We start from the raw sequence: 72,089 nt of genomic DNA, 5'->3' as shown, positions 1-72,089 counted from the left end.
TCACACATAGTATTCTTTAGTCTTTTGGTCAGATTTTTTTTTTTTTTCAACCAAAACCAGGAGTGGATTGAAAACACAGAAACTGAGCAAATCTTTTCATTATAATTTTTCCCTGTCAGTTCCTCCTGATTTTGGTTGAAAAAAGATCGACTGACTGATAAAGAAGGTGTCAGCACTTAGGCAGGGACACATTTAGGTAAACATGTTGCCTCTCTGTGTAAGGGAAAGGGCTAGTGTGCACACCAAAGTCTATTCCTGTCTAGAGATGAGTGAACCTGGAGCATGCTGGAGTCATCTGAACCCGATCGTTCGGCATTTGATTAGCGGTGGCTGCTGAAGTTGGATAAAGCCCTAAGGCTATGTGGAAAACATGGATATAGTCATTGGCTGTATCCATGTTTTCCAGACAACCTTAACATTTTATCCAACTTCAGCAGCCCCCGCTAATCAAATACCGAACGATAGGGTTCAGACTAGAGTATGCTCAAGGTTCGCTCATCTCTATTACTGTCCAATCACTGACATCTCCACTACTTCTAAGCTGATCAGATTCCTTAGTGTGTTCCATGGTTGAAGAAAATTTTTTTTGTTTTTTTCCCTCAAACCAACTGGTGCCAGTAGTAGATTTGCTAATTACATATATATATATATATATATATATATATATATATATATATATATATATTTAAATCTTAGGCTGAGCTGCTGTATGTCTTGCAGGAAGTGGTGTAATCTTTCCAGTCTGACACAGTGCTCTCTACTGCCACCTCTGTCCATGTCAGGAACTGTCCTGAGCAGTAGAAAAACTCCATAGAAAACCTCTCCTGCTTTGGACAGTTCCTGTGACCAACAGAGACGGCAGCAGAGAACAATGTGTCAGACTGAAATGAATACACTACATCCTATCGGACAGACAGATGCTGGTAATTACTGGAAGTTACTTTTTTTTTTTTTTTTTTTAAATAGAAGTCACAAATCTGTATAACTTTCTGGCAGCAGTTAATTTCAAAACAATTTTTATTCTCTGGAGTACCCCTTTAACAATTTAAAAAAAGACCATACACATTTTGAGGGCCAATGGACAATAATCACAGAACTGGCTGAACACAATCTACACAACTGGCTATAATACAGCAGATTAGCTGGATGGATGGACGGCACTTACAGAGGAGCAGCAGCAGCAGCATGCTTGATGTGATGTCTCCCGTCATGGGTAAGGAAGTACCTCGTCTCCTGTCTAAAAACAGAGGCTAAATACATAAAATAGTGGAATGAGTCATGTATACAGCCCATCATGCGTGGTAAATTAACTCTTCGTACACAAGAAATGAGCTTTCTATGACATAGTTCCCATTAACCAAACTGATCTCTTCTATCTAATATTCTTACTCTAGTCTTCCATATGTCACATCACTTGTTCTTGGGGTCTCCTATATATCAAACTGCTTCTTTTTCAGGTCTCCTATATATTACACAGCTGCTTTTTCTGGACTCCTTTATAGTAGACTGTTCCATTTTCAGGTCTCTTATATATCATTCTGCTCTTTCTTCAGGTCTCCTATATATCACACTGCCCCTTCTTCAGGTCTCCTATATATCATGCTGCTCCTTCTTCAGGTCTCCTATATATCATGCTGCTCCTTCTTCAGGTCTCCTATATGATACACCGCTCCATCTTCAGGTCTCCTATATATCAGACTGCTCCTTCTTCAGGGCTCCTATATATCATGCTGCTCGTTCTTCAGGTCTCCTATATATCACACTGCTCCTTCAGGTCTCCTATATAGTACACTGCTCCTTCTTCAGGTCTCCTATATATCACACTGCTCCTTCTTCAGGTCTCCTATATACCACACTGCTCCTTCTTCAGGTCTCTTATATATCATGCTGCTCCTTCTTCAGGTCTCCTATATATCACACTGCTCCTTCTTCAGGTCTCCTATATATCATGCTGCTCCATCTTCAGGTCTCCTATATATCACACTGCTCCTTCTTCAGGTCTCCTATATATCACACTGCTCCATCTTCAGGTCTCCTATATATCACACTGCTCCTTCTTCAGGTCTCCTATATATCACACTGCTCCTTCTTCAGGTCTCCTATATATCACACTGCTCCTTCTTCAGGTCTCCTATATACCACACTGCTCCTTCTTCAGGTCTCCTATATATCACACTGCTCCTTCTTCAGGTCTCCTATATACCACACTGCTCCTTCTTCAGGTCTCTTATATATCATGCTGCTCCTTCTTCAGGTCTCCTATATATCACACTGCTCCTTCTTCAGGTCTCCTATATATCACACTGCTCCTTCAGGTCTCCTATATATCACACTGCTCCTTCTTCAGGTCTCCTATATATCACACTGCTCCATCTTCAGGTCTCCTATATAGTACACTGCTCCTTCTTCAGGTCTCCTATATATCACACTGCTCCATCTTCAGGTCTCCTATATATCATGCTGCTCCTTCTTCAGGTCTCCTATATATCACATTGCTCCTTCTTCAGGTCTCCTATATATCACACTGCTCCTTCTTCAGGTCTCCTATATATCACACTGCTCCATCTTCAGGTCTGCTATATATCATGCTGCTCCTTCTTCAGGTCTCCTATATATCACATTGCTCCTTCTTCAGGTCTCCTATATATCACACTGCTCCTTCTTCAGGTCGCCTATATATCACACTGCTCCATCTTCAGGTCTCCTATATATCATGCTGCTCCTTCTTCAGGTCTCCTATATATCACACTGCTCCTTCTTCAGGTCTCCTATATATCATGCTGCTCCTTCTTCAGGTCTCCTATATATCACACTGCTCCTTCTTCAGGTCTCCTATATATCACACTGCTCCTTCTTCAGGTCTCCTATATATCACACTGCTCCTTCTTCAGGTCTCCTATATATCACACTGCTCCTTCTTCAGGTCTCCTATATATCATGCTGCTCCTTCTTCAGGTCTCCTATATAGTACACTGCTCCTTCTTCAGGTCTCCTATATATCACGCTGCTCCTTCCTCAGGTCTCCTATATATCATACCACTCCTTCTTCAGGTCTCCTATATGATACACGGCTCCATCTTCAGGACTCCTTTATTTTATACTGCTCCTTCTTTTTATATTTTTTACCATTGTCTTCTTATATTTTTTTACCATTGATTACACTAAAGACTTATAGGTTTATGGTAAACAAATAATGTTCCATTACAAAAAACAACAATAAATCTTTACAAATCCAGATGTGAATAAAGAAAAGTAATGAAAACAGGAAATAGAAAGCCCAGTGCTTAGTGTTTAGCAGTGATCATCATCACTCCCACATACAGTAGATGATACTGTGATTTGTATTACTTTACCCGGTTACATTTTGTGGTTTTTGCCTTTATAAATATTCAAATATAAATTGAAAAATAAAATTTGAAGGACGGCAGTGATATTTGTGGTTAAGATTCAAAGAAAACGTCAGCATCTATAAATGTTTTGAGGAAGATGCTCTTATCAGATATACAAACCACTTCCTCTCTTGTTTTTACTATAGGAATACAAGAGAAAATAGGGAGGATAGGTGCATAAACTTATGGTTACCCCACCCCCGATCTATTGATGACCTACCCAGTGGGGGGCGAAAATCTGTGAGACACTTACCCAGTATAAACCAGGCTCATGTAATACATTGTACTACTATTGTAGAGCAATGTACTACAGAAGGTTGCATCTCAAAGTCGCCTTATAAGACTAGTTAGAAGTAAAAAATAGAAATAAAAGTGTAATAAAATAATTTATATATAAGAATAAAAAAAACTAGAGCTTTTTAGCATTGTAACTAGGTGTAGGTTGGATAGACCACCTGTCTTGGACAAGAGTACTTTCAAGCTTCACCAAGGCTCGTGGCCGCGTTCGTTTATGGACGCTAAACTGACACGGCTGCGGGCCTCGGTGAAGGTAACTGCCACTGCAGGACTCACTTTGAGAGACCAGGATGGTGCCGGGGACACTATAATCAACTGCCTCATGTGTATCTACAGGAGTACCGGGTGGTAGCAGGACACAATATCACTCCACCGATTTACCGGCACACTAGCAGTACTGAGGTGTAGTGAGTAACCGGATGGCATGTAACTTTTCACTCGCTCCCTACCCACTGTACATTTAATTAACCCTTTACCTCCATACAAAGTTTATGACAGAAACGCGTTAGCAGTGTGGGTGTGCTGCTGGAACACAATTAAATGGGTCACAAGACCCAGCGTGCTCTAGTGGACGCTTTATAGTACTGCGGACATACATTGTAGTCAGCTAGACGGCGGTGCGCTTTGTACTGTGCACTCCGTTTGATCAGGTTCATTGTTTCGACCATAGATCAATTTTACCTGGTGCAGGAATCACTATTGGTGTTTTTTATGCGTATCAATAAAAGTTATGTTTTATTTGCAACTTTCACTGACCTATAGAACATTTTTAGCATTGCCACATCCATAACAACCAAACTATATCATTAGTTATCGCACACAGAGAACGCTTTAAAAACAAAATAAAAAAAACTATTCAAGAATGGTGGTATTTACGAAGTCCGGCTCCCAAAAATAGAAAATACAGCGATAATAAAGTCAGATAAGTCTGAAAAGGAAGCCAATACAGCCAAAGCCAGGAATAGATTTGAGAAGAGGAGAAATCTCAGTATTTCCGTTTTGACCTGTTCTCTGTGTATAGTCTTTTCCTGGCTTTGGCTTCAAATCTTTGGCAGATAATCTTTCTGTGTAAATGGACCCTTACTCCTTCTGTTCTGCTAATTGTTTCCCAGCCCCACTCTTGTCTGTTCTGCTATGTTTCCTCTAGTCATGTAAAGGTTAACCTGGTTTTGTCTCAGTGATTGACAGCCGTTCCCTCCAATCGCCTTTTTAATCGCCTCCTTACCTAGACTTTATACAGCGTGAGGTTCTTAGCGCACAATCTGATCCCGTTGTGCGAGCTGATCTGCCACGTCAAGGCGACCTCATTCAGATGGGTCCCTACACTAAGACTATTATACCAGGATGCATGATTGACAAGCACATCCCCCATGCCGCCCAATGGATCCTGGTATACAGCTAGAGTGTAATATATATCTATAGCCAGTGTTAGTGTAGGGACCCACCTGAGGGCAGACGGGCCGCAGATGGGATAGATCATAGAAACTGCACCCGTGGGATGTTATAACTAGATTGGGTGAAGCGGATAAGAATGAATTGTTTGTAGTCACTATAGGGGAGAAGGTGAAGATGTCAGTAGGATGTGTTACCATGAGCCGGTGTCACCAAACCACACCGGGACCCTATGTCACCACATTACACTGGGCCTGTGTACTGCTAACTCACTGGTGCAGTGTCCTCATTACAGGCAGGTGCGCTGTCTGCTCGTAGCCAGATGCCCCATAGAGAGGCAAGCACAACTGCAGCCAGATGCCCCATACAGAGGCAAGCACAACCGCAGCCAGATGCCCCCACACAGAGGCAAGCACAACCGCAGCCAGATGCCCACCTACACAGGAAAGCACAACCGCAGCCAGATGCCCCATACAGAGGCAAGCACAACCGCAGCCAGATGCCCCCATACAGAGGGAAGCATAACTGCAGCCAGACGCCCCCATACAGAGGCAAGCACAACTGCAGCCAGATGCCCCTATACAGAGGCAAGCACAACCGCAGCCAAATGCCCCCATACAGAGGGAAGCATAACTGCAGCCAGACGCCCCCATACAGAGGCAAGCACAACTACAGCCAGATGCCCCCATACAGAGGCAAGCACAACCGCAGCCAGATGCCCCATAGAGAGGCAAGCACAACCGCAGCCAGATGCCCCATACAGAGGCAAGCACACCCGCAGCCAGATGCCCCCATACAGAGGCAAGCACAACCGCAGCCAGATGCCCCCATACAGAGGCAAGCACAACCGCAGCCAGATGCCCCCATACAGAGGCAAGCACAACCGCAGCCAGATGCCCCCATACAGAGGCAAGCACAACCGCAGCCAGATGCCCCCACACAGAGGCAAGCACAACCGCAGCCAGATGCCCACCTACACAGGCAAGCACAACCGCAGCCAGATGCCCCCATACAGAGGCAAGCACAACTGCAGCCAGATGCCCCCACACAGAGGCAAGCACAACTGCAGCCAGATGCCCCCATACAGAGGCAACCACAACCGCAGCCAGATGCCCACATACACAGGCAAGCACAACCACAGCCAGATGCCCCCATACAGAGGCAAGCACAACCGCAGCCAGATGCCCCCATACAGAGGGAAGCACAACCGCAGCCAGATGCCCCCACACACAAGCAAGCACAACCGCAGCCAGACGCCTGCACACAGGCAAGCACATCCGCAGCTAGACGCCAACACACAGGCAAGCACATCTGCAGCCAGACGCCCGCACACAGGCAAGCACACCCGCAGCTAGACGCCAATACACAGGCAAGCACACCCGCAGCTAGACGCCAATACACAGGCAAGCACACCCGCAGCTAGACGTCAACATACAGGCAATCACACCTGCAGTCAGACACCCACACACAGGTATGCACAACCACAGCCAGACAACCACTCACAAGCAAGCGAACCTGCAGCCAGATGCCTTTGCACACAAACAAGCACAACAGCAGCCAGACATCGGCAAGCACGCTGAGCCCTCTGACTGACCGGAAGACAGACAGTCAAAGAGAGGCAAGCACACCAGGCTCTCCGCTTGAGCCACAACCAAACATCCACGCACACAGGCAAGCACACCATCCCTACTGCTTGACTCACAGCCAGACACTTACGATCACCACACCAGCCAGATGCCCAGCCAGACCCTCCACTTGACCTGTAGACAGAAGCCCATGCACACAGACAAACACGCTGGGCCTTTTGCTTGAGTGGAACACAAACGCCCACGCACACAGGCAAGCACGTAGAGCCTTCTGCTTGGTCCACAGCTAATCGCCCATGCACAAAGGCAAGCTTTTCGGCCCTCTGCTTGAATAGATGTCCCCCCACATAGGCAAGAACAGCAGCAGCCACACGCCCACACACAGGCAAGAACAACTGCAGGGAGACGGCAGGGATAGAGGTGAGCGGCTGCGGAGCGGGGCCCCGGCTGCTGTAAGATTATGCCGCCCCATCCAGGATCGCAGAATCTGCCTCCTGAGGCACAATACAGCTGTAATTGGTTGCTTTAATAACTGAGATTGGTTGCTATAGGAACTGTGGTTAGTTGCTATAGGAACTGTAACTGGTGGCTACAGTAACTGTGACTGGTTGCTACGGGAACTGTTGTTGCTATAGTAACTTTGCCTGGTTGCTGTAGGTTGATGGTTGGTTGTTATAGAAACTGTGATTGGTTGCTATAGGGACTGCGGTTGCTATAGGAACTGTTACTGGTAGCTATAGCAACTGTGACTTGTTGCTCTAGGAACTGTGCTAGGTTGCTACGGCAACTATAACTGGTTGCTATAAGAGCTGTGGTTGGCTGCTATAGGAACTGAGATTGGTTGCTATAGGAACTGTGCCTGGTTGCTATAGGAGCTGTGATTGTTTTTTTTCTGAGCTGTGATTTGTTGTTATGGGAACTTTGACTTAATGGTATATATCACCTGTCTTTGGTTGCTATAGGAACTTATTTCGTTTGCTATAATAGGTGCAATTGGTTGTTATAGGAAATGTGATTGGTGGGTTTTGTAGCTCTGATTAGTTGTAATGTGAACTGTGATTTATTAATAGCCCCAAAAGAACAAACACATGAACCAAATGAGTAGTTTGTATGAAAATTTTGACAAAGTTTATTAAAGACAAAAAGTATTATTACATAAATACATGTACTCAATAAAATATGGAGGCGGGACAAAGCACACAGCAGGGAAATTCACATAAGCAGAATGCATAGGCTTAGTGCAAAGAATACAAATACTCACAGGCAGAGTGTGTAAAGCGTATCCCACAAAATCCAGCACTGATCATATAGCTAAAAAGAACTTGACTTTTGGATATGGGATGGACCCTTCCTTTCCCTTAATAAACATATGAGTGTACTACTAGTAAGGATGTAATATAATTGTTGGGTGTATCAAATGTGATAAGAAGAGAAAAAAGTGAAAAGTGATATCTAAATGTATAAAATATAACAATAAATACATGTAGGTGTTATATATAATGAAAAAGAGAAAGGAGGAGGATGCCAGGACAATAAACATGTCGCCATCTAGTGTCCATTATTGGTAATGTTGGTCCATAAGATCTTGATAGAAGTCAGTCAAAAAATACCTGCAGTACACACAGAAGACAGAAAGGAAACGAGAAACGAGAAAAAGCAAAGAAAGAAAAAGAGAAAGATGAAGAAGAGGGAAAAAGGAAAAAAAAGAGGGATGAGGAAAGAGAGAGAAGAGAAAGAAAGGAAACATCAGTAAGAAAGAGATAAAGCACAAAAGTAGAAAAATGAAAGCAGAGAAGACAAGAAGACAAGTTTGTGTAGTGAATAGAAATGACACATATTAGTGACATTTTACCACAATATGCCCTCACTTCTGACATGTGATTTATTAATATAGCAACTGGAACTGGCCCCCAAGTAACGAATGTGAATGGGGCCACGTGGGCATGCACCCTCCCTGTTTTTCACAAAAGTTTAACATTACTAGCAATACACGTAGTAAGGGCTGGTTCACATTGAGGAATTCTCACGGATAAACTCCGCGGAATTCTGCCGGCTGTACGCGCTCATGGACATGCGCCTTTCCACCGGCTCCATAGCCACCATTCTATGGGCCGGCTGATTCCGCATTCCGCTGAAAGAACTGGCATGTCAATTCTTTCGGTGGAATGCGGAATTAGCCGGCCCATAGAATGGTGTCTATGGAACCGGCGGAAAGGCGCGCGTCCTTGAGCGCGTACAGCCGCCGGAGAATTCCTCAATGTGAACCCACCCTAATAGAGTTTAGGAAGGTTTCACTTGGTATGTGCCGCCGCATCAGCGAGGGCGGCCAGGAGAGATGCCCCAGCTGAGGGCAGTGACCTGATGCCGGAGCCTCCAGTGGGTGAGACTCGGGGAGTGCTGGGGACGGCCGGGCAGATAGGGTTACAGCAGCATCTGCACTGGTGAATTGTTTTTCCTCTCAGAGCAGTGTTAGCAGCGCTCCTCAGGGTCTTAAGCCTTGTGCTGCCACCTGGGCTACTATAGGGACTGTCACTTACTGTTGTAGAAGCTGTAATTGGTTGCTATAGGGACTGAGATTGGTTGCTGTCGCAACAATTACTGGTTGCTATATGAACTATGCCTGGTTGCTATAGGTGATAGGTTCTATAGGAACTATAACTGGTGGCTATAGTAGCTGTGACTGGTTGCTAAAGGAACTGTGGTTGTTATAGAAACTGTTACTTGTTGGTATAGGAAATGTGATAGGTTGCTATAGGAACGGTAACTGGTTTCTATATGAGCTGTGTTTGTTTGCTATAGAAACTATGAATAATTGCCATGGGAACTGTGGTTGCTATAGTAACTAATCTGTTGCTATATGAGCTGTGATTGGTTGCTGTTGGAGCTGTGACTTATTACTATAGGAGCTTTTATTGGTTGCTATAGGAACTGTAACTGGTTGCGATATCAACTGGCTAGTTGCTATAGGAACTGTAACTGGTGGCTATAGTAACTGTGACTGGTTGCTATAGGAACTGTGATTGGTTACTAGAGGACTGGTGATTGTTTGTTATAGGAAGCTTTGTATTGTTATAAAAATGTGACTGATTGCTCTAGGAGCTGTGATTCTTTTTTTTGTAGGAGCTGTGATTGTTCCGGTAGCTGCACAGAAGCTCTAAACTCTGGGAACCGTATCACCACAATCGTGCTGATTGGTTCCTCTTAATAAGGATACATATCTGCATACAATATGGTGACTGATAATACGGCGTTCTGATAATGTAAAGAAGGCGTATGATGTGAAAGGAGGCCACAGCCGTGGAGTGCACTTGCTCATGTCAATCGCAATAAACCCCAAGGGGACATTACTTAACAGCGCACTCACTGATCTAAGTTCGAGTACAAGTTTTACACGAGAATATATGCATTTTTACATATAATTTTCTTTGCACATTTATTTGACTAATCATCCTCTCACTGATATAGGAGATACAGTATATACTGATACTAGAGTTCCTCACTGCAAGGCCGTGGTAGGGAAATGCAGGACAACCCTATTCACGCTGGGCAAAAATTCTCACATCATGAGAGTTTATTCCAGGATGAAAGACAGTGGCTGGGTGAGTGCAGATAAAGCCGAAAACTCCACTGCAAGTGCTAGAAATTGTGACTGGTTGCTATAGGACCTGTGACCAGTTGCTGTAGCAGCTGTTGCTGCTATAGGAACTGTGCATAGTTGCTATAGAAACTGTGACTTATTGCTATAGCAGCTGTGATTGGTTGTTATAGGAACTGTGACTGGTTGCTATAGGAACCGTAACTGGTTGCTATATGAACTGTGACTGGTTGCTATATGAACTGTGGTTACTATAGGAATTGTGACTGGTTACTATAGGGACTGTGATAGTTTGCTATTGGAAATGTAACTGGTTGCTATATGAGCTGTGATTGGTTGTTATAGGAACTGTGATTAATTGCTATAGGAACTGCGGTTGCTATAGGAACTGTGATTGGTTTCATTAGGACGGGGTGGAGAACCTTGGCAACCCCTGTCATGCCTGGACAACCAAAGCTTTAGCTGGAACGGTATGCAAAATAGGACGTGCCGGTATGTGATTCGGTGGGAAGAGGTTAAGGCTTCCATAACATGCCTTTTTTGTTTGTTTGTTTGTTTGGTTTTTTTGACCATTTTTGAGGCACTGTGAACCCAGCTTAATTCACATCTTAGCATTTTCAGTTTGTTCACCAGATTTGCCAGGTCTTCCATAAAGTTTGTGTCCATACATTTATTTTCACACATAGTATTTCCATTAGTCTTTGGTTTAGTATTTTTTTCACTCAAAAAAAAAAAAAAACATAAACTGTGCAAATTACATTTTGCCCTTTCAATTCCACTCCTGCAGGGGCGTAACTACCACTATAGCAGCCATAGCGGCTGCTATGGGGCCCGCCGCATCAGGGGGCCCCATGGCCTGCTCCTGCAATACACTGGGCCCCCTGAGCCGTCATCATTTGCAGCACCAGGTGGTCCTGCTGGTCTCCTGGGTTTTGCAAAAGTCCCTTTAACTGCAAGCACTCCTGACCAGAGCTAGCAGTTATGTAGTTATGACTTCACTTGACCGTTTAGTGGTCAGTCGTTGGGGGGGGGGGGGCCCAATCAAAAGTTTGCTATGGGGCCCAGCCATTTCTAGTTACGCCCCTGCACTCCTGGTTTATGTTGCAAAAAGACTGACCAAAGGACTGATGGAAATACTGTGTGTGAACATAGCCTAAAACGGTTTTCAAAACAACGGACGATGCTTTACAACAAGGGACTGAAATAATGTTTGTGATTATTATTGATGTTAACAGATTTTGTTTGTTTATTTATTTTTTCATTTAAAAACCCCCATGAACATTAAAAATGTGGGAAAATAGCTTTTAGAGAAAGATGAACGCAATCAGAGGTCCGATGAGGATTAGGCGCTGCACGGCAATTCCAAGATCCTAATCAAAGGAGGATGGGAGTCGTAGTAAAACCGTATTTATTTAATTTAAGGAGGTCCCTCTTCATCAGATCAATAGCCTAAAACCTGGGAAGACTAACAGGATATTTATAGGGGAAAGCGCAAAAGTTTTAAATTCAAAAAGTCAAGATGGTCTCCTATAGGCCAGTGTATCATCATGTAAAAGCATATTATACTATGCATTGTAACCATAGTCCCATAAAAACAGGATCATTAAAAGAATATAAAACTATGTGCTGACTTTGTTATTTGTTTGTTGATTTTGTTATTTCAATAATTGTAGCAAAACCCATACATATATTACAATGAACCTGTGTGTTGCTGTTCTCTATTAGGTCTATTTTGTTGACTGCGGAAAGCCTTTGTTCGTGCATAGCAGCTTTGGCCTAAAAGTAAGTGTCCTTGGGCTTACAACGTCCCACCCCAAGTTAAAGAAGCAGTTCACAAAAAATGATTATTGCCCCCCCCCCCAGTGCCGTAAAGGAGACAGGACGCAGATCCAGCCAGAGGGCATAACTATGGTATGCGTGAAGGGGGGTGGGGGTCGGGGTGGTGATAACAGGCAGAGGAAAGGCGCTGCCGGGCCAGGTGCATCACTGCCATGGGGCGGCTCGGGGAGGACACAGCACAGAGGCAGCGTGGGACTGCCAACATCACTCTAGATGCACCCTGGGGGAGAACAGCAGCGCATGCGCAGTGACAGCTTACACGGTACCGTTGGCTTGGCGGCAGAACCAGAATCCAGGGGGTGCGGAGAGCAACACCACATAGGTGGCGCTGGCCTAGGGCACAAGCGCTCTAAGACCCGCCTCTTTGACACAGCTAGACCCTAATAAAAGTTGGATTTTTGGCCTCACCAAAGCACCACCAGTGTTTTTGAAAAGACTACCAGAAAGGATTTCACTGCAGCTATACATAGGTAAAAGTAGTTTGGGGGGCTGCATACCATTATATATACAGCCCTGCATACCATTATATACATATATACAGCCCAGCATACTATTATATATATACAGACCAGCATACCATTATATATACACAGCCCAGCATACCATTATATATACAGCCTGGCATATATACAGCTCAGCATACGATTTGCTTTCTCTGCCGCCTGGTTGCATTGATGACTCATTTTAAGGTTGTCAGAAATCACTACCCCTAAATCCTTCTCATCTGAAGTCTTTGCCATCAGAAAACTGACAATTTAAAACTCGGATGGAGGATTCCTGCATCATTTATCATTTGGAAACATTGAACTGCAGTTTTCATTGTTTTGGAGCAGTGTGGCTGCCAGAAAGAGAGAGAATAGCACAAGAAAGTGGCGCCAGGAGTAACAGACCTGTTCTTTTTTTTTTTATCAGAGATGACGCAATACCTGCTGGCTGCTCTGTACCCTTATACCTGGTGCAGCCTGGACAGGAAGAGAACAGGGGGTTACTTCTGGAGCAGAATCACCAGCCAAAATGCAGCTCCGGAACCGGAATGGGTGAGTAACAATTTATTAGTGGGGATGTCTACATTTAGATATTATTGGCATCTGCATAGCTTTCCTGTTTCCATTAAACAGTTCATGGTCTACCACATACTCATCACTTACCATACACACTTGTAAAGCAATAGGCTGACAGTTAGTATTTCACCATGTTCCTTCCTTCTTACACATGACTTCTTATAATTTATAGGAAGATGCAGGAATTAACTTCTATTCTCAGATGAAGCAACGCTGTCTCCAACCATCAGCATTACCTCCATCTATCAGCATTGTCTCCATCTATCAGCATTGCCTCCATCTATCAGCATTGCCTCCATCTATCAGCATTACCTCCATCTACCAGCATTGTCTCCATCTACCAGCATTGTCTCCATCCATCAGCATTGTCTCCATCCATCAGCATTGTCTCTATCCATCAGCATTGTCTCCATCCATCAGCATTGTCTTCATCTACCAGCATTGTCTCCATCCATCAGCATTGTCTCCATCCATCAGCATTGTCTCCATCCATCAGCATTGTCTCCATCCATCAGCATTGTCTTCATCTACCAGCATTGTCTTCATCTACCAGCATTGTCTCCATCCATCAGCATTGTCTCCATCTACCAGCATTGTCTCCATCTATCAGCATTGTCTCCATCCATCAGCATTGTCTCCATCCATCAGCATTGTCTTCATCTACCAGCATTGTCTCCATCCATCAGCATTGTCTCCATCCATCAGCATTGTCTTCATCTACCAGCATTGTCTCCATCCATCAGCATTGTCTCCATCCATCAGCATTGTCTTCATCTACCAGCATTACCTCCATCTATCAGCATTGTCTCCAACCATCAGCATTGTCTCCATCCATCAGCATTGTCTCCATCCATCAGCATTGTGTCCATCCATCAGCATTACCTCCATCTATCAGCATTGTCTCCAACCATCAGCATTGTCTCCATCCATCAGCATTGTCTCCATCCATCAGCATTGTCTCCATCCATCAGCATTGTCTCCATCCATCAGCATTGTCTTCATCTACCAGCATTGTCTTCATCTACCAGCATTGTCTCCATCCATCACCATTGTCTTCATCTACCAGCATTGTCTTCATCTACCAGCATTGTCTCCATCCATCAGCATTGTCTCCATCCATCAGCATTGTCTCCATCCATCAGCATTGTCTTCATCTACCAGCATTGTCTTCATCTACCAGCATTGTCTCCATCCATCAGCGCTGTCTCCATCCATCACCATTGCCTCCATCCATCAGCATTGTCCTCATCTACTATGTCCATAGAGATGTCCATGTTATTACTCTGTAAGTACAATGGCCTTATATATGTGAGTATTTCTATGGGATAAGCAACCATAAGAGGGTTCAGCAATGTCATGTTTGTTCCTATCTATGTAAACTTACGTCAATATGCCGTATAGTATAATCTCTTTGCTTATGTCCACTTGTATATATATTGTGCTGGTAAGAAGCTTGTTTTTCTGTGCTTATAATTATAGCATTGGGGAGATTATACTAACTGTTTGTATTAGGAATCCCCCTTTCATGGACGTTATTAGGCTGGGTTCACACTACGTATAACACCAGCCGTTCCGTGACCTAGCTGGGCCACAGAGCGACCGGTGTTACTGAAGATCATCACTTCTGGTGAATTCGGATGTGGGCCCGTGTGCGCCCACAGGTAAAGGGTGTCAATATACTGTCAGTGGTGGGAATGGTATATATTGAGGGGTGTGTATTCACTCTAAATACACACTTACTAAAATGAAGTTCATGCCCTTGTGACTATCACATAAATTGCCGAACAATAAACCTGCATATTTTGGGAACAGCAGGGTGTATCAAGAAACTGCAAAAACAGTGTGATCGGGGAACCCCAAGCTAATATAACAATAACAGCTTCTTTTTTTCCCCCGATATGCTGCAGGAACCTGCAGCTCTCCAGCTGCTGCAAAACTTCAATGCCTGGACAGCAAAAGCTGATGGGAATTGTAGTTTTGCATCAACTATAGGGCTGCAGGTTCCTTTCCCTCAATCAGCAGCTAGAGGTGAATAGAAGTGAGCACAGAGGCATAAATAATACATAGCCGGGCTTTTGCTTCCAGAGGGAACACCCCCTCTCCCGGACTTTTGGAGCTAATTTCTGTATGAATAAAAAGAAAGCTATCTCAGCACTGGAGGGCTCGATCTGTAAATGAAATATATCTATGAAATTAGACTGGAAAGCCCTATACAACCATGCACTCAGTTTAACCTCAAACCCTGTGACAGGTCCATATAGAATTTTGGTCAGTATTTATGTGACCAATCAGGAGTGGGACTGAGAGGGCAAAATTATACTGGGAAGATTTTTTTTTTCTGTGTTTTCAACCTACTCCTGGTTTTGGTTGAGAAATTACTGAACAAAAAATGATGGAAATACTGTGTGTGAACATATTGTTCTCCAATTGTAGAATAGAATGAAACTAGAGATGAGCGAACCAGGTTCGGGTTCGAGTCGATCCAAACCCGAACGTTCGGTATTTGATTAGCTGGGGCTGCTGAACTTGGATAAAGCTCTAAGGTTGTCTGGAAAACATGGATACAGCCAATGACTATATCCATGTTTTCCACATAGCCTTAGGGCTTTATCCAACTTCAGCAGCCTCCGCTAATCAAATTCCGAAAGTTCGGGTTCGGATGGCTCCAGGTTCGCTCATCTCTAAATAAAAGATTTAAATATTAAAATGATATTATTGGGTATTCCAGCTGCAAATCTGTTATTATGTACTATTTGGCTATTTCCCACAATGCCTTTTGTTGGCCATTTGACGGACATATTTTTGGTTAGCCATCATTTTGGCGTCAAATAACGGCTGTTTTATGTAAATAATGTCCATAATTTGCATACAATGTCCCCTATTTGGTGCCAAAATGACAGCTGTCCAAAAATATAACAATTCTTCACAAGATAATCTTTCCGTATAATGGGACCCTAAGAGGGATGAGGCAGACACGCACAGATTATGCATTTTAACGATTTATAATAAACACATTGTATTGTATGACTGGATTTAACTCTTTTTCTATTCCACTTTGTAGTGTCGGTCATCATAAATGTGGGTAAGTTACATTAATAACTTTTTTTAAAATATTTGACGTTGGGCAAAATTTATCAAGGGCTTTGTGCCGGCTTTTAGGTGAATAATTGGATTTTTGACCATTTTTGGTCTAAGTTCTATTTATGAGCCAGTATCTGATGGGTGAATATTTTTTATACGCAACCTTTTGTAATCTGCCTGTTTTGAGTATTTGCCCCAAAATTTGCATAATCTGGGATTGTGCCTAATTTATCATTTTCGACTTTTTAAAAAGTTGAACAAGCTGAAGCAGTCCTACGTCTGGTCAATACCAGGTGAATATGTGTTCATGTCATTGCCCAATTGGGACCCCCACAGTGTGATTGCGGGGGTCCCGGTCTTTTAAGTGTGACTGCTGGAGGTCTTTTACCTTCCTCCGTGCCGTCAGCTTGGCAATCATTGCGTAGAGTCTGCCAGAGTCAGGCATAGCATTGATCAGTGTATGTAATGTAATAAATGAATGTAATAGTCCCCTAGGGGGACTTAAAACATGTAAAATAATTTTTTTTTAGAAAATGTAAATATTTATTTTATTATGTATATTTTTACATAAGGGCTTAAAGAGGATGTACCCCCAGGTACATCCTTCTTTAATCTGAACCCACGGATCGAACGGCGCTGTCACGGGGAAGACGGTGCCGCGGTCTGTTTTTCGAAAAACAAACCGCGGCACCGGCTTCCCCGTGACGGCGCCGTTCGATCTGTGGGCTCAGATTAAAGAGGATGTACATGGTGGTACATCCTCTTTTAGAATAAGGGCTTTCTGCTGCCACATTGGCTGTGTCAAGAACTGCAGGGCTGCTCAAGCTAAGATAATGATGTAACTGTAATCTATGGTGTCTTGTAGGACAGTCATCCAGACCTGTGGTGACCTTCACTCCAAACACAAAAAAGATTTTTACTACTGAATCAATATCAATGACGTGTGATGTGGGCCCTAATGCACAAGATGATCGGAAGTATGACTGGTTCAGAACTGGGACACACGTACATAGCGGGAAAACGTATGAGATACATTCTGCTGAAACAGGACACAGCGGAAGTTACCAATGTTTTTCCCAACATGCGAGTGACTCTCTTAGACTGGATGTCAGTAATGGTGAGTCAATATATACAATACTAACATATAGTGCAATATTATTACATATAGTAGCTATAGCATATCACATCCAGCTAAACCTAATGTACTGTACCTTCTTACAGTGACATAGCAGGAGAGAATATTTTTGGGCTGATACCTTTTATTACTCATCTGCTTACTGCAAGTGATCTAAATACACAGTATAACTCTAAATGCACAGTATAACGGTAACGTTTTGGCCAATTAATAACCTGAATAATAACCTCAACCTCAATAAACTCAAGCCAAAATAGCAAACATAGCAGCGTAATGCAGTTATATCCAGGACTTAAAATGGCTGAGGAGTATTCATTACACCACTACATAATGTCCATACCTTCATGGGAATACTTTATTAGGCTCTTAAAGAGGATGTACCACCAGGTACATCCTCTTGAATTTAACACACCTATAGATCAGCGCCGTCATGGAGAAGCCGGTGCCGCAGTCTGTTTTTCGAACTGCGGCCCGGTTCCCATGTACGGCTCCGTTCTATCCAGTGGTACTGGGCCGTGCTGAAGTACTGGAGGTCGGCCGGCCCGCTCTCAGTGGGAGCGAATTCCCCCCCCCCCTATGATGCCGCTCCATTAGAATCAATGGAGCCGCGTCATAGAGGGGAGGGAATTCCCTCCCACTGGGGGCGGGCCGGCCGACCTCGAGTGCTTAAGCCCGGCCCGCTAACGCTGGATTGAACGGCGCCGTACATGGGAACCGGGCCGCGGTTCGAAAAACAGACTGCGGCACCGGCTTCCCCATGATGGCGCAGATCTATCGGTGTGTTAAATTTAAGAGGATGTACCTGGTGGTACATCCCTTTAAAGAATACCCTTCGATTCATGATCATGGCAAAATACTCTGAAAAAGTCCTGCAGGTGGCAGTCCTCTTCTATGAGCCGTGGTACAGTACTCCTGGAAGTAGCATACACTTAGGGTATGTTCACAGTCAGTAAATCAGGAGGAATTCTGCGCCTGTCTCAGTGTGTAATAGCCCGTCTATGGGAGAGCACGCGCTCCTCTGCTGCGGCGGCTCTCCGGCGGCTCTGTCACTTCTTTGAGTGGAGAGAGCAGTGGGGGAGCGCGCGCTCTCACATATACGGGCTATTACACACTGAGACAGGGGGGATTCCACGGTGGAAAGTTCCACTGCAGAATTCCGCCTGATTTACTCAGTGTTAACAGTGTGAACATTCCCTTACAATGCAGTCTACAGCAGGTATTGCACTTAAAGAGGACTTTCAACCCCCCTTTACAGCCCCCTATACTCACCTAATCGCGCCCGATATGAGCGCCCGAAGCCTGGCGCGCGCTCACAGGAGAGTCCGATGCCCATAGAGAATGACGGAGCATCGGACTCCCCATTCATTCTCTATGAGCGTCGGACTCTACTGTGAGCGTGCGCGCCGGGCTTCGGGCGCTCATATCTCCGTGACCCGATCGGATCAGGAAGCAGGACCCGGCGAGTATAGGGGGGTGTAACGGGGGGTCGGGAGCCTGTCACCCCGGCACGGGGGGTGACAGGTCTCCTTTAAGTGAGTTCCGTACCATGGCTTGTGTCAGAAGAGGAGGTCCCACCTGCAGGACTTTTTCAGCGTATCCTGCCATGGTCACAAAGCCAAGGGTATTCTTTAAGAGCTTAATAAAATATTCCCATGAAGGTATGGAATTCTTCAGTTACAGGATGCTGCCGAGGTTTCAAAGTGAGTGGTATTATTTGATGAACAGGCAAAAAAGATAAATTTGGTCAGCTCTCCTACAACACCATTCACACTTGGCAGGAGCACGTCACAATGACTGAAATTGCAAACAGACAAGAACACACACAAAAAAAATGCATCAGCTCACCACTAATAGCAAGACACAGACCCAATACAGATATGAAAATCAGCCCCCCAACTGCCAAAAAAATCTCCATAAAATAATGAGGCTTTTGGTTACCCTTTGCAAATAGTGTGTACCATCCCACCACGGTAAGGTGTCCTCATGTTCGGGAGGGACCTACACTGTACTTTAGCCTCTCCATGGCATATAATAAGCCTATGCTCTGGGCTGGGATGGGTCTATTGTACGACCAAGAAGAGGCAACCACTCCCCCATCTGGAACACAGAAAAAAAAGAAGACAAATTTGGTCAGCTCTCCTAGAACACTATTCACACTAGACAGGAGCATGTCGCCATGGTATTCTTTGATGGTTTTCTCTGGCTGCAAAGTTAGGGCTGTAGCCAATGTTTAGAGCGATGGGCAGAAGACCGCCGCTATTGTCATTGTTTTGATATTTCATGTTTAAAGGCAACGATCTGCCAACATTGTGCATATCAACTGATCATTGTCTTTTACCATGACCTGTTGCCCGGAACGGCCGGTAATAGTTTGGTGTAATAGGGCTCTTACTGCGAGAGGAGCTTCAGTCAGGAGTTTTGAATAGTGGGGAATTGGTAAAATAAAGGAACATAAGTTAACAGATGAATACTGGGAACCTTCATTTTTGATCAGCTCCGCTAAGTCCTTGTTGGAGAGCAACGCAAGAGGCTCACACACAGCCTACAGAGACCATAGAGTTCAGCTGAACTTACTGATTGATGGGGATTTTAGCATGAAGATCCAGACTGACTTAGGGTATGTGCACACTGAGCAATTCTAGCGGAATTCTGCCCGAATTCCGCCATAAAAGGCGGGCGGAATCCGCGTGGAATTACGCCCGTGTAAATGCAACATTGCTCTTTCCATAGAGAACAATGGGATTTCCGACTGCCCGTGCACACAGAGTAAATTTCCGTCTGGAATTCCGCGCAGAATCCGCATTCCGCCCAAAGAATGTACATGTCAATTCTTTGGCCGGATTCCGCTAGAGGAATCCTATAGAAGTCAATGGGGTTTGAATTCTGCTGGTAATTCCGCTTGCATTCCGCTTGATTTCCGCGCGGATTCCGCTCAAATTCCGCCCAAATTCTGCTAGAGCAGAATAGGCGAGGAATTTCAAGCAGAAATCTTTCAGCTACAATTCCTCGAGAATTGCTCAGTGTGCAAGGGCCCTAAAACTTCTAACATGTTACCTCTATATGCTGAAAATGTGCAAGTGATGTGTGAAGCTCTAATAGTGTAAGAGGAGATGCATCTTTTGTTTCAGGTTGGGTTATCCTGCAGCTCCCAAACCAAGTTTATGAAGGAGACAATGTGACTTTGAGATGTCACCATTATCCTGGATACCCCGCAGGACAAACAGTATTTTACAGAGATAACAAAGTCATCCAGAACTGGGGGAGTGAGGATCATTTTCACATTGCAAGGATGGACTTGGAAATGTCTGGAACATACAAGTGTACCAAATCAGTAAAGCACCATCTAATATATTACAGACATGGAGATGAAGATTCCATGTTGGTTCGAGGTAAGTCATGTATGAGATTACCGTATTTTTTGGCGTATAAGATTACTTTTTAACCCCGAAAAATCTTCTCAGACGTCGGGGTTAATTTATACGCCCGGTATGGTCGCCGCATACGAGCCGAACGTCTCCAAAGATTAGAGTAACAGCAGTGGCGTAGCTAGGATTCATGGGGCCCCATGGCAAAAAACTGTATGCACCCCCCCCCCCCCACCCCAAATGCATCCCGGGGGGGGGGGGGGGGAGGGAAAGGATCTTTCCAGCAAAGGGCATTGCAATGCAATGGGATATACATAAGGGTATTATATACATGAGAGGGGTATATATGCATATTAGAGATACCCATCTAATAAGTATACCCTTATATTTACCCCTCTCAAAAGTTTATAAAATCTTTATATACACTATATGGCCCTGTTCACACTGAGTAAACACGGCGTAATTCCTCTGCTACACCGGGCCCCATAATGACCGCATTCCCTGCCCCCATGGTAGCTACGCCAGTGAGTAACAGCCTGCTTAGCCAATAAGTGACTGACTGAGACGGGACAGTGCCGCAGCCAGTGATTGGCTGAGCAGGCTGTTACTCTTGTCTGGATAGTGACAGCCTGCTCAGCCAATCACTGGCCACAGAGCTGTCCTGTCTCATTCAGTAATTGGCTGAGCAGGTTGGAGGCACTGGAACATGGAAGAGGACACCGGAGGAGCGCGGACAGGTGCACATTTTTTTTTCTTTTTTTTTACAAATTTTTAAAATGAAGCAGGAAAAATTTTATTCGTCCATTTCTACTCATGATCAGTATAGCAATGGCAATGGGTGAATCAATAGCCCCTATGTTTGTTGTCACAAGACTTTTATAGCTAAGGAATGGTTGGTTAGAATATCTGGGATAATAAGTGATTTCTTACAAAACTAAATATTAGTTATGAACTATCACTTTGGCAGACACTTGACACACAAAACAGGGGTCTAACTCTTACCAAAAAAAATGGGGAAGGGGGGGAGCATTTAGCTTACAATGTCTGGACTCAGTTGTAAGATTTTGGTATAAACCATGTGGGACGTGATCGGTATTTTGATAAATGTTGATAGTATTTTGAGAGATATTGCTCCACACTGACGAGGGGCAAATATCCTGAAACAGCTGTCTGAGGATGGATGCCTGCCTTTGGTAACCCTTGTCATGTCGCAATACAAGAGTATGACACAAAAGGGCCCATCCTGGTATTTCCCTATTTATATTCCAATATTCACAACTAAATGGGACTTAAGGGGCTACGTATCAGGGTGGTTTGGTGATCTCCCCCCTGTGAGGTACCCCTTGGCAACAGGTTTTCCTTCCCTGGAGGTTAATGTGGCTTTTCCCGTGTTTTGAGACTCGCAACTTTACAGACGCCCCTTCTTTGCATATTTAAATTTATAGGGGGCAATGTATCAATAGAGACTTCTGAGTGAGTACATCATTGGATTTTTTTTACTAATTTCCCCGAGTGATTGCTCTTCTTTTGAGAAATGCTTTTGCAAGAAATTTTGGCTCCACATGCACCAAAGTGTTGATGCACATCAATATATGTCACTTTTATTATGCTGTGTGCACTTCGCTCAACAAGGTGTGACCTACCGAGAAAGGGGTGTGTCATCATTAAAGAGGGAGTGGCCTACAGGCAGTGTCATAATAATGAGTTAAAATTTTTGTGTTACTTTTACCTGACTTAAGCCAACTAATGGTTGTTGTAAACTAAACATTGACTAGAAGGTATACAGAGATTGTAATAAATCTAGCAGATTTGGAAGTCTCCTCAGTAATACGTTATTGTCATTTTTTTTCAATTTCTAGAGCTGTTCACGACTCCAACAATAAAAGTGACCCCAAACCCAGTTATTGTGGGGGGTAACATGACCCTAAGTTGTGATACCAGTCCCCATCCTTCCAGACCATATACACAACTGCAGGTTACTTTTTATAGAGATGGACGGATTGTTCAGGGATCTGGTGTCAGTGATATCTATGAGGTCTACAATGTTCAGCTGGAGGATTCTGGGAAATATTCATGTGAAGTAGAAACTACAGATGGCCGAGTAAGGAAGAGAAGTGAGGAGAAGTTAATCCAGATACAGACATAAGTAAGTAAAGACATTGGGGCAATGTGATGAGGAGAACAGAGATGTGCAACCCTAATCTCCACCAGTACCCTTGTCCCCACCTACTTGGTGCACCCATGGTGATCAAACTGGGCCACAGTCCCTTCCTATATCTACAGTCACTTAGTCTAACAAGAGGGGAGATTAGTCTAGTAGGTCAATATAATACCTGGAGAAAGCAGACAGAGAATGATAAGAGTACATGTCCAAAGTCCATAGCCAGGAGGTCACACACTAGCAAAATCTTTAAAAAAAGGGCTAGAGATTTTCAGGGTAGGTCATATTTTTGGAGAAACACGGTATGCCCCTACATTGTAGCCCCACTGTATATGGTAGTTAACCACCATACTGTATGTCCCACTGTTGTTAGGCTACCATACTGTGAGTTCCCCCGTAGTTAGGCCTCCATATTATATACCTCTCCCCTCCACCTCTGTAGTTCTATCCCCATACTGTATACATCCCCCTTTGCAGTAAGCTCCATACTTAAAACCTTCCTCCCCCCCTCTAGTTGACTCACATCCCCCCCCCCCATGTTCAAGCAGGTGGGGGCGGAGCATAACATGTCTGGCACTGGTTGGCTGGAGCTAGGGTTTATTTTTGGAGTAGGGCTTATATTTCAAGTGTACTCCAAAAAGCCTGCAAAATGAAGCGAAGTCTTAATTTCAGGGTACGTCTTATTTTTGGAGAAACAGGTTAGATGGGTTGTCTTGTTTTATTTCTTTTTATTAAGAATGAATAAAAATTAACTTATGTTTTTCAGGTAAAAAAAAAGAAGATTAAGAAGATTTATGACGGCAGCAGCATTTAGCTTTATATTAGTACATGAAAAAATTATCCAGCAGAATATATTATCGCAAAATTTTTTTCTTCTATCATATCAAATGGGTTAAGTCTATAGAAAAAGCCGACACCTCAACAACATGGTGACCAACTGGGCTACAAGACCCAACAGCATCGTCCATCTATGTTACATCTGAGGATTTACATCAAAAGGGGACTTCCGAGTAGCGGAAAAGATCTAACTTCCTCCATCTATTTGTTTTAGAACTACACCCTCCGAGACCCAAAGGGTGGGTGTCAGTTGTAATCATCGATGCCCAATAGAAGCAGCATGTCCTGCAACATCACTTAGCTATAACTCGTCATGTTGGGGCATGGTTTTTCCCACTAGTTGACGCTAGACCTATTATTCATAGGTAAAATTAAGGAGTATCGTAACGCATCAAACATGCTGTGCTGGAGGGATCTCACTTTGTGGACACTGCTTTGTATTCCTATTTCTTTCCATAATGAGCTTGTTATATATCAGCACATCAGAAAAATCAATAAAATATTTGATAGTCAGGTCTCTATTTTGTAAGGTTATACTTTGCAGATATTATAGAGCTCTAGGATAAAGATCCAAGGCTGTGCACTTACATACTGTAGGCAGCTATTGAGGGCTAATTTAAATTTTTAAAGCAAATGCAGTTGGTTTCTTTTTTCACAACCTTGTTGGCACTGGTCTGGCGATCCCAGTGGCGCGATCCATCCAATGCTGCCCTGTTTCCCTGATTGGACCCAGTTTCTTCATGTGTCCCTGTCGTTATAACGTTTAAAATCTATGTCAACTGTAGGTGTGATATAAAGCAAGTTTTCCATTTACATTCCTTTTTTTTTTTTAGTTATCATGTTGTAAAACAAAGCTATACTTACTACTTGTGGTGGTATGATATCCAATCCGCTACCAGGATATGTACCGTATGTTCTGACGTATAAGACGACTGGGTGTATAAGGGTCAGGGTCAGGCAGGGGTTAACTCAGCTAAATTAAAAAAAAAAAAAAAAAACAGTTAACTCACCTAGGGGCGGTTCCCGGCATCTGCGCGTCTCGTGGCCTGTTCCCTGAGCAAGCAGTGTGGCGTAAAGCTCTCCCGAGCAGCCGAGTATCTCATCGGAGAAGCTCGGAGACGCTCAGCTGCTGGAAGAGCTTCGGGAGAACAACAGAGGCTTTGGGGGACTCCCGGAGTCTGTCATTTTCCCGAAGCTCTCCCGGCTGCCGAGCTTCTCCATTGAGACGCTTGGCTGGCCGGGAGAGCTTCGGGATGCCCAGCGCAGGCAGTGCACATCACACTTCCTGCCAATGGGAACGTGCCAGGAGACGCACAGCTGCTGGGAACGGGCCCCAGGTGAGTTAACTGTTTGTTTTTTCATTGTGATCGCCCCATACAGTGGGGATGCAGCCATTTTTAGCCCCGAACCCCCCCACACACACACACACACACTCACACACACACACCGTATGGGGTGACCATACCCGGCGTATAAGATGACCCCTGACTTCAAAGAAGATTTTTTGGGGCTTAAAAAGTCATCTTATATGCCGGAAAATATGGTAATAGTGCACAAACCACATTTTATTAATCGTACACTGTAAGATCTGACCATTTGGAATCAAGCCCCCTTAGAAAGAATATCAACCTCTCTGCAACCAAAACTGTTTATGACATTCATCAGAAAAAATATAGAGTTGCTCTTTGTATTTGCTTCTTGAATGGCCTCTTGCCCATATATACTAGATTGTGTTCTGTGTATACCACAAAGACTATTCCTTATGATAACTTCCAGCTGTGTGTCTTGCATAAGTACTGGTCTGTATTGCAACACAACTTTCCTCACTAATCTCGACAAACACATGAGATGACTCCTTGTTTCCCTCTCTTGCGACAATTCTTGCCTATTTTTAGGTAGCGCTCTTGTCCTTGCTCAAACAAATGATAATTTTTTATATATGAGCACATATATGACCTGCAAACCTTCATTGCCTTGTCTGTTATTCCAGATAAGGCAGATAACGTGATCAGGGACTTTTTGTATTCTAGTGGTGTGGGGCTCTACAGTCATGGCCAAAAGTTTTGAGAATGACACAAATATTATATTTTCACGCTTATATTGACAGTTAGAATAAGTTAATGCAGCAAGTCAATATTTGCAGTGTTGACCCTTCTTCAGGACCTCTGCAATTCTCCCTGGCATGCTCTTAATCAACTTCTGGCATAAATCCTGACTGATAGCCGTCCATTCTTGCACAATCAATGCTTGCCTTTTGTCAGAATTTGTTTGTTTGTCCACCCGTCTCTTGATGATTGACCACAAATTCTCAATGGGATTAAGATCTAGGGAGTTTCCAGGCCATGGACCCAAAATCTCTATGTTTTGTTCCCTGACCCATTTAGTTATCCCATTTGCTTTATGGCAAGGTGCTCCATCATGCTGGAAAAGGCATTGTTGATCGCCAAACTGCTCTTGGACGGTTGGGAGAAGTTGCTCTTGGAGGACATTCTGGTACCATTCTTTATTCATGGTTGTGTTTTTAGGCAAGACTGTGAGAGAGCCGATTCCCTTGGCTGAGAAGCAACCCCACACATGAATGGTTTCAGGATGCTTTACAGTTGGCATGAGACAAGACTGGTGGTAGCGCTCACCTCGTCTTCTCCGCATAAGCTGTTTTTCAGATGTCCCAAACAATCAGAAAGGAGATTCATGTGAGAAAATGACTTTACCCCAGTCCTCAGCAGTCCACTCCCTGTACTTTTTGCAGAATATCAGTCAGTCCCTGATGTTTTTTCTGGAGAGAAGTGGCTTCTTTGCTGCCCTGCTTAAGACCAGGCCTTGCTCCAAGAGTCTCCGCCTCACAGTGCGTGCAGATGCACTCGTGCCTGCCTGCTGCCATTCCTGAGCAAGCTCTGCACTGCTGGTAGCCCGATCCCACAGCTGAAACACTTTTAAGAGACGGTCCTGGCGCTTGCTGGTCTTTCTTGGGCGCCCTGGAGCCTTTTTTGTCAACAATGGAACCTCTCTCCTTAAAGTTTTTGATGATGTGATAGATTGTTGACTGAGGTGCAATCTTTCTAGCTGCAATACTCTTCCCTGTTAGGCAATTTTTGTGCAGTGCAATTATGACTACACGTGTTTCTTTAGAGATTACCATGGATAACAGAAGAGAAACAATGATGCCAAGCACCAGCCTCCTTTTAAAGTGTCCAGTGGTGTCATTCTTACTTAATCATGACAGATTGATCTCCAGCCCTGTCCTCATCAACACCCACACCTGTGTTAATGGAGCAATCACTGAAACGATGTTAGCTGGTCCTTTTAAGGCAGGGCTGCAATGATGTTGAAATGTGTTTTGGGGGATAAAGTTCATTTTCTAGGCAAACATTGACTTTGCAAGTAGCTGCTGTTAAGCTGATCCCTCTGTATAACATTCTGGAGTATATGCAAATTGCAATTTTAAAAAGTGAAGCATTAGATTTTGTAAAAATAAATATTTGTATCATTCTCAAAACTTTTGGCCATGACTGCACTTGCCAGAGTAGAAACTTCTCACCCTCCACAGTGAGCAGTGAGTGATCAGGCCAAGATATCTCTAAAGTTTTATTTTTTTAACCTTTTCTATTAACACCTATACACCCCAACTAGTCCTAAAAGAGATGAGCGAAGCACTTAAAAATTTGGTTTGTGGCGTTCACAAGCTTTTACCGAAAAAAATCACGACTGTTGCAAACCGAACTTAACAAATCAATACATACCTTTCCCTGCTCCACCGGTGTCCTCTTCATGTCTTCAGCTGTCTGTTCATCCAATCACTAGTCGTGATGCTGTCCGTGTTCATTTAGTCAGTGATTGTCTGAGCGGAGAGTGACAGCCTACTTAGCCAATCACTGACTGACTGAGAAGGTCCGGTGATTGTCTGAGCGGAAAGTGACAGCCCACTCAGCCAATCACTGACTGACTATGGAGGTCTAGTGATTGGCTGAGTGGGCTGTCATTTGCGAGACACAAGAGTAATAGCACGCTTAGCCTATCACTGAGTTTCAGACTCAGCGGCATAGGCTGTTTCCAATTCCTTGTGGTACAATGGCAAGAAAAAATATTAAAAATGGGATTAAATAATACAGAGAAGACATAAACATAAACAAGCAGGAGAATAACAGCCTGAATGAAAAAAGTTTTTTTTCCGTGGTGCCCGTGGTGCTTTCTGTTCTCACTTAGTCAGTGATTGGCTGGGTGGGTTGTCACTCTCTGCTCAGCCAACCACTGACTAACTGTTTTTATGACATAGCAAAAGTTTTATTTAAAAAAAAATAAAAATTGTGATGGTCATAGATTAGCTTTCCAGTCCTGGATTATTTGAACTGAAGGGAATACACATGGAATTTTAGAAATAGGGTTGTAATATGTATAGGTATAACCCATGGTTTCAAAAAGAGCTTTTTATGAATACAACATCTTTATGTCCTTAGTTAGGCTTCATTTATGTCTGATAAGTAGTTCATATTTGTATGTATTTATGTTAGCATACTGCTATACTATCAGAATAGTATTCCCATGCCAGGACCATTGAGTTGAGTGGACCAAAATCAGTGTGAACAAGTGCTACTCAAAAGGAACATACAACTCAGTAACATTGTACTTGTGTGACCATTGGTATAGAAAACATAAAAGGGGGAGTGTGAGGCTCAGGAACTGTTGGTGAAGCCCGCCCGACCCACCAGTTGAGCAACTTATACTTACCCCTTCCTCGAAGTCCTGGACCCCATCTCGTCGCCGAAAAATCCCTGTCGGAAGCCATGCGCACGCTCACCAGAGATGAGTCCAACGCCCATAGAGAACGAGCGGGCTTCACCTTGGCAGCCGGGGTGACAGGTCCCCTTTAAGTTCTCAAGACCATTGTTGGCAGTAGTCTGGGAGGAAATATCATGAAGGTAGAAATGATTTTATAGTAGTTTTGCTGTAGTTTTCATATCAGGAAGAAAACAGCGTCAGGCTATGTTCCCACAATGTATTTTAGGAGAAAAAAACTGCAGTTTTTTATTATTGACGGCCATTATTAATTATGATCATTATTAATAGCCTTCATATGTAAAAAGAAAACAGCCGTTCTTCACTTTTAAAGGATGTTGTGGGAACACCGCCTGACGCATACAATAAGGAACATGTGAACAAAACCAATAAATGTTACTCAATATCCATATAAAAAGAATACAGCTGTGCCAACAAGTCAAGTATTTAGGTATATGGTTTAAAAATATATTCTTCCTACAGTTCTCAGGAAATGTCAGAAAATGTCAGGTTTCAAAAATCTGTGACTCAACTGCTGAAGAAAAGGGAACTGACCAAATCTGGTTTTAAGCAAAATCATCAAATAAATCAATACATTATGCTCACCATTCAATATTTTTCGCAATCTGATTTTTTTTTTAAACGAAATCCGCTTTGATACTCGGTACTGTTATGACCTATGGCTTTGCATATTACTCTGCGAGAATGAAGTCACTGCCTATTTAACTTATTAGCTGCCTGACCTTAAAGGGACCATGCTTTACATGTCCGCGTTCCCGCCTGCTTCCCTTCCTGACTCACTGATGTGCTGCTCAGCCAATCACTGTGCAGTCCCATCGCAGCCACCTATTGAGTGAGCGAGTTATCAGTGATTCGTCAGTGATTTCTTAATGTATAAGAAATCACTAGCCCTAAATCCTTACAGTAAGTATTAATTACTTACCTAAATCCTTACCTACCAAACCTTCTCCTATGTCACTATCCTTACCTACCAAACCTTCTCCTATTTCACTATCCTTACCTACCAAACCTTCTCCTATTTCACTATCCTTACCTACCAAACCTTCTCCTATGTCACTATCCTTACCTACCAAACCTTCTCCTATGTCGCCATCCTTACCTACCAAACCTTCTCCTATGTAACCATCCATACCTACCAAACCTTCTCCTATGTCGCTATCCTTAACTACCCAACCTTCTCCTATGTCGCCATCCTTACCTACCAACCCTTCTCCTATGTCACTATTCTTACCTACCAAACCTTCTCCTATGTAACCATCCATACCTACCAAACCTTCTCCTATGTCACTATTCTTACCTACCAAACCTTCTCCTATTTCACTATCCTTACCTACCAAACCTTCTCCTATGTCGCTATCCTTACCTACCAAACCTTCTCCTATGTCGCCATCCTTACCTACCAAACCTTTTCCTATATCACTAACCTTACCTACCAAACCTTCTCCTATGAAATCACAATACATACTGTTCTAGTAGCCTACAGCGGGCACGTCATGCATACTGTTCCAAAGCCCACTAAAGGCATGTGATACATACTGTTCCAGAAGCCCAGTAAAGGCATGTGATACATACTGTTCCAGTAGCCCAGTAAAATGCACGTGATACATACTGTTCCAGTAGCCCACTATGGACACATGATACATACTGTTACAATAGCCCACTAAGGGCACGTGATACATACTGTTCTAGAAGCCCACTAAGGGCACATGATGCATACTGTTATAATAGCCTACAGAGGGCACGTGATGCATACTGTTCCAGTACCCCACTATGGGCACGTGATACATACTGTTCCAGAAGCCCACTAAGGGCACATGATGCATACTGGTCTAGTAGCCTACATAGGGCACGTGATGCATACTGTTCCAGTAGCCCACTAAGGGCACGTGATACATACTGTTTCAGTAGCCCACTAAGGGCACGTGATACATACTGTTTCAGTAGCCCACTAAGGGCATGTGATACATACTGTTCTAGTAGCCTACAGCGGGCAAGTGATGCATACTGATCCAGTAGCCCGCTAAGGGCATGTGATACATACTGTTCCAGTAGCCCACTAAGGGCACGTGATGCATTCTGTTATAGTAGCCTACAGCGGGCACATGATACATACTGTTCCAGTAGCACATGATACATACTGTTCCAGTAGCCCACTAAGGGCCATGATACATACTGTTCCAGAAGCCCACTAAGGGCCATGATACATACTGTTCCAGAAGCCCACTAAGGGCACGTGATACATACTGTTCCAGAAGCCCACTAAGGGCAAGTGATACCACACAGTGAAAAAAATCATCTTTGAATCCAAAGCAGTTCTCAGTGCTACTACATAGATCTTAGCAGCAGCAGCAGTAGTTCTCAGTATGCAGTACCCAGACTTATAGTGTCCCTATTATACCATGTGGGCACTGGGGACAATATATAGCAATTGTTCTTGTACCCACTGCGGGCACGTTTTACAAAGTGTCACTATAGACACTTCAGGCACTGCAGTTCAGCCTTCCAAAAGTTGGTTTGAAGGCCCTAGAGGTGAGCCCTCCAACAATAGGCTAGCAGGCAGGCCATTAAGTTAAACCCTCCAAAAATTAGATGGAGGCTAAAACTAGAGGCCCTAGATGCCCCTCCCCCCCCCAAAAAAAAGTCCTTAGCAGGGTCTACAACTGCTGCCTTTTCAAAATTACTTGGGGGCCCTTGAGGCAAGCCCCCCAACCCCCACCCCCAAGAAAAAAGGGTCTAGTAGGCCCTACAAGTGCAGTGGTACAGTGGTCGAGGAGGAAGAGTAGAAGGTAATGTGACAGGGTCAGGCAAAAGGCACTTCACTTTCTTCTGCTTTGCTCTGGTGGAGAAGTTTGGAAGTGTGGGTCAGTCCAGTGGCTGTTCATTTTTATTAGCGTCAGGTGGTCATCACTCTCCGTGGATAGGCGGCTGCACTTATCCGTTATAATTCCCCCTGCTGTGCCGAACACCCTCTCTGATAACACACTGGCGGGAGGACAGGCCAGCCCCTCCAAAGTGTACTTAGAGAGTTCAAGCCATGTGTCCAGCTTGGACACCCAATAAGTGTATGGCACCGAGGATCGGGGAGGACAGTGTTGCGTACTCTCGCAACATCTGCCAATACTTTTGCCTCCTGCTGGTAGTAGGCACCTCAGTGCTGGATGTTTGGCGCTGGGGTGCCATTAAATTGTCCCACACTTTGAACAGTGTTCCATTTTTGGTCATGGACCTCGCTGATGGTATAACATTCCCGCAGGAACTCTCCTCTATTCTGCCAGCGATGGTAGGCGGGAAGATCTCCATTATCGTCTGCAGGAGTTCCACCTTGTATTGTTTTTTCCACTGGGACCTCTCCTCCGGGGGAATGAGAGAGAAAACCTGGTCTCTATACCGGGGGTCCAGGAGTGCAAATATCCTGTATCAGCTAGAGTCCATTATACGGACTACGTGTTTATCCCTTACAAAGCAGCCCAACATGAAGTCTGTTTTGTGATGTCCCAATAAAGCTACCATAATTTTATTGAAGCCGTGGATGGAATTTTTTGTTTCATGGACTTTCCGGGTTGCGGCCCGCAATACAGCCAGAACATGCTTCACTTCCAGGAGGTCCACACACACCTGCGCTAATTGTGGCTATCAAGGGTGAGCTGACATATTCTCCTTTTATGCTGTCAACATGAAGTCTGCCATGTGTGCCAAACTCTGAACAAGCAACAATGGGCTGTCCCCACCAGAAGGATGACTCTCCCATTCCTCCTCTTCCTCCTCCTCTTCCCATCCACGACAGTACACACCCAACGTGAGTGCTACACTTAAAAGTATGTGCACACCTCCCCGTATCACGAATCCAGTATATTATACACATCCCTGTATAACGACTCCAGCATATTACACATCCACGTATCACGACTCCAGTATATTACACATCCCACAATCAGGTTCACAGCATATTACTCACCGTGACGTATGTCGGCAAAAATCACAGCAATTTTGCAGGGACTTTTGTACTTAAGGTCCGACTATTTTTGGGGGATTTGCCCACGGGTCCTTCGCCTGTTCAGATCCTGCTGGAGGGCACGTATCACTTGGCTTAGGATACGCCTTTTATGTGTGTTGCAGTTAGTTACAGGGACATGTTCCAGGGCATAATCCCTTTCATCCATGATTTGGACCATGAGCTTCAGCTCTTCTTGGCCAAAAGGGCCATTTTTTTTTAGCCTTTTTAGCCTTTAACCTTACCTACCAAACCTTCTCCTATGTCACTATCATTACCTACCAAACCTTCTCCTATGTCACTATCCTTACCTACCAAACCTTCTCCTATGTCACTATCCTTACATACCAAACCTTTTCCTATGTCACTATCCTTACCTACCAAACCCTTCTCCTATGTCACTATCCTTACCTACCAAACCTTCTCCTATGTCACTATCCTTACCTACCAAACCTTCTCCTATGTCACTATCCTTACCTACCAAACCTTCTCCTATGTCACTATCCTTACCTACCAAACCTTCTCCTATGTCACTATCCTTACATACCAAACCTTTTCCTATGTCACTATCCTTACCTACCAAACCCTTGTGGCCACCATTTGTAACCATTCTCTGCTCAGAAGATATGCCATTACCAACAACCCTCCAGGGATTATTCCAAACCTCACTAACTTCTCTATCAGCTCTATATGGGGAACTGTATCAGAGTCCAGATATCCACAAATCACCAATATACTCTTATTACGGGAAATGCACATAAAGTGCTTTTTTCCCTGCACTTACTACTGCATCAAGGCTTCACTTCCTGGATAACATGGTTATGTCACTTACTGGATAACATGGTGATGTCACTTCCTGGATAACATGGTGACGTCACTTCCTGGATAACATGGTGATGTCACTACCTGGATAACATGGTGACGTCACTTCCTGGATAACATGGTGATGTCACTTCCTGGATAACATGGTGATGTCACTACCTGGATAACATGGTGATGTCACGACCCGACTCCCAGAGCTGTGCAGGCTGTGGCTGCTGGAGAGGATGATGGCAGAGGGATGCTCAGTGTCCCTTCAGTGCCCTGTGTCCCTCAGTGTGCCCCTGCCATCATCCTCTCCAGCAGCCACAACCCGCTCAGCTCTGGGAGTCGGGTTGTGAAATAACCATGTTATTCAGGAAGTGACATCACCATGTTATCCAGGAAGTGACATCACCATGTTATCCAGGAAGTGAAGCCTTGATGCAGTAGTAAGTGCAGGGAAAAAAGCACTTTATAAGCATTTCCCATATTAAGTGTTTATTGGTGATTTGTATAACTTTTGGGGGACAATACAATACTTTAATACAAATGTTCGCCAGACTTCTCCTTTAAAAGGTCTTTGCCATAGTCCTGCTCTTCAATACTTCTTAAGTTGCAGTCAGAACCTCCTTCATATTTAAATTAGCACGTAGAGACTCCTTACGACTCCAGGGGAATAAATATAATCAATGGATAAACTCCACAAATGCTCTTTATGAATTGTATGAAAAGCTGAAGAGCATTTATAGAGTTTATCCATTGATTATATTTCTTCAATACTTCCACTGATTTACCACACAGACAGTATAAATAATCTGTAAATATATTTCCACCAACATCTGGAGAAATAATTATATCAATAGTCAGCATTATCATCCAGCAGCATCATGATACGTCTCATTATTACATCTCATTATTATAGTTATGATTTTTAAACGACACTTAGTATTTCACAACTGCCTCCCCCCCCCCCCCCCCTTCTATAATACACACACACACCCGCACTTCCTTCCCTCTTGTATTTATGGGATACATGACACTGACAGATACAACTCCTCTCCTTATACTCGGCAGCATCATCTCCATCCACCATGTCCACAGAGACGTCGCTGTTATTACTCTGTAAGTACAATCATCTTCATGTCTGTCATGTCTATCATGTAAAATGATATGGAGGAAATTGTGTAGAGACAATTTCTTACATAAATGTACTATACTAAATGTACTATATGTAATAATATATGCAGATTTGGAAGACAAAATCTGATGGAAAAAAAAGATAGATGATAGATGATAGATAGATAGATAGATAGATAGATAGATAGATAGACGGATATACTGTAGATAGATAGACGGATATACTGTAGATAGATGAGATACTGTAGATAGATATAATCTATGGTAAAGGTGCACAGCTTGAAGACAGGGTGCCAACAGGCTAGAGATAAGTAGAGATGAGCGAACCTGCCGGATTTCTGGTTTGCTCGAACCAGAAATCTCGGCATCTGACTCCCGCTGTTTGCCGGCTCTGTGCTGCGTGTGGATACAGCGTAAGGAACGCCTAGAAAACTGGGATACAGCCTATGGCCTAGGCTGTATTCCAGTTTTACAGGCGTTCCTTAGGCTGTATCCACACGCAGCACAGAGCCGGAAATCAGCGGGAGTCAGATGCGGAAATTTCGCGTCAGGTTCGCTCATCTCTAGAGACAAGAGTATGTTAAAAAATGTGACCAAATATTGTGGCACTCAACGGGTTTCACCATCAAAGCTAAAACCTTTTCAAAAGCCATATTTGTAAAGGCTTTATCTTCAAGGTAATGAACACTGTTTGAACCATTGGAACCAATTAAGTGCTACAAGATTTGGTCAAATAGATAAATAGATATAGTGTCAGACTGACCCACCAAAGGACCGGAGGATCCTCCGATGGGCCTCCAGCTTTAGAACCTGCACAAACGTGACTGGCATGCCGTTTCTTACTGTTTTTTCATTGGTGGGCCCATATCCTCTGGTGGGCCCCAGATACCCCAGTACAACACTGGATGAATAGATATAGATAGATAGATAGATAGATATGAAATAGATAGATAGATAGATAGATAGATAGATAGATAGATAGATAGGAGATAAATAATAGATAGCTAAATAGATAGGAGATAGATAGATAGATAGGAGATAGATAAATAGGAGATAGATAGATAGATAGATAGATAGATAGATAGATAGATAGATAGCTAAATAGATAGGAGATAGGTAGATAGATATGAGATACATAATAGATAGATAGATAGATAGATAGATAGATAGATAGATAGATAGATAGATAGATAGATAGATAGATAACCTTGTTAAAGAGGTATGGTATAGAGAGGCCCCAGGAGTCAGCCACCCTCTTTATCTGGTGATACGCAGATACTTTAAGCAGCCAAGTGATCTCTGATGTGGTCTATTTTAACTTTTTAAATAACCTATTAGTTATACATTTAGACTAATGGCAGCTCTAGGTTGTAATAACCTCCAATGAGGATTATATTGTTAGGAACCGGACAGCAGGACAAGACTAGACAGTGAGCCCTAAGCTCAGCCCCGCCCACTGTCCTCTACCTACTTGCCACAATCCGCCCTAAGATGGCGGCGAGCAACTGGGCGGCAGTCCCTGCACTGGCTAGGTGGGACACAAAGACAAGACAGACAGACAAAACACAATAAAGAATAGTCAACAGTCCGGGTCACAACAATCAGGCAGCACAGTACAAAATCACAATCCAATAATCAGAGTAAACAAACAAGCGATATGCTCAGGGGCAGGCAGCTAGCAAGGATAGTCAGAACACAAAGCAGTAGTCAGGAGATGCAAAGAAACAGAATCCACAAGCAGGCAGAGACTAAGTCAATAACCAGCAATGATATCCAAGACTGAGGTAGTTATATAGGAGGCCAGGGTTCTGATCCAGAACATAATTGGACCATCCCCCTGATCTCCAAGCACAGACAGCTGAGAACAAAACAGATCCACTGGCAGGAAGACCTGTCAGTCACAGCAGAACCAAAACAAAGATTAACCATGACATGGCCAGACAGTTCACACACAGCAAAACAAAACACAGAAACAGGATACAAGAAAATCAGTGCCTTCTCGGCCGAACAGCACGAGCAGAGTGATGCATAATGCTCTGCAGAGATACCATCCTGACAAATATTATATCTGGTAACTCTTTTTCTATTCTGTATTATAGGGTTGGTTCTCATACAAGAAGGTAAGTTACCAGATTTGTTTTTTAATGTTTTATAAAACCTTACAGTATTTACAGACAAATGTTAGGTAAAGCAAGAGAGTCCTTGAGGCACTGTTACCTCTCTCGACTGGCCAGTTTTACTTGTCTTGAGAAGTATCAGGTGCTGTAGTCAACTTTCTTCTCAGTATGGACTGAAGGAGTCCGGGGCAAGACCTTGTGACTCCATGTTTCCAATTTATACATGGTCCAAATGTGGCGAGTAGCAAAAGCAGCAACTGGAACAGATTAAGTCATTTTCTAGCACCACGATGGCTGGAATTGGAGGAGGTTCAGGAGCCCCAAGAGGCAATAACTTATTTTCAGCTGTAGGCTGTATCCATGTTTTCCAGGCAGTCCTCGGGCTGTATTCACCCTCTACAGCTTTTAAATACTGATTGTTCAGGATTGTGCAAATTCAAAATTTCGGCAAGTTCGCTCATCCGTATACAGTGTCTATCATTGACTGTTTAAGTCTATTTGTACATAGGATTGCAATTGATTTTATTTTATTTTATTCTACTGGCATATACATTGGCTTTAAATTGTTTCTCTGACACACATCTTCTCTTTTTTGGGCCAATAGGTGGGGAAGTATATAAAAAAACATTAAAATAAAATATATTTATAAAGCTGATAAACATATAGAATCTGTGCAGAATGAGGCTCTTACATGTTCATACAAGATGATATTAAGAGTATAGATGTGTTAGGGTGTTATACTGGTAATCCAATATAAAGAGTGACCGGTTCTCTATAACAGCAGTGATGGGTCATGAGCTCGGAGGTTTAGCTGTAGATCTGGTTGGGTTACAGCCCATGATGGTTGTTTCTATGTTGACGGCGCATTATATACATTGTGTGATCTCATCCTGCACTATGAAGAGGTATGAAGAACGTGCAGGTGACTGTGTGTACAATTCCTCTGTATAACACATGATGTCTTATAGGAGCGGCCATCAGACCTGTGGTCACCTTCACTCCAAACTCCAGAAAGATATGTACAAGAGAGCAAATAACAATGAGCTGTGATGTGGCGTCTACTATAGGAGAAGAGCTGAGCTATATATGGTACAAAGACTCTCATCCTGTACACAATGGGAAATCATATACAATAGAAGGTGCTCGAAGATTACAGAGTGGAAGATACAGATGTGAGACCAGACCTGGAGAAAGAAGTGACCCTGTTAAACTAGATATTAGTGATGGTGAGTAACTCTACCAGGTCACAGATATACAGACAGGGTAACAAGTTGTATCACACACAGAGGACGAGAGATCATATATATCACCTTATCTTATATCATGTTATATTACAGGTGATGTCATCCTGCAGACCCCTCTATATGTCTATGAAGGAGATGCCATAGAGATGAGATGTCACCACTGTCCTGGACACACTGGAAGAAATACAATATTCTATAAAGATACCAAATTCATCAGAGACTGGGAATATAATGCAAGATATCATATAGGAAATGTAGACAGGAATACTGCCGGGAGATACACATGTAGAAAAGAAATCTATGATTATTATTCATCACTTTACTTTCAAGAAGATGACGTTTTTGTATCTGTTGAAGGTAAATCCAGGATCATTTATACATGAATTATTCGGCAATTTTTGCACGACCAAGTATCGTACTGGCAGTTCTGTGTTAGTAAAGTCTTCAGATGAGAAGGATTTAGGGGTAGTGATTTCTGAAACCTTGTAATGAGTCACCAATGAAGCCAGGCAGTAGGGAAAGCAAATCGTATGCTGGGCTGTATATATAATGGTATGCTGGGCTGTATATATAATGGTATGCTGGGCTGTATATATAATGGTATGCTGGGCTGTATATATAATGGTATGCTGGGCTGTATATATAATGGTATGCTGGGCTGTATAAATAATGGTATGCTGGGCTTTATTGCACGATGTATAACCAATAGGAAAAGGGAGACTGTGATCCTGCTGTATAGAGCTCTAGTAATATCACATCTGGAATACTGTGTCGAGTTCTGAAGACCTCACCTAAAAAAAATAGATATTATCAAAATAGATATTGATGAAATAGAACAGGTGCGAAGATGGGCAACAATACAAAAATGGTGGAAAGTTGGTCTTAAATATAAAACATGTAAAGATCTAAGGGAGCAGGGAGAGGGTTTAAAATACTCCTGTTATCTGAAACCATGTGAAGGCTATGCGAACGAGCGTCGACCTCGCTGATCAGTGCTTATTTGTTGCCTCCCACTGACCAATGTAAAACAGCCAATAATGTCCAAATCTTCCAAGGTAAATACATTTTTTTCCTTTCTTTTCTAGAGTTGTTCACGACTCCAAAAATAAAAGTGACACCACACCCAGTTATTGAGGGGGGTAACATGACCCTAACCTGTGGGACAAGTCTCCATCCTCATAGACACAATACACAACTGCAGGTTACTTTCTATAGAGAAGGACGGATTGTTCAGGGATCTGGTGTCAGTGATATCTATGGAGTCTACAATGTTCAGCTGGAGGATTCTGGGAAATATTCATGTGAAGTAGAAACTACAGATAGGAAAGTAAAGAAGAGAAGTGCAGAGCAAGTAATCCAGATAGAAGGTGAGTACGGACACTGGGTATGTATGATATACAGTATGTGAGGATTTTTTTTACGCAAAGAAGTGTAAATTCACCATATATTATATATGTCCTTCTCTCTCTTCTATGTTTAGAGCTAGTCGCTCATCCAACTATTACTGTCACCAATGACGTGTATGAAGGAGATCCCATGACCCTGACATGTAAAACAACTCTTAAGCCATCCACAAAGCCTACAGAAGTGCAATTTGCTTTCTGTAAAGATGGACGAACGGTTCAGGGATTCACATCATCCAATAAATATGAAGTTCAGGCCGCTCACCTGGAGGATTGTGGGAATTATACCTGTGAAGTAAAAACCAGAGAAACTACTAGAAGTTATGGGGTCTATATTCAGGTACAAGGTAGGTGCCAAAAATTCAATTAAAACCGTGAATTTGTACTTTATCTAAAATAGACACAAGCCTGGAGGACAGAAATGGCTGCACATTACACCCATGGTTGATACGAAAGCTTGTTCAGCTACATTAAAAACCAACATTAGAAGTTAGGATATAATTTGCTTGGTGGCCACCTTTTCAGACGGCGGTGCCTGAGGGTTTTGTGGGGGCCCCTTGGGGCTTGGTCCTGTGACAGAGGGGTTGCAGGGCCATTCTATGGCCTCCCTTCCCTGCTTGCGCTTGCTTTGCGGGGTTGGCGTTCGCTGACCAGCCCAGTGTCATTTAGCGAAGGTACTCATGTGTATTAGAAGATCTGCCCGTGGTACATGAGGCAATATGGTTTGATCAAATTATACAGTATACTGTAGCTGAACAAGCTTTCGTATCAACCATGGGTGCGATTTGCAGCCATTTTTATTCTTCAGGCTTTTGTATTTTATCTAAAATACAGATACCTACAAGAAGTCAGCCAACTTGGCTAATTCTAACGGAACTAAAAGGATCTGAAAAAATAATGTCAACAGTTTGTGATTAGAGATGTGAGCGAACTTTGAGCATGCTCGAGTCCATCCGAACCTGAACTTTCGGCATTTGATTAGCGGTGGCTGCTGAAGTTGGATAAAGCCCTAAGGCTATGTGGAAAACATGGATATAGTCATTGGCTGTAACCATATTTTCCAGACAACCTTAGAGCTTTATCCAACTTCAGCAGCCACCACTACTCAAATGTCGAACAATCGGGTTCGGATGGATTCGAGCATGCTCGAGGTTCGCTCATCTCTATTTGTGATATAAAATAGAATGAACATATGGATCTATTAAAGCTCCTTGTGTAGTTAAAAATGGGATCCACTGATATGCCTTAAATATATGCACCTATATATGACCCAATATGTCACACGAAGGTCCACATGCACATCTTATATATCAAACCAACAAAAAAGGAATGGGGAATACCCACCAACAAAAAGTGCAAGACCAAATATTTGAAATTGTATTAACTCTCTTTTATTAGAATGTATATAGAAACAAAAATTAACAAAACAGTATAAAATTGTTATACAGGAGCTGACTTATATCCAGATCCCTAAGGGAACAGGTGGCAGTAAATTGAGCTACACAGTAAACCTCAAAAATATAGGAAATATGTAAAGAACAAACAATTTACATGAAAGAAGCCCTGGGCATTGGGCATATATCACATCAAATAAGAATATATAGTAATGTACCCAGTATATACCAGACTAATGTCAGATGAATGACTAGCCCACAAACCTTGTCCTTAGTGCACCAACCACCAAACCACTCACCCGACGCGCATTTTGCGTGTTTGCTTTATCGAGTGGTCACCCTCGATAAAGCTAACATGCGAAACACGAAAGGCCCTTCTGCATGATTAAATAATAGTAAATTGTATTATAGGGTATTATTCAATAAACTCCAACAATTGGGGTGCTCCTCCATCGCAAATCAAGAACACATAATCTATGTTTCTCTGTCTCCCCAGTCCATGCTGAAAGTGGTGGGATAAATAAAGTACAGTGGGATTTGAATAGCCTCTGAGTTACGTGATTTAGACCTGGAAATTGGGGGAACTTACCAGAGGGCCACTGTCCAATATGTAGGGTACCCTGATGTAAAGGGGTCCAGGATCTTGGAATTACTTGTGATTTCTTGGAAGACCGGAGAAGAAAACCTGTACTTACAGTGAAGAAGAGTCCATCAAGCTGTACAGAGTACACAAAGAGGCACACCCAGGAGTTCAGGCCCCAGGAAGAACACTGGGCAGAGACAACCATTGGTTTTAGTCTTAGGACGTGACAAATTGCAGCGGGCACATCGGCGAAAAGCAAACATCTCCAACCACTGAATTGAGGTTGAAGCACTGCGGATTGCAGGACTTGAAGGATTGAAAATCTCAGTTGCCTTAGGCAGCAGTCACACCTCTTGTAGTTTAGCAGGTCATGGTTTGGCTGCTAGGAACACTGGAAATTGGAACAGAAGGACATCAGAAGTAGAGCAGCTCTGAATCAGACACTGACTGGAGGACCAGGCCAACTTATACTCGCTGACACTATATTACACTACCTATAGTTTCTATAGGTACTGTACACCTGATAGAATACCAGTTTATCACCACAGATACCAAGCTAACACATGCTCAATAATCCACAATTTTCAGACTGCCTATCTGCCACCTATTTAAAAGACTAATGGTTGACTTCAGGGAGATCAACCAAAACACGGCAGAGACACCATCACATGTTTCTCAACATCAGTGATTCTAGGAAAATTGCCCCCTGTGAAGATAAATTTGCAAAAATACTGTGGAGACACCATCACGTGTTTCTCAATGTCAGTGAGTTAGCCAGACCTTCTACCAAGAAGGAACAACCAAGCCAAGGAGGCTCTCCAGTCAACAAAACCAACGTCCAACAAGCCACAGTCAACAATGACATGACTTGGGAAATACCCAAGCAAGGTATCCATCCACAGACAGCTGTTTTGGGATTGTTTGTCCCTCATCAGTGTGGAGCAGGATCCTGGTTAGTAAAATAAAGTTCAGTCCGCTCACCAGGAGAATTCCGGGAACTATACCTGTGAAGTAAGAACCTCAGTGAGTACTACAACAAGAAGTTATGTGGTCTATATTCAGATACAAGGTAAGTGTCCAAAGTTTAACAAAACTGAGTTTGTACTTAATCTACAACAGAGATGCCTACAAGAAGTCAAGAGAAAAGTTACATGTTGTATTTTTCTTGAACAACATCATTTTTTACACCCAATAAACATATCTGTTGGCAGAGAATTTTGAAGACAATTTAAACCAGGATTTTTCCCATAGGAATATAATCGATTGTCTCCATTATTAGAGGAAACTGCTTTTTTTGTTAGTTACAAGACTAACTATCACTGTAAGATACAGATAACTAGTTTTCTCTCTAGGTACCTTACATCAGAAAATTACCAAGTTAGCACACACTCAATAGTCCACAGTGTTCATAAGTATGCTGGGCTGTATATATATATATATATATAATGGTATGCTGGGCTGTACAGCTAGAGGTATAACCAGTAGGAAGAAGGAGATTGTGATCCAGCTTTATAGAGCTCTAGTGACATCACATCTGGAATACTGTGACCAGTTCTGGAGACCTCACCTACAGAGATATTGATAAAATAGAACGGGTCCAAAGACGGGCTACAAAAATGTCAAAGGGTGTGAATCATAAAAAACGTAGGGATTGAACCTGTATAGTCTGAAGGAAAAAAGATAACATGGCACATGATAGAGACCTTTATATATGTTAAAAGACTAAAAAGGGTTCAGGAGAGAAGTCATTTTAATAAAAAAAAAAAAAAAAAACTGATCACAAGAACAAGAAGACACAATCTGAGGTTAGTTGGGAAAAAGATCAGAAGCATTGAGAGAAGACATTACTATAGTAGAAGCTTGGAACAAGCTTTTAGCAAATGTGGTTGGTAAATCTACAATAACAGAATGTAAACCTGCCTGAGATATACATATATCTATCCTAAGATAATAAGAAGAGAAATTCTAAAAGGGCAGACTAGATGGACCCAGAGGTCTTTTTCTGCCGACAATCTTCTATGTTTCTATAAGATTTCCTCTTCACAAATTGGCAGCATTCCCTCTATGTCTAGTATTGACAAAACACCACCGATAACTTGTAGGGGATGAAGCATGACTCTTGTCTATATATATATATATATATATATATATATATATATATATATATATATATATATATATATATATATATACATAGTTCTATTAATATACTTGCAATATAATCATCTCCGTCCATGATCACAATCACATTATCCTTGTTGGCTGGTTTGGAAACCAGATCATGGTCATGGACAAGGTCCATCATCCCATCATATCTCGATATGATACATTCAGACACAACGAATCACTGATATGATGCATAGAGTTTAGCTGTTCAGCATCCTTCTTAACTAAATTTATAAAGGTCTCTATAGGGGGAAATCCAGTGGTTGACAATCACTGTCTTTCTCAACATCCAAATCCTTCAAGTTTTTTTTTCTTCCCAGCCCAACTGCACAAACTCCCATTGGGTCATGTAAATGAAAAGTTAAAGTCTATATCCTTTAAGCTCTATACAACACTGGTTTTCTTTGGAGATGAGTGAAGCAAATGCAGGGAAGCTGGATTCATAGTGAATGTAGCAAAAAAATTCCCTTAATTGACAAAGCAAACTTTTGCTAACGTCATTAACAAAATTTGTTTAAAAAAAAACGTTTGCTCCCCTGGTGTCCTCTTCCAGTGTCTTCAGCCTCCTCCAGCCCGTTTAGGTAATCACTGACTAAGGGACAGCGCCGAGACCAGTGGGACACTCAAGACACAGGAATGACAGTCCATTCAGCCATGTTGCTGTCCCTCAGTCAGTCATTACCCGAGAGAGTGGGAGGCAGCCGAAGACACAGAAAAGAGGACAAGTACAAATTCGTTAAGGTTCGGTTCATGAACCGAATTTTGAAAAGATTTGCTCATCTCTAGTTTTCTTTCTTTTCTAGAGCTGTTCACGACTCCAAAAATAAAAGTGAACCCACAACCAGTTTTCAAGAAAGCCAACATGGTCCTAAAATGTGTGACAAGTCTCCATCCTCCCAGACGCAATACACAGCTGTGGGTTACTTTCTTTAGACAAGGACGGATTGTTCAGGGATCTGGTGTCAGGGATATTTTTGAAGTCCACAATGTTCAGCTGGAGGATTCTGGGAAATATTCATGTGAAATGGAAACTACAGATGGGAGAGTAAGGAAAAAAAGTGCAGAGCAAGTAATCAAAATAGAGGGTGAGTATGGACACTGGTTGAATATTCGACAAATTTTAATTTCTACCTGGTGACGTGTGAGATCACTTCACGTGATATATTTTCTTCTTTCTCTTCTATGTTTAGAGCCATTCTCGCAGCCAAGTATTGTTGTGACCAGTGACGTGTATGAAGGAGATCCCATGACCCTGACATGTAACACGGCTCTTAGTCCATACATAAAGCCTACAGAAGTGCAGTTTGCTTTCTACAGAGATGGACGGACGCTTCAGGAATTCACATCATATAATAAATATGAAGTTTATTCTGCTTTCCTGGAAGATTCTGGGTATTATACCTGTGAAGTAAGAACCTCAACAGCAACAACTACAACAAGTAATAGAGTCTATATTCAGATACAAAGTAGGTATATAAAAAAAATTAAAACTTGTAAATTTGTTGTTATAAATCTTTCGGTACTCTCAGTCAGGGAAGAGATGGGAAAGGCGCAGATAGTGGACCCTGCACTTGTCCCTGTCCACTGTCCCTGCCTACTTGGCAATATCAGCCCTAGGTGGTTATGGACAACTGTAGGCAGTCCTTAAAGGGGTTGTCCGGCGATAAAAAATTATTCACAGAATAACACACATTACAAAGTTATACAACTTTGTAATGTATGTTATGTCTGTGAATGGCCCCCTTCCCCGTGTTTCCCCCCACCCACGCTAGACCCGGAAGTGTGGTGCATTATACTCACCGCATGTCGTGTCGTCCACGGTCTCCGATCGTCAGCAGTGACGTCTTCTTCGTGAGTCCGGCGGATCTTCCCGCGTGCCGGCAACCCTCTGCAGCGTCATCCGAAGCTCAGCCGCGATTGGCTGAGCATAACTCTGCTCAGCCAATCGCGGCTGAGCGGCTGATGACGCGGCCATGTCATCAGCTGCTCAGCCGCGATTGGCTGAGCACAGTTATGCTCAGCCAATCGCGGCTGAGCTTCGGATGACGCTGCAGAGGGCGGCCGGCACTCGGGAAGATCCGCCGGACTCACGAAGAAGACGTCACTGCTGACGATCGGAGACCGTGGTCGGCACGTGAGAGGTAATGTATAGCGCACCACACTTCCGGGTACACGGGTGGGGGTGGTGGGACACGGGGAAGGGGGCCAATCACAGACATAACATACATTACAAAGTTGTATAACTTTGTAATGTGTGTTATTCTGTGAATAATTTTTTATCGCCGGACAACCCCTTTAACTTAAATAGTGGAACGTTGAACGTAGGCAAGACAGACAGAGGAGGGTCAGGAAGGAAGGTCACAACCAGAGGACAGCAAAGGTACAAAATCGAAGGCAAATCGGATAGTTGGGTAACATAGCAAATGGTCAGGGCAAGCGGAAAGTCAGCATAGTCAGGGAACAGGTGCAGGGGGACGGATAAGCCACAAAGTAAATACAGGAAAATCACAGGGAATCTCTGAACTTGCTGGGAGTACTAGACTGAACAGCCAGAGTCTAATGCAATATATAGGAGACTAGGGAACCGGAGATGATTGGGCCAGCCCCCTGATCCCCTCTGCAGAACACATGGGCAACCAGAATATAACAGGCAGGAAAACCTAACAGTTAAAATGAACAGAAACAGTTTTAGCTGAAGGAGCTGAGCTCCCACTGGTGATGCAGATCCACATATAGTGTCCCCGGACATGGTCACAGTGGGAGATGGTGTATTATTTTGTTTTTCCCACTAGGTGTCAATACTGTTTTAATCTAACTCGATGCACAGCTAAAGGAGCAGAAGAGTAAACTATGTTTTGTACCATATGATGATTTCTGAACACTTATAGGTGCAGGTGCTTTTCCTCTTGTTCTGTCATATCCTTCTTTTTCCACACTCACACTGCCCCTACCACTCACATGAGGGTTTACCCCCTGTAGGAGAAGTTAGTTCCTGGTGGGAGGAAGTTAGTTAGTGGCTGTAGGTCCAAGTGAGAGGAGGTGTAAGGATCAGCTCAGCCACAGCGTTCTTTTGGCGAACCTTCAGACAACTATGCAGTGCTATGTTTTCCAAAGTGGAGAGAAGCCAAACAGGGAATCACCTTCTTCTGGTCACTCAAACTGTTCCGGCAGAGCACACTACTACATTGGGCAGGGCCCAACTCTTCTCCTTCTCCTTCTCTCTCTTTGCACCATGTTGATGCAAAGAAACTTTTTTTTTTGCTAACACACTGCACTCTAGCTTGTCTATTTTGCACCTGCACCTACCGACCGACCGACTTGATTTAACTTATTTTCTTTCGTGCTGGTGAGGCGCCAACTGTACGGTGTGGATCCAACACCACTCCAGGCTACCGTGGAGTATCCAAGTGACCCTACCACACTATTGTCCCAGCTGACCTGGCAGGTAAACCACCAATTCCCCCGCGCCTCACTGCACACAGCGTCCCTGGTTGCTAGGAATGCTGTCAGGTATCCGTGACATTCAGGCCAGGAGCAAGGTCCACAGTGCGCTCCCGGCAGTCTGAGGTGACGCTCCAGCGGCTGAAGAGGGTGTCACTGGATCGTGGCAAGATAAGGATCTAACATTTGTACTTTATCTAGGAAATCTAAACAATGATGGATCTCCAGTCGGTCACAATGGTCGATCAGGGCAGACAATCATCTAGTTGTACCGTATTTTCCGGACTATAAGCAGCACATAAAATGATATGATTTTCTCAAAAATCAAACGCGCGCCTTATAGTCCGGTGCACCCCGTATGTGGAATTATTGGGCGATTTCAGAATAAAGCATTCTCAGGTCCCCCTCATCACTATCCGAGTCGGTAGAAGCATCGCCACTGTCTCAAAGCCATAGCGTTAGCACACAACATAGAGATCAAGGACTTTCAAGGAGGTCCTTCATGGTGCTTTCGTTTTATGAAAAGGCACAATCTCTCTATCCGCACCAGAACTACTGTCTGCCAGCAACTGCCAAAGGATTATGAAGAGAAGCTGGCCATTTTCGGCACCTACTGCATAACTAAAATAAATGAAAAGAAAATACAACCAGAACACATAACAAATATGGATGAGGTTCCCCTCACTTTCGACATCCCCATACAACGTACTAGTGAGAAAACAGGGACCAGTACGGTATCTATATGTACCACAGGACACAAGAAGTCATCTCTCACTGTAGTTCTCGCCTGTCAGGCTAATGGCCAGTAACTACAACACATGGTCATTTTCAAGAGGAAGACTTTACCAAAAAAAAAAGTTTCCTGCTGGTGTCATCAACAAGGCTTATCCAAAGGGCTGGATAAAAGAGGAGAAGATGGGCTGCGGGAGGTCTACGTGAAGAGACCGGATGGCTTCTTTCACACATCCCCATCCCTATTGGTCTGTGACTCTATACGGTCTCACCTTGTTTTCATTAAATGTGAACCTAGACGCCGTAGCAATCCCTAACTGGTAATGCACCTTATAATCCGATGCGCCTTATGGTCTGAAAAATATGGTATATAAATCCTATAGTTCTGTATATCTCTAGCTCCCAACATGCTGTAATGGAAGAAAGAAACTTATTTTATTCTTCTTAAAAAATTAACTTAAACTTTTTTTCTTTTAGGCCGCAATGCCAATATGGGCTATACCCAGCAGAATATAATCCGCCTGACATTATCCGCATGTGTAATAATAGCTGCTGCACTACTTGTCTTCTATCATATAACATGGGTGAAGTCTATGGAGGCAGCAGACACCGCTACAGTATACTGACCGACTGGTCTACAAGACCCAACAGCATCATCCATCCATGTACATACAGCGGAGGATATACTGACATCTATATACCTGGCTACACGACCCAACAGCATCATCCATCCATGTACATACAGCGGAGGATATACTGACATCTATATACCTGGCTACAAGAGCCAACAGCATCATCCATCCATGTACATACAGCGGAGGATATACTGACATCTATATACCTGGCTACAAGACCCAGCAGCATCATCCATCCATGTACATACAGCGGAGGATATACTGACATCTATATACCTGGCTACAAGACCCAACAGCATCATCCATCCATGTACATACAGCGGAGGATATACTGACATCTATATACCTGGCTACAAGAGCCAACAGCATCATCCATCCATGTACATACAGCGGAGGATATACTGACATCTATATACCTGGCTACAAGAGCCAACAGCATCATCCATCCATGTACATACAGCGGAGGATATACTGATATCTATATACCTGGCTACAAGACCCAACAGCATCATCCATCCATGTATATACAGCGGAGGATATACTGTCATCTATATACCTGGCTACAAGACCCAACAGCATCATCCATCCATGTACATACAGCGGAGGATATACTGACATCTATATAGCTGGAGCCGCTGCCTGACACCTGTCCTTATACCAGATATGACTAAGCACACAATATACTACTGCTGGGCTAATGTCCTTATATTCTATCCACATGACCATGAGTATTTAACTTGATTTTGAGTAGAAGTAAAAGCTTTGAGGAAAGGATCTCCTCTTCTGTATATAATCATAGTGGCCGCACACACCCCATGGCTCTGTATATAGTCACACACCCCATGGCTCTGTATATAGTCACACACCCCATCCCTCTGTATATAGTCACACACCCCATCCCTCTGTATATAGTCACACACCCCATGTCTCTGTATATAGTCACACACCCCATGGCTCTGTATATAGTCACACACCCCATGGCTCTGTATATAGTCACACACCCCATGGCTCTGTATATAGTCACACACCCCATCCCTCTGTATATAGTCACACACCCCATCCCTCTGTATATAGTCACACACCCCATCCCTCTGTATATAGTCACACACCCCATCCCTCTGTATATAGTCACACACCCCATCCCTCTGTATATAGTCACACACCCCATCCCTCTGTATATAGTCACACACCCCATCCCTCTGTATATAGTCACACACCCCATCCCTCTGTATATAGTCACACACCCCATCACTCTGTATATAGTCACACACCCCATCCCTCTGTATATAGTCACACACCCCATGGCTCTGTATATAGTCACACACCCCATGGCTCTGTATATAGTCACACACCCCATGGCTCTGTATATAGTCACACACCCCATGGCTCTGTATATAGTCACACACCCCATCACTCTGTATTCTTATCAGATCCCTTCATGATTTTGTTATATATTATTACTGACAATAAAATGTCTCCATATGATAAGTTCTCTATGTGTTATTTCTCATCACACGGCTTCGCTCCTCAGCGAGAATACAGATGACATTGTGGATAATGATGAGCAACATCGGATTGAGAACTTTAAGCATTTGATTACCGCTCACTGGAGTAGTTGGATGCAGTACTAGGACTGAATCCTTGTTTTCTAGGACTCTGTATTGCTGCATCCAACTTCTCCAGGCAGCATGGCGAGCAAATAAAGAACATTCCAGTTCTGACAAGTCTGAATATTCAGCAAATTCGCTCATCATTAATTGAGGACACAAGATCCCAGATACAGGCTCCATTCTCTGATCTAACGTTCAGCGTTCACATTGAATACATATGAATAAGCATATAGGGTAAATATTATGTGCCGATTACTGGAGGACAAGGTGAATTTCCCATCATAACCCCAATAATATTGTAGTGTCCCAGTACAGGTGCCACTAAGTCTTATTCCACCTGTCCAAAGGTAACTCTGTCAGGTGATGGGTGACTCTGGGATGAAGGGTGCCTTTCAGCACCGTCACCACTTGGTGTCTCCCTCTCTCTAGTGTACGCACAGCTGAACGGTGCGGTATGTTGGTTTTTTTTGTCCAATCGCTGGTTCAGGTGCCTCACTCACTCTCCACCTACCACACTTGCACACCGCACCCCTTCTAGCACTTTTCCCACCAACAGGAAGTTAGTCCCGGTCACCTACTATTGTGGACAGTTAGTTGGTGGGAGGGGGCGCTTCTAGTGAGTAGTTGAAGTTGGAGAGAGACAGAAGTTTGTTGGAGTTTGTAAGAGAACTACAGAGAACGCAGTGCTAAACCAAAAGGTGGGGTAACTGTCACTTGGGTTCAACCTTGCCAACGCCGAGGATTCTTATATTAGTCAGGACAATCCAAAGCCCGTAAGCACTGCGGAATCTGATGGCGCTATACAAATAAATAGTATTATTATAAAGCCTGAATGTGTCTGCAGTGGAGCAAATAGCACAAGCTGAAGTACTCCATTGGATCTTGCTCAGCCTACACACGTAATCCTGAGAGGTTAGCCTCGCCCAGTTGCTCAAGCCTGGGGCTTGTACTATAAAACCTGACACTCACTGGACTTGTTTGGCAAAAGACAGTTTTTTTCTTCACCACTTACAGTATTCTCAACCGTGCGCATGAGAGTCTCCTTCTACACAAAGGGGGAGATTTATCAAAGGGTGTAAAATTTAGACTGGTGCAAACTACCCACAGCAACCAATCACAGCTCAGCTTTAGGCAGTGCTGAAAGGAAAGAGGAACTGTGATTGGTTGCTGTGGGCAGTTTGCACCAGTCTAAATTTTACACCCTTTGATAAATCTCCCCCATAGTCACTACATAACCATCCCGACTCCGCTACACTTCCTAACCTACTCAACTTAGTTATACTTCCTCACTTACTCTCTTCACTACAAGCACTCAAGCTAAAACATTCTCTGTTGTCCATCAAGAAAAATCACCCCAACATGTGCCTATTAGAGATGAGCGAACTGTTCGGACTTTTGGTCCCAAAGCAGTTCTCTCTCTCGTCATGCCTGCGATCCGGCCGCATAGTTGCGCTCCCGGGAATATGCGGCCAGCATATTCCAGGGAATCCATGGTGAATTCCCTGGAATATCCGGCGGTCCGCTCATCTCTAGTGCCTATAAGGAACTCAGCTCGGAGGATACAAACAATCTAAATACATTATAGTGTAACGCTGGGAGTGGTGGTTCCCCTGTGCCACCACTAGCGATGACGTAAGCCGCACCAGGGAGCGGAGTCTAAGGGGCCGCTGGTCTTCACCAGAGGCTGCCGCAAGGTAGGATGGATTTGCTGCGGCAGGCGATCCTCAGGTCGCTACCCCTGGCTTGGCTTGCTAGTGGTGGTGGCGAGGTGCAGCAGGAGACAAGTAGGCAGATAGGCTGGAACCGCTTGACAGGATACAAGAGCAGGATACACAGGCAGGAGTATACAGCTAGGATACACAGGCTGGATACAGGAGAGCTGGGAGTACACACTAAGGAAAGCATGCAAAGGCTCCAACACCTGTGGTGGGGCAGGGCTGCAATTTATAGGAGAGTCTCAGAGCAGAGCAGCAGTCAATTAAAGGCACAGTGACCCTTAAGTTACAGCAGAGCCCGCGCGCTCCCTAGGAGACAGGGACGCGCCCGTCGAGCTGACAGGGAGCTGGAGGAGGAGGCGCGGCGAGAGGTATGTTCATATATATGACATATAGGGCCATGAGCCCAGAGCTCACCCCAGCTGGTTCCCACTAAATATAAAATATAACTTTTATTGGCTTTCTACATTTAATCCCCCCCCCCCCGTCCTATCTGAATGACATAAAGTGCTAGGTAGAATGTCAGCCTAAAGTAGCTGCGGTCTACTAACTGACCGAATAGTTGGTTACATACAGTATTTGTTTTACTCTATCACAAGTAGGGGAGTGATATTAAATGACAACCGCATAGCCCCTCACCTAGCTTGACTCTAACACGGGTGTCATCAGGAGGAGGGCTTAGGCTTAGACCTTTTACTTATAGGTACCCTCAGTGATCTTACCAGGTCAATCTGTATAGTTAGCCCATCATGCGACCTGTATATCTCTCTGATCGCTTGCATCCAATCACTAGAGGTATCGTCAGACGCCATTCTACAACAACCAATGGCCGTCGTTCTTCCTTCGGCAATAGTCTTGATGACATGTGAAGGTACAGCCCACATCTGCACTTCACTCCCCAATCCTGTTCCTCCACTATCACTTCCCTGTTGATGCTTCCGGGTTGCCGATGTCTTTCATTCCTGTGAGTGCCGTGTAGATGTCATGTGATCCTGTTCTTGTGCCATTCCGTGTCCATTTGTCTTAATTCCAAGGAAACAGGGCTTCACGCATGCGTAGATGGAAAAAAAAAAAGGACTGTCACTATAGTCATCAGTAACGCTAAGCCTACTACATAGTATTCTACACTGTACAGAGGACACTAGATCTGCAAACTCACATCTATTCAATATCTGATCATGATTCTTAAGCCTATCACTTACAGATCTAAATACACACGGTACCTAAAGTGCTAATAAGATAAACTCGTTGAGTATCTCTACCCTGTATAGATGTTATGTGGTGTGTACTCGACCGGTCACCTGTTGAGTTGTTCCTGGTGACGCCACTTCTATGGTGGTTGGTCGGTGAAGTATAGCTCAGCCGGTCATGAAGTTGTCATGACGCCAGTGCTGACTCAGCACATCGGTGTGATGGTTTACCTGCTTGTTGAGTGTGGCTGGCTATACCCTTCCCCAATGGTCGGTAAACTGCCGGGTTGTGATGGGTCCCTTGGGCGCTTATCACAGTGGTCCGGAGTGGAGTTATGACTCACCCGGACTGTCAGTACCGCCACCCACAGAAAGGGGAAATGACCCAAGGACAGTGTAGCTTGTGTGTAGGTGCTGGTTAGAGATGAGCGAACCGGGTTTGGGTTCGAGTCGATCCGAACCTGAATGTTCGGTATTTGATTAGCTGGGGCTGCTGAACTTGGATAAAGCTCTAAGGTTGTCTGGAAAATATGGATACAGCCAATGACTATATCCATGTTTTCCACATAGCCTTAGGGCTTTATCCAAGTTCAGCAGCCACCGCTAATCAAATTCCGAAAGTTCGGGTTCGGATCGACTCGAGCATGCTCCAGGTTCACTCATCTCTAGTGCTGGTGCAATGATAACCCAGTAAAATTAACTTTTTTTTTTACTGACAGGTCTTCAGTGATACAGGTGAATAAGCTGATACGTGACTGATACAGACTTGCTTTCATTGGATCTGTACTGAGAATAGCTCAGGTACAAAGTAGAATAGCAGTGCTGACTTGGTTGCGTGCTGAGAATATAGAGAGAGTTCAAAAGAGTGGAGAGGAGTAGGTCATGAGAGTCCCAACCCAATGTAGTACTTTGCTCTGCCGGAACTTTAGAAGAATACTTGAAGAGAATACTTGTGCCCATGTATCGAACTTTGTTGCTATACCACCTTTTGCCCTGCAGTGTCGAGTTACTCGTCCTATCAGGGTGACACAAGCCCCAGTCCTAGTTACCTGAGTTGAGCGAAGTTTACAAGCATGTCCCAGTGTCACCTGAGCTGCGAGAGTATGTAGGTTCTTAGCTGCTTTGCGCTATTCAGATCAGTTCCTCTGCTTTAGGATACTGTCCTGCACTGTGTTAAGATGTTCACGGCGTGGGTTGGGGCGATCCCTGACTTGTCCACTCTTTAGGTGTCTAGCACTGCATCGTACGTAGAAGGGTTGCTTTAGAAGAGAAGGGATGCATGATCTGTGTGTCTTGCTCCTCAGAAAACACCTGAACTAAGTGTAGGTCTACATTTCCTCTCCCATGTGACAACTTCCTACAGGGTGTGTGCAACAGCTCCCGTGAGTGATGGCGTAGAGAGTGCGAGAAGAAAGGAGCATAGAGATAGGTAGAAGTAAAGAGTAACTCTCATTGCTGTACAGAATCATACAATACAGTAACCCTTCCATGACTACAGCTGTGCAATATATATACATGAATAGACATAATACTGACATCTAGTGGCAAACTTATACAACACGTCATCACCACTTCACTTTTGGAGGTACCAGACTTTTGCAAGGGGTGTTCTAAGCAGAAACACCCATGGTGGGAAACCACAGTTAAATTACACAGAACATTCTATTCATTCATTTACATCTGTTCATCTCACAGTGATCCTCGCAGTTTTTCTGAAAGGGACAGCTACCTACAGCACCCATCATGGATTCCACATGCGACCATTGCATGCTTCCTTTCTGCTCTTTAAGTGCATGAATGATGTTACTCTGGAGAAAGGGGGGATTAGAGTGTCCTCTTTTGACCAGAGGCTTAGTACTGCCTGTGGCCACAAGACTACTAGGCAGGGCTGGGAGCAAATGACACCTCTGGGAAAAACAGTGCAACACTATTTAACTGTAACACCTACAGTTACAGGGCCAGATGCAGCACTCTGTGGCCAGGTCGGCCCCGGTTCACCAAATGATAATGATGGCTCTGCTGTCTCCATCTAACAGCAGCTGGTGTCTTCTGAGACCACCATTTCAGTGGTTGCTGTAAAAATGAAGTGGAAAAAAATACTTACACACGTATCTACCCCAGTCTATGTCAGCCACTTTTGCATCTCCTTCCAGTCCTTATTCGTCCTTTCTTTTTGTACTTCCAAAATGGTTGGTCAAAGCACAGCTTGTCAGAAGAAGGCAAACAGAAAAAATGGCAAACAGAGGGGAAATGAGAGAGTCACATGAGGATCTAAGACTGGGGAGGGTAAGTATGAGTATTTTCAATCCTAGAGCAGCACCTGCAGAATATTAAAGAAAAAAAATAAAAAAAAATAAAAGAAAATCCTGGATTAACCCTTTAACTATTATAAAAAATCCTGGATTAACCCTTTAACTATTATAAAAAACATGGCTGATAAAAGTTTGATATTGGAAATAATAAGCTGACAATAAGCTGAAGTGAAGAGTAGGTGAAAGAGCAACTTAAGGTATATATATATATATATATATATATATATATATAGGGTCCGTGGAGCCTCAGTTGTGAGTCTCAAAACACGGTAATAGCCAGATATCCCTCTCTCTAGAGAAGGAAGCCCATTGCCAAGGGGTGCCTCCTAGTGGTGAGAACACTGATACATAGTGGTGAGAACCACCCTGATACATAGTCCCTCAGGTCCTCACTCAGTTGCGAGCATTGGGACCCGAAAAGGGAAACCGGGGTGGCTCCTATAAGTCAAAGCCTAACTCTGTTGCGAGTGTAACGACATAAGACAAGGGTTACCAAGGCTAGGCATCCATCCACAGACAGCTGTTTCGGGGTATTTGCCCCTCACCCGTGTGGAGCAGGATTCTTGCTACCAGGGGCAATGAAAAATAGACCAACAAAACACAGCAATCACTGAGCTGACGAGGGGCAAATACCCTGAAACAGCTGTCTGTGGATGGATAACTGGCCTTGGTAACCCTTGTCTTATGTCGTTACACTCGCAACGGAGTTACACTTTGACTTATAGAAGTCACCCTGGTGTTTTTCCTATTAAGGTCCTAATGCTAGCAACAGAGTGAGGACCTGAGGGACTACGTATCAGTGTGGTTTGGTGATCTCTCTACTGGAAGGCACCCCTTGGCAACAGGCTTCCTTCTCTGGAGAGAGGGATATCTGGCTATTCCCGTGTTTTGAAACTTGCAACTGAAGCTCCACGGACCCCGTCTTTGCATATTCAAATTTTGTAGGGGGCAATCAGTGGAAACTCTTAAATGAGTACTCCATTGGATTTCTTTCACTGGCCTTCCTGAGCTCAGTGATTGTTGTGTTTTGTTGATATATATATATATATATATATATATATATATATATATATATATGTATATTAGGGATGAGCAAACCGAACTGTTACGAACCAGTTTCGTTACCAACTTCTTTACACTGCTTTGTATTTACATTTTTCATAGTTCAGCAAATCAAATGAACCCCACCCCACGCCTTATGGACCTCATTGTGCTCAGTGGGGCCCAGTTATGCTGGAACAGAAAAGGGATGAACCCAAACTGTTCAAACAAAATTAGAAATGACGACTGTTGACAATGCCTTGTTGCATTACCTATCACTTGATATCAATTATCTCTCTTCCACCAAACATTACAGCTGGCGCAGTGCAGTCAGGGAGATAACCTTAGATGCCATCCTGCCAGTCACAAAACCCATATTAATTCATCAGATGACAGATAGACAGAACACATACTGCTCCGGCTCATTGTGCTTGGTGGTGTAAGGCTTGCATACAGCTGCTTGGCCATTGGAACCCTGCTTTCCTGTGTGTTAGGATTGTATGTGTGCTATATACTCATGTATTGCAGCAGGGGCATAGCTAGGATTCATAGGACCCCATAGCAAAAAAAACTGTATATCAGTGACTGGCAAAGCAGAAAGCCAATGTCTGCTTGTTCTGTCCATCCACTGTATTTAACTCTGTATTAGGAGCCTCATAGTTATATACATAGGTGCAGGAGCAGACTACCTTCTGCTTTACCCCTTATTTACTGCAGTGTGTAAGTAAATGTGTTCTCTTACATGCTGCAACATAAAAAAGGGTTAATACAGAAGACAACTAGCTCTCTGCTTCACTACTCCTGGACTGCAGGAGCTCAGAGAACAGAGGTAAGAGGTTCTCAGAGCAGTGAAGCAGAGAGCTAATTGTCTTGAGCTTATTAATCCTTTTTGTGTTGCAGCATGTAAGAGAACACCAGGTCACTTACACACATAAGGGGTTAAGCAAAAGGACACAGGAGGCTCTTATCTTCCCTGTGCATCCCCAGACCCCCTCCCTCCATGGGGCCCCATAGCAACTGCCCTCCCTGCCCCTATGGTAGCTACGCCACTGTATTGCAGTATGTGTGATATATACTCATGTATTGCTGTATGTGTGCTATATACTCATGTATTGCAGTATATGTGCTAAATACTCATGTATTGCAGTATGTGTGCTATATACTCATGTACGGCAGTATGTGTTCTATATACTCATGTACTGCAGTATGTGTGCTATATACTCAGGTATTGCACCATGTGTGCTACATACTCATTGTATTGCAGTATGTGTGTTGTATACTCATGTATTGCAGCATGTGCGCTATATACTCATGTACTGCAGTATGTCTGTTATATACTCATGTATTGCAGTATGTGTGCTATATACTCATGTACTGCAGTATGTCTGTTATATACTCATGTATTGCAGTATGTGTGCTATATACTCATGTACTGCAGTATGTGTGCTATATACTCATGTATTGCAGTATGTGTGCTATATACTCATGTACTGCAGTATGTCTGTTATATACTCATGTATTGCAGTATGTGCGCTATATACTCATGTACTGCAGTATGTCTGTTATATACTCATGTATTGCAGTATGTGTGCTATATACTCATGTATTGCAGTATGTGTGCACTGACATGTCAGTTGTTTGCGGCCCCGCGAGAGATCCAAACTGGAGCGTATACGCTCCGGCCGAGATCCCATAGGCAGCAAAGGCACATATATTTTCGTAATAATCACGGTTGTTGTACATATACGTTGTGTTGAAAATATACGTTGTGTGAACATAACCATAGGTTGCATTTTACTGGCAATTCTATGAATATATAATCTTCCACATGTAGGGGAATATATATGCATAATACTATATAGACCTGAGAACTATGAAATGTATAAAGTCCAGCACATAAAGGGAAACAGTAACAGGCAATATCACACACATATCATGTAACCTGAGCAGCTACTAACAGCTCATATTTCCTTCCCATTTGTATATATAGGACGATACTGACAGAAACCACTTCTCTCCTCATACTCGGCAGCATCATCTCCATCCATCATGTCCACAGAGACGTCGCTGTTATTACTCTGTAAGTACAATCATCTTCATGTCTATCAGTCTCTGATGGGGAATCATAAGAGGGATCAATAATGTCATATAAATAGCGGGTAATACTACAAGTCTCCCATCATATGTCCCTCTATACGGCTGTGCACAGGGTATAGTGTCACCATATAACTCTATTACTATACAAGTCACTGCCTATTGTTGCAGTATAGAGGAGATCGGTATAATTCCTATGTCTGCACTTTATACATTAGTTATACTTTACTGAAATAAAAAGAGAAATCCTTTACGTTTTCCACTGTCACCCTATAATGTCTATTATTATTAATTAGTAGTATTTCTTTTTATATACATTCAATTATATATGATCTAATATGTTTTCTTTAGGCAATGATAAAATGTTGGGTTTTTTTAGATATGGAAGGGGGTGGGGGAGTGTACTCATCGAAGGGGTCTTCTAGATGTAGAGGAGATACGGTGTGGAGACACGGCCGGTCACTTGCTAGATGGTGAAGTGTGACACCAGTTCTACGGTGGTTGGCCAAGATATAGCCGGGCCCAGTGATGTTATGTTGTGACGCCAGTGCTGGTTGGGCACACAGGTATGGTGGCACACCTGCTTATTTTAAGGGGCCCCTATACCTTGTTCCCCTGTGGACAGTGTCCTGATGGGTTGTTTCAGGGTCCCTTAAATAATTATTACGGCGGTCCGAAATGGAATAGTGAACCACCCGGACTATTGGTACTGCCACCCACAGAAAGGGGAGATGACCTAAGGAGTGTGTGTTTACTGTGTTGGTGCTTGACGAGGAATCACAGAGTCTTTTTAGCATAAATAAAATCTGGTTTACTTGTATGCAGAAGATCATACAACTTTGCATTGATACAATACTTCACACTTGATAAGACACTTAATACTTTAGGATCCAGATCTCTTTTGAGAGAAGGAAGAGTGGTACCGCTGTGCTGATCAGAAGAGTAGAGAGGAGGATGTCGAGAGAGTCCCAACTCAAGTAGTACTGTGCTCTGCCAGAACTTCAGAGGTAGAAATAGAAGAATACTTGAGAAGAGAGAGAGAATACTTGTGCCCATATTTTGACTCTTTGTCACCTATTGTCCTATCGGTGTCAGGGGACCCGTCCTAGTGGGTGACACAAGCCCCAGGCCTTGTTAACTGGGATTAACGGAATGGTGAGCGTTCCCTGCTTACACCCGCACTGTGAGATAGATTTCATAGGCTTCTAACAACTTTGCTCTATCCGTATCAGTTCCTAGCCTTGCTTTGTGGATACTGTCCTGCACTGTGTCTCTCTTTGTCCACGGCGTGGGTTGAGATGATCCTTGACTTGTCCTCTATGGTGAAGGTTTTACACTGTTGAGTGAGGTTTCTTGAAGAGAAACTGTATCTAGGTACATGTGTTCTGGGTCCAGACCACAACTTAGACTGGGGACCTGGCTGGGGCCAGGGCCCAACTGGACGGCTGTAGAGAGCGTTCTGGCTTGTGTCCTTCCTCTACAGAGTCAAGCGGCAAAAGACAGTACACTTCCTCTTCCCATGTGACTTCCTTCCTACAGCCCCTGTAAGGTGTGCTGTGATTGGGTAAGGAGTGAGTAAGAGAGAAGTAAAGAGAGAGATGATAGGTGAGAAGAGGAAAGCTCTCTCATTGGCGTACAGATCCATGTGACACACAAATAAACAATAACCATTTAGGTACTACAGCCGTGCAATAACTAAGCATACATACTTGCAATAGCGACATCTTGTGGCGAAACTCTGATACTACTCAAAAAATAAAGGCTTTTACGAAGGATGTAACCAAGAGCAACATCCGTGGTGGGACACCACATATTCAATATCGCAGCTCAGCCAAGCAGCAGCTGAGGTGGGACACCCCTCTTATAAGTACTCCCCCCACCTCATGTGGTATAAAGTACACCTGCTGTCACAATGGGACCTCTGGATCAGTAGAGAGACCCTCTGATAATCTGGGAGGTCGGGTCTCCATGGAAACGGAGATACAATCAGACAGTGGTGCTTGAGCCTGAGTACAAAGCATGAGCCTGAGTACACATGAGCTACACTATACTATACTTTGGGGGCACACAGGCATTTAGACTGTGTGACCAGGGACTGCAGTAGTTGAGGCATTTGCTCAGGCATGGCTACTGTAGGCATAGTGTCCCCCCCCCCCCCCCCCTTTTTGCTTCCTGGTTCTATACCCCCCCTTTTGGCTTCTGGTTTGGTGTAAAGACTTCCTGTGCTGCATCATAAGTGGTTAACCATTGAAAGGCATCAGTATTCCCACCAAGGGAGTCTATATATCCTCCTCCCGCACTCACCACTTCCTCTTGTTGTTCCGGAAGCGAGCTGTGAACACTGCTTGCTGTCTGTGATCCAGAGATGACAGATGATAGATATGCTGCAGAGATCCAGAGATCCAGAGATCCAGAGATGACAGATGATAGATATGCTGCAGAGATCCATGAGATAGGCACTCGTTTGCTTTCGGCTGCTGCAGCCGGAAGTAAACGAGTGCCGAGCCGGGGACGGCGCCATCTTGGAGCGGTCCCCGGCCGGCTTCAGTTACGGAGATCGCTCCTCCGGGATAACATCCCGGAGGAGCGATCTCCCCACTAGACCCCAGGGATGACGCTGCGTCCGGTAATCGGATGCAGCTGTCTTGTTTGACAGCTGCATGCATCTGATTACTGTATTAGCGGCACGGCGATCGGACCGTGCCCGCTAATACCTGCGGTCCCGGGCTACAAGCGGCCGTTCAGAGTCGCCGCGCGGCCCCGCTCTGAACGTCCTTACCGGCATCAGGGCGTAAATATACGCCCTATGTCGTTAAGGGGTTAATGCAGATTGTCTGCTCTCTTGTCTTTGTGGTAGCAGACATTTCACACATCTTGGTGTACACAATTTTACTACTTAACTACTACTGGATGCTGAAAAGATATTTAAAGATTTTTGTATCTGTGGAACTTTTTTTTTTTTTTTGCTCCAACTTGCTATCTTGTGTACACACCTTCATTGTTGGTGTTTGTTGGTGTTTTTTATATAGTTATTTTTTTTAAAGGGGGCCTTCATCTAGGCCATAAATAGTGTCAAGTTGGGGGAGCCTAATGTTCCTTGGGCCCTAGCACTCTGCTGTATACTGATTATACAATGGGGTGGGCATACAGCACAGTGAGGTGGAGTGGTGGAGGGAACCCTAGGCCCAAACTTTTTGACACTATTCGCAGCCAAAATAAAGACATTTTAATTAAGAAGACAAAAAAAACACTGGTAACAGATGTAGGTTTTGAAAGCTTTTTATAATATTTAAGTAGTAGTGCAACCAGCTTTGTAGGTTGTAAGAGGGTGACATTCACTTTAAGGTCATAGGAATTGCAGAAAAATGTTGTTAATAGAGATGAGCGAACCGGGTTCGGGTTCGAGTCCATCCGAACCCGAACGTTTGGCATTTGATTAGCTGGGGCTGCTGAACATGGATAAAGCTCTAAGGTTGTCTGGAAAACGTGGATACAGCCAATGACTATATCCATGTTTTCCACATAGCCTTAGAGCTTTATCCAAGTTCAGCAGCCACCGCTAATCAAATGCCGAAAGTTCGGGTTCGGATGGACTCAAGCATGCTCCAGGTTCGCTCATCTCTAGTTATTAACATTCTAGTCTTTCTTAGATGAGAAAAAAATGTTGTCGATATATCCACCCACGCCAAGCTTGTGGAGGATTGTAGTTTCCTCTTATAGTCTGGTTTTCTTTTTTTAAATCTGGCAGGGACAGGGGAGAATATCTTAAATAAAAACTACTTACCTCTCCCACGAATTGCAGTGCTAGAAAGTCTGGGACTGCCGCCGGAAGGAGTTGTGATGATGTGACGTAAGGGAAAATGCCTGAGCCGGCTCATGGTGTCAACCCCAGTCACTAACTGGCTGAGCGGGACATCCATCAACTGGTTCGTGGAAGAGGGGATAGCTGGAGAGTGCCAACAAGTGCCCCTAGAGCGAGACATGGTGCAATAGGGCACTTCCCCGAGTCACTTGTATACCGACTTTCTGCATTACAGGGCCAATTCTGGGACAGGGCCCAGTGAAATGGGGTCCACCCAGACACCAGTCCTGTTATTGGCAAAGAAAAGAGCTGTCCTTCCCCCCCCCTTCCCCTGTGGCTGCAGGCAGCATTCTGCCTCTGTCCACAGAAGGCGCCCCATGCTGGAGGGAGTGCAGCGCTGCAAGGCAGGTTAACATGTTTTTTTTACTTATTTTTTCTTACGGGGGGGGGGGGGGGGGGGCTACCTACATGGGGGATGTTTATATGTTTATATAAGGAAGGGGCTGCTTACTTGGGGGGATGTTTACATGGGGAGGAGGCTGCCTACATTGGGGGATGTTTACATGGGGAGGGGCCTGCATACATGGGAACTATTTATATGTGGAGGGGGCTGCCCATATAAGGGAAATGCCTACAGGGGGATGTCTACATGTGGAGGGGGCTGCCTAAATGGGGGGAATGCCTACAGGGGGATGTCTACATTGGGAGACGGCTGCCTACAAATAGGGATGGCTACATGGGGAGGGGGGAGTGCTTACCTACAGGGGTATGACTACATGAAGGGGGGGGGCTGCCTACTAAGGCATCACCTACAGGAGGGATGCCTACATGGAGAGGGCTGTCAACAGAAGGTTTACCTGCGGGGGGGGGGGGGTAGTGCCTACAGGGGGATTACCTACATGGGAACTATGTAAAATTGGCATATTATTTAGTTAGAGGGGCTATATGTGCTAGAGCAAGAAGCCTCAAATGTTTCTTCATTGCTTGGGCCAAATGGTGAAGAAAAAGAAAAGTGAGCAACTCCAATCAGAGAAGACCATGAGTCATTAGATAGTAGTCACTGTTTAAAATACTAGCCTGTATGACCATCAGTGCAGAGATCTCTCTCATGATCTACTTAGATCAACTGAGATGGACCATGCCCCAAATGTTTTAGGACCCTAGCAATACCCTGCCCACCCCAGTGTCCTCCATGGGCATATACAGGCTCAGTGGTGGACACTGGGGGGCGTGACATGGTCACATGCTCTTCCATTTCTGCCATTTTATGGGCAGACTCACCACAGAGCAGGGCAGCAATTTTAGACAGACTGAGTTTCAGTCAGCACGGATAAATAGGAATGCTCTATTAGTTATACATTTACACAAGTAGTCCTAATAACCTGTAATAACCTTCAATGAGGAAATGTACCCGGACTATATTATATCTAGTAACTCATTCTCTATTGTGTTTTATAGGGTTGGTTCTCATACAAGGAGGTAAGTTACCAGCTGTGTTATTTCATCCTTCATTTGATAAATGACCCCCTGTGTAAGCTTACAGTTAGGCTTATTAAATGCACCAACCTGATGTAAGTCATCTATTACAGATATGGTACCTAGGGTCATTTTTACACACAAAAAAAAGGAAAAGAAAATTGAAACCTCCATTGTAAAGGTCACACTTACTGTCATGATTGTGCCTGAAAAGACATCAGTGACACCCTCTGCGGTGAAGATCCGACCTCAGTCCATTCCTGGTTTTATTATGTTCTTTGCTTATGTCTTCTGTTATCCAGTCCATGTTTTCTCAGTTCTCCCTGCACTTTCCTTGCTGTGGCTCACTCACTAATTGTCTCTGCTATGTTCTGATTGACAGGTCTCTTCACCTCTGGGTTTCTGTGTTTCTCTTGTGTGTTTCTCCTGCTCTACCTATCAGCTTGGAGTCCGGGACTTCTGTTCCCCTATAGCTTGGCCTCTCCCGTCTGAGCTCTTGATAGCTTTGTCCAGCTAGTCTGTTCAGCTAGATCCAGCCTTTTTGCCTTTAGTCTGTATTCCTGGTTTCCTTATCCCTTTTCTTGTTTCTTGCCATTCTTTGCCTTTTGGTTCTGTGTCTTGCTTTGTCCTCAGTGTATCTTGCTTAGTCTTTAGTTTACCTTGCTTAGTCCTCAGTGTTCCTTGCTCTGTCCTCAGTTCATATTGTTTCTGTCTCTGGCTTCTGTTTCTCCGTTTGCTTTGTCTATTTGTCTGGTATTGTGCATAGTTCTTAGTTCCTTGTCCTAGTATCTCCTTACCGTATTAGTGATTCTGACCTCTGGATTTCGTGACCTCGACCTTGCTTGTGGATTCTGACTTTGTACTTCTGCTGCCCGTTTGTTGCCAACCTTGCCCGCTGACCATTCTTTATTGTGTTTAGATACTGTGTCTCTCTGTTCCCTGGGGCCCTGACACTTACTGTCTGGTGTGAAGGTCTCTTATAAAATGTATGTAACAATATGATGGCTGTACACAATGTATAAATATCCCCAAACTTGAATCTTTTAGAAAAGTTGTCAGCCATCTATATGAGACTGTAATCCAGTCATACATCTGTTAGGTCACCATAGTCACCAGTGATGGGTCATGGGCTCTGGGATTTATCTGTGCAACTGGTTGAGTTTGTATTGGTTGTTTCTGATGTTTCTTTGTGGACAGCACATTATATCTACCAACTAATCTTCCAAGTAGCCAGTACCAAGTACCAAGTAAGACATCCCCTGAAAATAAAGCACTCCCCCGCCGAAAGGAAGGCCATCCACCACCACCGGCCGCCGCTCACCCCCTTCCTCCCTGTGATTGACCCATGCTGCTCACCCCTCTCCCTCCCATGCCGCTCATCTCTCTCCCTCCCGTGCCGCTCACCCCTCTCTTTCCCATGCGGCGCATCCCTCTCCCTCCCATGCTACTCACCCCTCTCCCTCCCCATGTCACTCACCCCTCTCCCTCCTGTGCCGCTCACCCTTCTCCCTCCCCATGCTACTCACCCCTCTCCCTCCCGTGCCGCTCACCCTTCTCCATCCCCATGCCACTCACCCCTCTCCCTCCCATGCCACTCACCCCTCTCCCTCCCCGTGCCGCACACCCCTCTCCATCCCCATGCCACTAACCCCTCTCCATCCCTCCCGTGCCACTCACCCCTCTCCCTCCCATGCCGATCACCCCTTTCCCTCCCTGCGCTGCTCACCCCTCTCCCATGACACTTATCCCTCTCCATGCCATTCACCCCTCTCCCTCCTGTGCTGCTCTGCCCTCACCCATGCTGCATACCACTCTCCCTCCTGTGCCACTTACCTCTCTCCCTCCCCATGCCGCTCACCTCTCTCCCTCCCATGCTGCTCACCCTTCTCCCTCCCATGCCGCTCACCTCTCTCCCTCTCCGAGCTGCTCACCTTTGTCTCTTGTGTGGCGCTCACCCCTCTCCCTCCCCGTGCCACTCACCCCTCTCCCTCCCATGCCGCTAATCCCTCTCCCTCCCTGTGCTGCTCAATCTTCTCCCTCCTGGGCCACTCACCTCTCTCCCTCTCCAAGCTGCTCACCCCTCTCCCTCTTGTGTTGCTCACCCCTCTTCCTCCCGTGCTGCTTACCCTTCTCCCTCCTTCCCATGCCGCTCACCTCTCTCCCTCCCCATGCTGCTCACCCCTCCCCTGCCGCTCACCCTTCTCCCTCTCCGTGCCGCTCACCCCTCTCCTTCCCATGCCGCTCACCCCTCTCCCTCCCCGTGCTGCTCACCCCTCCCCTGCCGCTCACCCTTCTCCCTCTCCGTGCCGCTCACCCCTCTCCCTCCCATGCCACTCACCCCTCTCCCTCCCCGTGCCGCTCAACCCTCCCCTGCCGCTTACCCCTCTCCCTCTCATGCTGCTCACCCTTCTCCCTCCTGTGCCGCTCACCCCTCCCATGCTGCTTACCCCTCTCCCTTCTGTGCTGCTCATTCTTCTCCCTCCCTGTGCCGCTCACCTCTCTCCCTCCCCGAGCTGCTCATCCCTCTCTTGTGGCGCTCACCCCTCTCCCTCCCGTGCTTGTATGGTGCCTCTCCTGAGAAATAAGACATCCCCCCAAAATAAGACAGAGTGCCTCTTTGGGAATGAAAATTAATATAAGGCACTGTCTTATTTTTGGGGAAACACGGTATGAAGAGGTGTGAAGAATGTGCAGGTGACTGTGTGTACCTTCTCTGTATAACACATGATGTCTTATAGGAGCGGCCATCAGACCTGTGGTCACCTTCACTCCAGACTACAGGAAGATATTTATATCAGAGGATATAACAATGGTCTGTGATGTGGCGTCTACTATAGGAGAGGAGCTGAGGTATATATGGTACAAAGACTCTGATCCCGTACACAATGGGAAATCCTATACAATACAGAATGCGGAAACATCACACAGGGGAAGTTACCGATGTGAGACCAGTAATGGAGGAAGAAGTGACCCTGTTAGACTGGATGTTAGTCATGGTGAGTAACTCTACCAGGTCACAGATATACAGACAGGGTAACAAGTTGTATCACACACAGACCGAGGAGAGATCATATATGTCACCTCATCTTATATCATGTTATATTACAGGTGATGTCATCCTGCAGACCCCTCTATATGTCTATGAAGGAGATGACATAACGATAAAATGTGACCATCGCCCTGGATCCATTGGAGATAAAACAAGATTCTATAAAGATAACAGAGTCATCAGAGACTGGGGAGATAATGCAGAATATCATATAGGAAATGTGAACAGGAATACTGCTGGGACATACAGATGTATAAAGGGAGTCGATTTTCATGATACGGTATCCTCACGGTTTAAAAATCATGAAGATGAAGTTTCTGTATCAGTTGAAGGTAAATCCAGGATAATTTCTAGATGGATTATTCGGTAGCATTTGTACAACTATGATGGAATAACATTGTGTCCCGAGGAGTCATCTGCAGTGAATGAGGTTTAAATCAGTTAAATTTGTGGAGATGGGATATCACAAACTAATAATCTCCAACAAATTGCATAACAATCTGTAAGTCACTAAAGCTTCAGCGTCACACGGCCCCGGTCGGGGGGGGGGGGGGGGGCTGGGGGGTTGTATCGCTGTGCTCTAGCTGAATTATTATTTTTATTATTTTATTTGGTGTGCATATGATTCTCATGTTTTGCTTTTCTTTGGTTGTAATGTAGTTGACCTATGTAAATGTTCTCCATTTGTAACCTTGTGATTTTATTTAGTCATGCAATTTCACAGTGACCTTAATATTCTCATGATTTACATTGGTGGGGGCATAATCATCATTTATTATTAGAGATAGATCCACTCACCACAGTCTAGATTCACATTAGTAAAATCAATAGAAATTTTTTTTGAAGGGTCTCCTATCTTTCTTTCTTTTTCTTTTCCATTGTTATTAATTATATTACATGATAGTTTTTGAGACGATCATCATTGCATTTTAACAAAATACTGTATAGTAACCTAAAGAAAGTCTTGCAAGTATTACCAGGATGTTACTGCCTTCTACAAGATCTCACCAATAATATATTATTATTATTATTATTATTATTATTATTACTACTACTTTCTTTCCTTTTCTAGACCTGTTCGAGACTCTAATAGTAAAAGTGACCCCACACCCAGCTATTGAGGGGGATAACATGACCCTGACATGTGAGACAAGTCTCCCTCCTACCAGACACAATGTAGAACTGCAGATTTCCTTCTACAGAGAAGCAGAGATTCTTCATGGATATGGAATCACTTATATCTATGAGATCCACAATGTTCAGCTGGGGCATTCTGGGAAATATTCATGTGAAGTAGAAACTACAAACGGCAGAGTACGCAAGAGAAGTGCAGAGCAAGTAATACATATAGAGGGTGAGTATGGACACTGGGTATGTGTCCTATATAACCAGTAAATTAATATGTTTAGCTTTGAAGAAAGAAAAAGACACTGTTTACAATATCCACCTCCATGGCTCACCTCACCTTGCCCCCTATCTTTAAAGGGAAACTATCAGCAGGTTAGAAGTATTTCAACTGCTAATGACTCTATATATTGCATGGGGCACTGAGGATGAAGGTTAGTTTCTTACCTTCATCTTCTGCAATGTGATATTAGGAGTTTAATCCCTAACTGTTCATATTGGTGCACTGGAGAAGTGACTCTCGACAACAAAGCACCAATCCACCCCAATTAGAGATGAGCGAAGCAGCTGAAAATTTGTTTAGCGAGGTTCACAAATTTTGGGTCAGATTAAAAAATATTAACCCCTTAAGGACAGAGCCAATTTCGATTTTTGCGTTTTCGTTTTTTCCTCCTTGTGCATCAAAGGCCATAGCACTTGCATTTTTCCACCTAGAAACCCACATGAGCCCTTATTTTTTGCATCACTAATTGTACTTTGCAATGGCAGGCTGAATTTTTGCATAAAGTACACTGCGAAACCAGAAAAAAATTCAAAGTGTGGTGAAATTGAAAAAAACCCCCGCATTTTGTTTATTTGGGGGAAATGTGTTTTTACTCCATTCGCCCTGGGCTAAAATTGACTTGTTATATATGTTCCTCAAGTCGTTACGATTACAACGATATATAACATGTATAACTTATATTGTATCGGATGGCCTGTAAAAAATTCACACCATTGTCAACAAATATACGTCACTTATAACCGCTCCATTCCCAGGCTTATAGCGCTTTTATGCTTTAGTCTATGGGGCTGTGTCAGGTGTCATTCTTTGCGCCATGATGTGTTCTTTCTATCGGTACCTTGATTGCGCATATATGACTTTTTGATCACTTTTTATTACAATTTTTCTGGATTTGATGCGACCAAAAATGCGCAATTTTGCACTTTGGGAGTTTTTTGCGCTTACGCCGTTTACCGTACGAGATCAGGAATGTGATTAATTAATAGTTTGGGCGAATACGCATGCGGCGATAGCAAAAATGTTTGTTTATTTATTTATTTGTTTACTTTTATTTATAACCTGGGAAAAGGGGGGTGATTCAGACTTTTATTAGGGGAGGGGGCTTTTTATTGACAACAACACTATATATTTTTTTTTTACACATATACTAGAAGCCCCCCTAGGGGACTTCTAGTATATACACTTTGATCTCTCATTGAGATCTCTGCAGCATAGATATGCTGCAGAGATCCATAAGATCGGCACTTGTTTGCTTTCGGCTGCTGCAGCCGGAAGTAAACGAGTGCCGAGCCGGGGACGGCGCCATCTTGGAGCGGTCCCCGGCCGGCTTCAGAAACGGAGATCGCTCCTCCGGGATAACATCCCGGAGGAGCGATCTCCGCCACTAGACACCAGGGATGACGCTGCGTCCGGTAATCGGATGCAGCTGTCATGTTTGACAGCTGCATCTGATTACTGTATTAGCGGGCACGGCGATCGGATCGTGCCCGCTTATACCTACGGTCCCGGGCTACAAGCGGCACCCGGGACCGCCGCGGTTCAGAGCGGGGTCGCCGTGCGGCCCCGCTCTGAACGCCCTTACCGGCAATAGGGCGTACCTATACGCCCTTTGTCGTTAAGGGGTTAATGAATCGAATACAAATAAATCTCATTAAAACAGCCAAGTTATAGTAGCTACAATACTGGGAACATTACAGAGTATCGATTTTTTTTTCAATAGATGTTACAGTGCCAAAAATTGGAAAATGACAATGTCAATCAGACAGTCAATTATTCAATTTCCGTTGGATGCTGGTGGGTCAATGGTGTTAAATGACACTTTCTCCCAGAACAGGAGTTGACATTACAAAGCGTTAATCCCATCAGTGACATTGGTCCTAGAAGGCTTCAGAACAGAAACCTGGACATGGCATCACTCTGACTCTTTACCCTGAGGAGCCTAGGACAGACACTGGGAGGTGGCAGCACTCTGACTCTCTTCGACTCTAAAGGGGCCTAGAACAGACATCAGGAGGTGGCAGGGGCAGTACTTTAACTCTCTTTGACCCTGAGGGGCCTAGCATAGACATTTGAGGGTTTTAACTGTAACGGGGCTTTCCTTTTTTCTTTAAAATATATGAGAAAAGAAAGAAAGCCCCCAATGAATAGACACACACAGAAAATGGAAATAAACAGCTAGCCAATTAGAATACACTTAAATAGACCGTAAAAGCATGTACCATGTGTGGGGAATAGCTTTGGTCGATCCTAGGTAGCAGTGCAGTAAGCAGGGACACAGACAGGGTAACGTCCAATTTAAGTGTTTTTATTTCACACTTAGCGTCAAAACACAAAGCAAACCTTAACAAAGGCTTAAACACAAACAAACCCTGCTCGGCTGAGCACTTACTAGTACATAACCGATCCCTGACTATGGCTGGGTTCACACTACGTATATTTCAGGCTGTATTTGGTCCTCAAGTCAGGTCCTCATAGCAACCAAAACCAGGAGTGGATTGAAAACACAGAAAGGCTCTGTTCACACAATGTTGAAATTGAGTGGATGGCCGTCATATAACGGTAAATAACTGCCATTATTTCAATATAACAGCCGTTGTTTTAAAATAACAGCAAAAATTTGCCATTAAATGACAGCCATCCACTCAATTACAACATTATGTGAACAGATCCTTTCTGTGTTTTCAATCCACTTCTGGTTTTGGTTGCTATACAGCCTCACAAATACAGCCTCAAATATACTGTGTGTGAACCCAGCCTAAACGTGGGACCAGCTATCCAGCCCACGGGTACAAATAACAAAGTATGGTGTGGCCCATGCAATACCTTCAGTATTCCAGCAGACAGTTCTCCAGGTATGGCCACACTCAGCACTGCAGTGAGCTTCTTTTTAGGCCCCGATGACCCCCAGCTGTGGGCTATGGAAGCCCAGGACCGAAGCCCGGGTGGAGTGAGCGTCCCACTGCCAACCTCACTCACTCCAGAAAAAGCAGGTTCCAGTACGTATTTTTACAATCTGTCTATGTTAGCTATGGCCAACACAGATAACCAGGCTATCAATCCTGCTTTACCTGTGTCTGGGTTAACCCCTTGGTTACCAGAGACACACCCAGGGCTTACCAGACACAGTTTAACCACTTCAGTGGCAGATATCTGTGCTCCCAAACCATGCCTCTCTTACACATGTTATTTAGAATGGAATAGAGAAAAGTCCAGATTCGAGAAGGCTTTACATTGATTATCATAAAAGAGGGACAAAGTTTCCAACAACCATAAGTTGGAGAACATTTTCCCACAGTACTGTATTTTCTTTAACAAATCAAATATGGCAGAAATATTGTGTTAAAAAAACTTGCTAAATATAGGACTTTGGATTTTTCCAAGGCATGCATACATATCAACACTGGGTTAGTGATTCGAAAAAGTGCAACCAAGACACAACCAATGCATGGAGCGAGAAGTGCTTCTCGCCGAAGTGCTCCACTACATTTTGCTGGATATTCCATCTAGTGTTGAAACTGTTTATTCTGTGCTACTGGATGTGCCACTTGATGTACTCATCACAGATTGATGGCTTTCCACTCAGCGTGAGTAGGAGTTTTCTTCACAAAGTCTTCTAGTCATCAAAACTTCATGCTTGTCAGGATCCCCTTCCAGCAGAGTGCCTCGCATTTTGGACAGGTCCCCTCTAGATAGTCCACCCTAGCACTAGTACCAAGTCTAAAGCCAGCTAACCAAGTGAAGAGACTGTTCCGTCCTCTATGTGACTGTAACTAAAGCTTAACGTCCCCAACGTATCTCTAAAGCCTCAGTTAAGCTAAAACAGATCTTGTGAACAGCAGCTTATTTATTTGAATGTACTGCACTTTTAAGAGACTGCAACTATGCAACTACAGTCTATGGCACAAAGAGTCGGGTGTTCCGTCGACAGGGGAGTGAAACGTGCTGCAACACGCTCCCGAATGTATTTCAGGATTGCAGAAGGTCTTAGGAGTGAGCTACTTTTTTTTTTTACATTGTGTGCTGTAGAAAATGGCGTTAGCACCTGTAGTATATGGCTCGCCGCAGTAGGATGACATCAGAGAGGTTTCTTTATAAAATGGAGATTTATTGCTTCTTCTTTAAAAGTAGTGAAATTTACAGAAATGAATATAAAAGAATCAGAGAAACGTCTTACAGTCTTTAGTGTCTAGTGTCCATATGAGAGTCCTATGAAGTG

General features: G+C 44.0%; 3 protein-coding genes across 4 annotated transcripts; all 3 read left to right on the top strand.

The window, feature by feature from the left end:
* Positions 1-14,088: 14,088 nt before the first annotated feature.
* On the top strand, positions 14,089-24,245 carry LOC138770671 (high affinity immunoglobulin gamma Fc receptor I-like). 2 transcript variants are annotated; one of them, XM_069949803.1, is made up of 6 exons: positions 14,089-14,444; positions 16,221-16,241; positions 17,106-17,357; positions 20,504-20,764; positions 22,600-22,886; positions 23,668-24,245. In XM_069949803.1, exons 1-5 carry the CDS (start codon positions 14,414-14,416, stop codon positions 22,884-22,886), a joined length of 852 nt encoding a protein of 283 aa, XP_069805904.1. In that variant the 5' UTR covers positions 14,089-14,413; the 3' UTR covers positions 23,668-24,245. The 2 variants fall into 2 exon arrangements, with proteins under 2 accessions (XP_069805904.1, XP_069805905.1); XM_069949804.1 differs by lacking the exon at positions 23,668-24,245 and having other exon boundaries at positions 22,600-22,895.
* Positions 24,246-38,669: 14,424 nt separating this feature from the next.
* On the top strand, positions 38,670-48,178 carry LOC138770421 (Fc receptor-like protein 6). The gene is made up of 6 exons (XM_069949525.1): positions 38,670-38,697; positions 38,908-39,189; positions 39,303-39,572; positions 44,172-44,453; positions 44,559-44,834; positions 48,019-48,178. Exons 1-6 carry the CDS (start codon positions 38,670-38,672, stop codon positions 48,165-48,167), a joined length of 1,287 nt encoding a protein of 428 aa, XP_069805626.1. The 3' UTR covers positions 48,168-48,178.
* Positions 48,179-58,037: 9,859 nt separating this feature from the next.
* Positions 58,038-69,794, top strand: LOC138770420 (high affinity immunoglobulin gamma Fc receptor I-like). The gene is made up of 6 exons (XM_069949523.1): positions 58,038-58,124; positions 63,399-63,419; positions 66,155-66,412; positions 66,525-66,797; positions 67,538-67,819; positions 69,703-69,794. The coding sequence occupies exons 1-6, from the start codon at positions 58,094-58,096 to the stop codon at positions 69,792-69,794; spliced, it is 957 nt and encodes a 318-aa protein (XP_069805624.1). The 5' UTR covers positions 58,038-58,093.
* The last annotated feature ends 2,295 nt before the right edge of the window (positions 69,795-72,089 follow it).

Source organism: Dendropsophus ebraccatus, chromosome 13 (assembly GCF_027789765.1).
Source record: "Dendropsophus ebraccatus isolate aDenEbr1 chromosome 13, aDenEbr1.pat, whole genome shotgun sequence".
Taxonomy (NCBI): domain Eukaryota; kingdom Metazoa; phylum Chordata; class Amphibia; order Anura; family Hylidae; genus Dendropsophus; species Dendropsophus ebraccatus.
Note: the sequence above shows the minus strand (reverse complement) of the source record. Positions and strands in the feature narration are given on the sequence as shown.

Coding starts and splice junctions, on each gene's coding strand:
- LOC138770671 (XM_069949803.1), top strand. CDS start 14,414: ATGTCCATAGAGATGTCCATGTTATTACTCT. Junction 14,445..16,220: donor GATGTCCATGTTATTACTCT/GTAAGTACAATG, acceptor TCCACTTTGTAG/TGTCGGTCATCATAAATGTG. Junction 16,242..17,105: donor GTCGGTCATCATAAATGTGG/GTAAGTTACATT, acceptor GGTGTCTTGTAG/GACAGTCATCCAGACCTGTG.
- LOC138770421 (XM_069949525.1), top strand. CDS start 38,670: ATGGGCAACAATACAAAAATGGTGGAAA. Junction 44,454..44,558: donor GCAAGTAATCAAAATAGAGG/GTGAGTATGGAC, acceptor TTCTATGTTTAG/AGCCATTCTCGCAGCCAAGT. Junction 44,835..48,018: donor AGTCTATATTCAGATACAAA/GTAGGTATATAA, acceptor TTTTTCTTTTAG/GCCGCAATGCCAATATGGGC.
- LOC138770420 (XM_069949523.1), top strand. CDS start 58,094: ATGTCCACAGAGACGTCGCTGTTATTACTCT. Junction 66,413..66,524: donor TAGACTGGATGTTAGTCATG/GTGAGTAACTCT, acceptor GTTATATTACAG/GTGATGTCATCCTGCAGACC. Junction 66,798..67,537: donor AGTTTCTGTATCAGTTGAAG/GTAAATCCAGGA, acceptor TTCCTTTTCTAG/ACCTGTTCGAGACTCTAATA.